The 71,430-nt window shown below is 48.4% G+C and overlaps 2 protein-coding genes and 2 long non-coding RNA genes across 5 annotated transcripts; 2 read left to right on the top strand and 2 right to left on the bottom strand.

Annotated features, from left to right (window-relative positions):
- Nucleotides 1–749: 749 nt before the first annotated feature.
- LOC127348007 (uncharacterized) lies at nucleotides 750–3,358 on the top strand. Its single transcript, XR_007879663.2, has 3 exons — nucleotides 750–1,409; nucleotides 1,522–1,916; nucleotides 2,721–3,358. It is a non-coding gene; the product is annotated as an uncharacterized lncRNA (long non-coding RNA).
- A 5,079-nt stretch (nucleotides 3,359–8,437) lies between these two features.
- LOC127349386 (PGR5-like protein 1A, chloroplastic) lies at nucleotides 8,438–11,272 on the bottom strand. Its single transcript, XM_051375127.2, has 10 exons — nucleotides 10,925–11,272; nucleotides 10,619–10,843; nucleotides 10,412–10,512; nucleotides 10,163–10,219; nucleotides 9,709–9,785; nucleotides 9,490–9,538; nucleotides 9,216–9,326; nucleotides 9,044–9,141; nucleotides 8,855–8,930; nucleotides 8,438–8,727 (listed from the first exon to the last, which is right to left on the bottom strand). The coding sequence occupies exons 1-9, from the start codon at nucleotides 11,106–11,108 to the stop codon at nucleotides 8,870–8,872; spliced, it is 963 nt and encodes a 320-aa protein (XP_051231087.1). The 5' UTR covers nucleotides 11,109–11,272; the 3' UTR covers nucleotides 8,438–8,727; nucleotides 8,855–8,869.
- A 32,952-nt stretch (nucleotides 11,273–44,224) lies between these two features.
- LOC127349380 (uncharacterized) lies at nucleotides 44,225–59,128 on the top strand. 2 transcript variants are annotated; one of them, XM_071818434.1, is made up of 5 exons: nucleotides 44,225–45,436; nucleotides 46,247–46,807; nucleotides 46,966–47,595; nucleotides 52,060–52,605; nucleotides 56,569–59,128. In XM_071818434.1, exons 1-5 carry the CDS (start codon nucleotides 44,330–44,332, stop codon nucleotides 58,822–58,824), a joined length of 5,100 nt encoding a protein of 1,699 aa, XP_071674535.1. In that variant the 5' UTR covers nucleotides 44,225–44,329; the 3' UTR covers nucleotides 58,825–59,128. The 2 variants fall into 2 exon arrangements, with proteins under 2 accessions (XP_071674535.1, XP_071674536.1); XM_071818435.1 differs by lacking the exon at nucleotides 52,060–52,605 and having other exon boundaries at nucleotides 56,569–59,125.
- A 1,507-nt stretch (nucleotides 59,129–60,635) lies between these two features.
- LOC127349384 (uncharacterized) lies at nucleotides 60,636–61,170 on the bottom strand. The gene is made up of 3 exons (XR_007880229.2): nucleotides 61,089–61,170; nucleotides 60,764–61,014; nucleotides 60,636–60,727 (listed from the first exon to the last, which is right to left on the bottom strand). It is a non-coding gene; the product is annotated as an uncharacterized lncRNA (long non-coding RNA).
- Between the last annotated feature and the right edge of the window lie 10,260 nt (nucleotides 61,171–71,430).

Here is a 71,430-nt window from a genome sequence, read left to right as displayed (position 1 = left end):
AGTGAGCATGTGCTCGCTATGTCCGGGCATGCGAAGAAGCTCAGTGACTTGGGGATAGTGATTCCTAACAAGCTGGGTATTCATCGTGTACTCCAATCACTGCCACCTAGTTACAAGAACTTTGTGATGAACTACAACATGCAGAACATGAACAAAGAGTTACCTGAACTCTTCTCCATGCTGAAATCTGCTGAGGTGGAAATACAGAAAGAGCACCAAGTGTTGATGGTCAACAAGACCACCAGTTTCAAGAAGCAGGGCAAGCCTAAGAAGGGCATTTTCAAGAAGGGTAGCAAGAAAGTTGCTGCGCCTCCTGAGAAGCCTAAGGCTGGCTCTAAACCTGATACTGAGTGCTATTACTGCAAGGAGAAGGGGCACTGGAAGCGGAATTGCCCCAAGTACATGGCTGATCTGAAGAGCGGCCTTGTCAAGAAAAAGAAAGGTATATTTGATATACATGTTATAGATGTCTATCTTACTGGTTCTCGTAGTAGTGCCTCGGTATTTGATACTGGTTCGGTTGCTCATATTTGTAACTCGAAACAGGAACTACGGAATAAACGAAGCCTAGCGAGGGACGAGGTGACGATGCGCGTTGGAAATGGATCCAAGGTCGATGTGATCGCCGTCGGCACGCTCCCTCTACATCTACCTTCGGGATTAGTTCCAGGCTTAAACAGGCTGCCTGCCCTCCAAAAAAGCAAATTTAATTTTACTACTAGTAATCTTATACGAGGAGGCCCATTTGCTTAGTCAGTTCCAGGTTCCAGCCCAACTCGCGTCGTACAGCAGCCTCGCATCGCACCTCTTCCACCCGAAACAATCCCCACTCACGCACGCAGAGCAGCAGCCACCAGCGAGCCGGACGGAGGCGGCCACGACCGGCGAGGCGGCGAGCCGGCGACCAAGGAGTCACCGACTGCCAGTACTGCACACTATCTTCAGTTACTGGCGCAGTCCCAACCAAGGAGATCCAACGGCTCACCGTCATTGTGTGACATCCATCAGCTCTTGTTGTAATAAAGCTACTGTCTTTACCTTTCAGTTTTGCCTATCTATTCTTCAATTTTGCCCTTAAATTCAGTATACTGTAGTTTATCTAGTCAATTCCTGTTCATGTCTTAGCCAAACTAGCACAGTATCCTGACACCGACGCCGCGATTCTGCGAAGGAGGGGCTGGGTAGCCGGCGAAGCGCCGCACCAGCAGAAGGCGACGCGCAGACGGCGGACGCGCCCAGCCGCCAAACCCTAGCGGCAGCGCTGGCGTCCGGCGAGAAGTTTGGGCGGGGGCTGAGGAGCGCGCCGGTGGCCGGCCGGCCGGAATTCGCTGTGCACGTTGCTGGAGAGAGGCACCGCCTGGGCGCATCGCTGCATCGGAATCGTCAGCGTTCGGCAATCGGTAGCACTGGTATAGTGTTATTTGTCCAATTCTCATATTATTTTGCTATCTCTCTGTTGCAAATTTGTAACTATGTACTAGCTAGCTCCAGTTAATTTATCTATGTGTAATATATTCTCAGATTTGTTAAAATGAAGAGAAAGCATGTGAGCATCCTTAGCTATTATACATCTAGTTCTGTTGGTAGCACTCAATCTGAACCTGAGCATGTTGAACCTCAAGCTGAAACTCAACCTGAACCTGAGCATGTTGAACCTCAAGCTGAACCTGAATATAAACATGAACCTGATCTCCAAATTGTTGAGAGCAATGCCACCACATTTGATGAGACCGATGAGAGTACAAACCAGCCAAGTCAGCTTATTCAAGAATTTCATCCAAGTCAAATTATTCATGATCCAGGACTTAGAAAGAGATATTCAGAAGCATTCATGATGATCAGATCATTATACAGTTTCAGAAATTGAGGGATCGTAGAGGACATCTGCCGCGCGAGTATGATGTGATTTCTTAGAGGTACATGTCTGTTTACTAGTTTTATTAGAAAGTTCACTTTGTCCTTTTGTTGTTGCTTCTCTAGTACTGGATGTATTAATGTGTGATTTGTATGCTTTTAACCTCAAAATTTGTGGTATTTTGTCTTAATTAATTTTGTGTCTTATATATTGGCTTATTTTCTACCGGAAGTAGTCGTTTAGTTAGTCGTCGTCAACTTTCAGCCTCCCCTGCAAATAATTCCTGAACTCGCCGTTGACTGTCACCAAGCAAGGACCAGAGACGAGAGCTCCGTGAAACTGTCAAAGCCATCAAACGTCGAGGCATGAGCGGGTCCATGTCCGAGAATCGACAGCAAAACCCCGCCTCGGTGTCCAGGTCTCCTGTGATCTTAGAGTTTTAGTCCACTATTGCAACTTGAGAACGACTCGATGGAAATTGACAGGGGCATTGAGAAACATACCTGGTTTTTATCTGCTCTCTATTGTTGTTGACAGTACGTGCAACAGTACGCTGATGCTAGAGTTCAGCTCGCTGAATCTGCACCTCGCCACTGCCACCTCTCAAGCCCAAAGCTAGCTACAGGACCTAAAGCTGCCTAATCAATTTAGCTTAGAGATTCTAAATAAAGAAGACTGATAGAGAGAATACCGATAGAGCAAATTACTCATGTGTTCTAACAGGCAGTGGGCTGCCGGATTTAGAAGTACTGCGTCTACTTTGTGTGTTCTTTCTTCTTTTTTCAGTCTTCAGTTACCAACCACACTACTAGGGAGTAGTTTCAGCAAAATAAACGAACTGACAATGTGCTTCAAAATATGACAGTACCAGCGACACTCCGGCCGGTCCCTTCGACGGAGGGGACGTGTCCGTGACTCTCCCGGCGATCCCCGTGACGGAGGGGAGGGGGGCTGTGACGGAGAGGGTGGCGGTGGCTGGCGGTTGCAACGGAGGGAGGGGGCAACGGTGGCTAGCGGCTGCGACGGAGGGAGGGGAGGTGGCGGCGTCTGGCGGCTGCGATGAGAAGAGGGGGCGGCCACGGCGGCTGGCGGCTGCGATGGAGGAGAGGAGGCTGCCGCGGCGGCAGGCGGCTGCGATTGAGGAGATGGGGCTAAGACGGGGGAGGGCGGCGGCGGCGGCGTTGATGGCGTGGCGGTAGGCGCTCCTAGGAAGAAAAGGCCAGGACGAGTGTTCTGTGACTTGATGAGATCTTTTTTTTGTTTTTCTGATTATGATTTGATGAGTTGACTTTCAGAATGTCCGTTCTAAATTGCTGTAGTATTATAGAAGTTACACACCGATTTAATCAACGTTTACGAAAAATTATGTTAGACGGAACCCAGATTCGATTAGACGGAGCCTCGGTTCCGTGCCAATCACCGTAAAAGAGCTCTTAGAATATTAGAATACAATTAGTTGGCCATTCGTACAATGTATGAATAAACTACCCGAAAATAATTATGTATTTAGCAAATTTCATAATTGTCAATTAATACCTAGAATCGTAATTAACCAACTATCTAGCAAGTACTACACTGTCTAATTAGCAAGAGGTTGCCCACGATATGGGCCTACAGACCTACACCGCAATTGGTGATCGAGAATCAGTTATATTTACTCTGTAATTTTCTTATTATGTACATTCTATTACAGATCTGATGTGGGGAAACAACAAGCAACAAGACAAGGCAGGCTCGAAAGACTGATCTGGTAGTTCCACATATGTAGACATATAGAGCTCCATCGCACGTTGTACTGGACTCTGTTGGATCTTCCCCTTCTAATAATTGCAAGAGAAGGAGGAATAGGACAAGGGACTAAAACGTTGGGCGCTCTTATGTATGAAGCAACCACATGCATGCCTAGTGTGTGTTTGTATGCATGCAAAGTAGCCTAGCTTGTTTGTACTGTAGGACAAGTTTGTCTCTTCCTCGCCAAGTGGCTTCTTGGCATGGTGCCTTTTGGAAGAACGAAAGCTATATGCCTAATTGGCATGTTGCCCTTTCGCAAGAACAATGTTTCTCTCTACTTGGCATTTGATCCCTTTGCCATACAAATATATATTCCACTACACAATAGGCACGGATGGGGAACTATAGCTTAATTCCAACTTAAACGAAGAGATACAGGTATGTGTGACGGGTCCAACATAGTATTGGATATCGCAAAGCAGACTCACCCGATCATGTAGTTTGCGTGTTAAAGTTAAATGAGCTATGTAGAGAATATAAATGAAGTAGTAGCACGTAGAAGATTGAGAAAAAAACAAAACGAGCATCCAACGAATTCATGCAGCAGGTGGATGGAAGGCACAAAATCTGCCCGTGATGTGCTATGTTCGATCTGCTCGATCCAGTTGGACCTACCGTCTCCTTTTCATTTTTTGTCTTTGTATTGTAGCTATATGAAGCTGGCTGGTACCAAATGATATCCATGGTTCACAATCAAGTCAAATAATTTGTTGCGTGTGGTACAATATATGCAGACGCACACCATGCATCGATCGTGCATGTAACTATGTAAGTACACGACGGAATGGGGATATATGTGTACGAACTGGCTCTAGACTGTTCAGCAACCACTCAATGCATTAGTCAATAGCTAGCATAAATTTACTGAAGACCACAAATTCCCGCTTGCGGGACAAAAAAAATCACCACATTTTTTATGTTTTTAGCAAAAAAACGCTAACTTGAATTGAACGTGAATTGACATACAAACTGTTTGGTAGGACCCACCTACTTACTGACCTGTATTGGACCAATTATCGGTCCAGTTAAAAAAATCGCCCTTTATCTCCTATCTCTCTCCTGGTTGACCTAGTTGTCACTACCCGCTTCTCGGGCGAGGTCGCTGCTGCCTCTCTGGCCATGTGGCTCCAATCTCCGCCGAGGGTGTTGGGAACGAAGCATCTCTTCGAAACTCTAGCGTGGCCGTCTCCAATCTCCCTCCTTCATGGCTCTGTCCGAAACTAAGCCTTGGCAGTCTCCGAGTTCTCCGTCGATTTCCTTTGGCCACCGCAGTTCCCCCTCGTGGACCAAGCTCCGTTCGCCCCTGAGGGTTGCAAGAGAGTGTCATTTCCCTACCGGCACCCCTCATCCTATCGTTCCACCCCTGTGAGCTCTAAACCGAATCCTTCGAAATGTCGGCATGGTTCCAGTAAGACCGCCGTCCTCATCCACTTTTCAGGCGATGTGGCGGTGGGAGGTCTTGGCGGCGCGTATAGGGAAGCAGATGCAGGAGACGGCTACTAGAGCTCGGCCAGCCACCATAGTCGAGCACTCGCGGAGCTCCTGCTCGAGGTGGTGCCACCCTTGTGTCCACCCGTCGGTCCCCTCCTTCATCGGGCATGGCGTGACAGGGAGGTCCCATCCGTGTCATCAACGAGTAGCGGCGGAGCGGTGGCTTTGCACGCGACCTGAGGTTCCCATGGGCGGCGGAGCGGCTCCCATGGGTGGTCGTCGGCAGGGCCCCACGCTGGCCGCGAGTACGACAGTGGCCTGGCTGACGGTGACGAACGAGTTGTGTCGGGAGTTGTCGGTGCTAGGGAACTTGTCATGGGGAGAACAGAGGCGTGGGATTTTTATTATTTTTAAATTATTATTCAGCTATTTTTATTTTGTAACTGGGCTGATAAATGGACCCCACTCGACGTCAGCAAATTGGTGCTGACAAATGGGTCGCACCTATCAGATTTCATGTCGATTCGCATTCAATTTGTGTTCAGTGTTATTTGGTAAAATCTTAGAGGAAATGTGATGGTTATTAATCCGGCAATTGTAAACTGGTGGTATTTCCTAAGTTGTAAAGTGGCGGTTTTATGCTATCAACTCTCAATGCATGCATGTATATATGGTGCTACTTTTGGATGGTATGACAGGAACTCTGTTCCGGGTAGGGGAGACAGTAGGAACATATTCTTAGAAAGAGAATTCAATTACTCAGCGTAGCATGCAAGTGAAAGAGAATCTGTTAAACTGACCAAATCATGCATGCGCGCGTGCATGGGTGCGTCAACACATGTAAGTATCGTCACGTGTGCAAAGAAAAGCGAGATGATAATGATAGCGCACACTCATCTATATCTCGACCGCATTTTATTTGCATCGATCTTGAAAGTACACCAACTTGGCACTGCCTCTTATTCGTGATAATCACCAGTATTTATCTTGTCTATATCAATTTCTCTCTTTTTTACGAGAGAGCAAGATGCTGGTAGGTACCCATTCTTTCCTTTTGCTCGGGCCATCTTGTACGTCCATACATGGACCTAATCAGTTGATACATGGGCCTGAGAATGTAGGACCTCCGGCCTAGAACAAATTTCGTCCGAGAGCAAACCCTAACGGGTATCAGAACAAGCCAAGGCTCATGTGCCTGTCATGATCGTAATAGGCCTGAAATCGGCAAGTTCATCCGTGGCTGTCGGATATAACTTTGCAGATTTCGAAATCTGCAAGTACAAGATCTCGGCAAGTTTCAGCTCACGTACGCAGATTTTCCATTTGGGTAGTACAAAAGCAGTACACTATGCACACTGATGCGTGAGAATTTCGTCAAAGAGGTTTTCCGTTGCACGTTATTAATTACCATATCACATATTGATATATATGCCAGAAAATATATTGTGGTAGCTAGATTATATATATTGACAAGTGATACCGCAATAGCTTTGTCCTTTCCTATCATCTTCTTTATTGTTAAGTCACACTTGTAGCTAATTAGGGAAATGCCATTGTCAAGTCACTAGAGGTTACAAACAGTTACTAGTTAGGCTTACACTAGATATAGAAGGGACCGCGGCTTAGGAACGGCAGTTGCAGGCTGAGGCCGCTGCAGGCAACAAAAATAGGAGGATGGAAACTGAAATCTCTAGAAAAAGACAAACCTTCATGCAGGTATGTACCTGTCGCACGCAACATGTGTCACGATGTGGTGCTATAAATTTCCTAGGAATAGGTCTCCGTGCTCGCCAATTATCACAATGGAAAACAAGACAGAGGTTAGGGAGAAGGACAGGAGATGGTGTGTTGTCTTAGCTTTTTTCCTTTATTTTTGAAAATAAAAATATCTAGTGAACGGTTCTTTCAAATTACGAACAGTTTTCATTTTTAAGATCCTTGTGTCGAGACCTTCAAAATTAGATCTCATGTTCATAGATTTCGATAAAAAAAATCTACTTCCAATACTAATTTAGTTGTACTCGGAGTTTGTACGTAACTGTACTCGATGTTGCACTGAGTGTACTCGTAATTCGGTGTACTCCGGGGTTCCATAAAGAGTGTGATGTACTTCGGTGTACTGGTTGTATCATGTATGTTTTTAAACATAAGGCTCGAAAGATGACTTTGAATTAACAGCCATCAACCGGCCAGACGTACAATGGTAGCAACAACAGAAAGGAAAAAAATAGCGAAATGATGGGGTTACCAGCTTAGAGTACATCAAAGGGAGCAACAAAGAAGAAGAGAAATAAGCTACAAAACACTAGCTATCTAAGCACAGAGCTTGAATCCGTCGATGGAAGCGCCGTCACATGGGCACGGCCTCGAGAACTGACCCGAACCAATAGAACTCCCATGCGAAAGCAAAGCACACCCATGATCGGCAGAGCGTGGTTATCTTCCTGCCTCGAGATACTAATGGAGGAGGGCTTAATGGAGACGCCTCCAAGGAGGAGAGCGGCACCCAAGGGCGTTGCCGTCAACCGCACCCTCTTTCTGTGCTCTGTATCTAACTGTACTCTTGCTTTTTACGTAAGTGTAGTCGAATGTTGTAGTAAATGCACTCGTAGTTCGGTGTAGTCTGATTTGTATGTAACTGTACTCATGTGTTGTATGTAACTGTACTCGTGTGTTGTAATAATTATACTTGTATTTCGGTGTACTCAGATTTGTATGTAAATGAACATAAAGAAAAATCCCATAAAGATGAGAATATTCGTTTGTTACACTGAAGTAGAAAAGAGTAGTTCGTTTGGGCACAATGGGACAGCTAACACACAGTGTAGATGCAGCATAATTACACATAGGCACATGCTTCCTCTTTATTATTCACATTAGCGCAGCTTTGGTTGTGAGGTGGAGAAGACAAGCCACTTAATTGATACTTGGCGTGGCACGGCGAGGAAAGTAGGTTGGAGGGTTAAAGAATGGCTGTTATAAAAGACGCAATAGAGGAAGACACCAACATTCATCAAGTACAATTTGAAACTACACTGACATTCGGTGATGGTGTTCGTGAAATATAATCATTTCTTATTCCACAGTGACGGGCGACTATCTAGTTTGTTGGTAGATTATATATTTCATAAAATTGTAAAAAAAAATGCATATGAAAAGCAACATTTGCATAATGGCAACAGTAACAAAAAGAACTATAACTTGCAAAATGGGCCAGAGTAGCAAAAAACAAATCTGCCACGGTGCCACTTGCGTAATGGGTCAAAAAGCTGGTACTTACACATTGGTCCACAAAATATTTCTGCCCAAGAAGTTTGATAAATATCAGAACATGATGTTGGTCTATGGGCCAGTCACGAATGCAGTGGCAAACCTTGGGTCCTTTTTTTTTTTCTTTATCTTAGCGCATGACAATTGACAAGGAGTATATATAAGCTTCACTATAATGTCACAGGCCCGGGTACATCTAGGTTTTCTATACACTCCGCAGTTTCATCCGTCCCAATCAGGTGCGGCCAAAAATATATCTACATATAAATGATATTACTACACAGAAACAGCCAGTTTTCTCGCAGACATTGCAACCCCATTTGCTCACTTACCAAACGGAAATGGCCAACTCTGCACGACTGCATCTCCTTCGTCCCACCCTATCAATGAAAAAGTGTCAGTGTCTACATCAAAATTAAATATAAAGTAATACAAGTTCATTCTACTGAATATTTCATCATAACAGATTGCAGCAATGCCTATCCAGAATGTTGTGGCGACACATACCTTCAGTTATCATTCTCATGAGTCTGGAAGTGTGATCAGCCGAGTTTTCGAGTCGTATACCATAACAGTTTTGCAACTGGAGACAGAAAAAACACTCATAAATATAAATACTTGGTAGAAATATGTATGTTCAGTAGTTCAGAGCTCGAATTTAGACAACATCAGAAGTCATAATTAAAAGGGACATACTTTGCACACTTGACAGTGTTTGTTGCACCGCCACTAGCGATTGACAGTATCGTCCCGAAGAAGGAAAGGTTTTCAGTACCGCAATTCGGACACGGTCCCTAGATGACAAGAAAATTCATCAGTTTACTCTTGATCTGAAGATATACATTTTGGTAAATAAAACTAAAAATACCTTCACGATTAAAACATCATTTATGATAGCCTTTGTTACCACTTGTGCCGTGACCAGTATCAGTGGCAAAGCAGCAAACCATGTGAAAATGAAGCCGAAAGGCTCTGGAAACTGCATGGTTCACGAAGAACCGCAAAGTCAATTAGAAAAAATGAAACAGTAGATTAATTTAAAATATGATATCCGGACTGCATGTCCATCTCTGGTTGTAGGTGACTACATGGGTGTAGTATTGGATATTGAATAGGGTATTTGAATTAGTAAATATACTAACCTGGAATATATTGACCTCAAAACCAGTCAGCTCATCAATGAAAAAGAACCTTAATGGCATAGAAAAGCAATGTTAGATACCATAAAAGGAGTTGACTGACATGGAAAAAAATTATGATTGACTTAACAAATGAGACTTTTATTGCTACCAGGTTTAATAAAAAATGAATAATATTGAAGTAGTTGCCCTTAGGACTATCCAAGATAGAAATAAACTCACAGTCCTAGAGCAACAACAGTTGCTGGAGCATTTAGCAGGAACATCTTCAAGTAATCGACAGTAAGGTCGCTGTAAACCTGCGCCATGTTGCATACATGGTCAATGTACTGCCACAAAGATGCCCTTACTTTTAACAAACACAAATTTAGAATTAAAAAGAAAAAGGTGCAGCACCGTTTTTGCTGTTTTACACGGAAGGAGGCTTTGTTCACTAACTTTTCAAAATAGGTTATCTGCATTGCGTATGCCTTTATCTTTGTTGTACTGCTAGTAGCAGTAGAATATGTCAATGACTAGTTAGTTAAAGTACCTTAACAGTGAAAATATAGCATGATGAAAACGAAAATGAGCATAAATTGGATATGTCAGCGGGCTGCAGTCCGGACAAACTGAAATGACTTATATTGCAGAAATGGACACAACGATGGAGTAACTTTGTTGCATCCGTACTAACCTTTCGACTCCGTAGACTGCACCTGGGGCCCTCCGTGACGATGTCGCTTCCGTCTTGCTGCCAAAAGGTGATAGCAAGAACATAAACTGAATCAGGACAACTCCAATAGAAATGTAGCTATTATTACTAATTGGATCAGAGTATCCTCGTGAGGAGAGTGTCTGAAAGTCTGTTTGAACATTTAACTGAAAAGCTTTAGCATGGCGCGGTCTTATTCAGTGACAAGAAAACAGGGCCTGGGTGGTGTACCTTTAGTCTGAGCTTGAGCTCGTCGAACTCGGCATCGGACATGATGGGGTTGCCGGCGATGTAAGCCATGGAAGCCTCCAGCAGCCTCTGCTCATCAGCGCCTGAAAACAAGGCCGGAGAGTTTGGAGTCAAATAATTGCATTTGGCGATTTAGCTTGGTCTGGAGTGCTTGATTAATTTGGCGTGCACGCGCGCGTAGTTAGTTACTGAGCATGACGACGCTGCTCCCCTCCCACATGAGCTCCTCCTTGAGGTTGTCGAACTCCTCGTTGGACATGATGGCCTTCTGGTCGTAGTAGAATGACTGGAGGGCCCTGAGGAACTCCTGCTCCATCTCGCCGATGGTCTTCTTCTGCTTCTTGTCGATGCTGCAGTACTGGAGCACGTTGCCGTCCACCACGTCGTCGCCATCCTGCTGCTGCTGGACCTGGCCTGCGCGCGCGCGACGGATTCGGAAGGATCAGCGGAAAGAAACAGGGAAGAATTAGATCGAGCAGGTGGCGGCGTGAGGACCTTGCTGGTCAGTGGCGCGCGGCCGCGGTACGAGGAGCCGACGGCGGTTGTGCGTCGTGGAGATGGTGAGCGCCGGCAGAAACCGCGGGGCACGAACGCCCCGTGGAGCGCGGGAGGAGGAGGCGGGCCTGGATGAGAGGGACGGCAGGCGGGACGCCGGCGAGAGCGCCACTTCGGAGGCCATTTCGCCGGAACGGTGGAGCTGCAGTGGTGGTCGGCGAGTGGTGGCGAGTCAGCGAAGGAGAAGCTGGCGGGGATATGGTGGGGAGTTTGTGTGGAGCGAGATCCCGCGCGCGTGCGCGCCACTTCGGAGGGCTTCCTCTGGTTTTCTCCACGGCCACTAGCACCTCTCATGTTTCCGTGGTTTATCTTGCTCTACCTCCATGGGCGGTCCACCTGTCTAGTGTTGTCTTCCTAGTACCACTACAATCTAAGATGTTGACAGTCTAAGGAATTCAGCATAATATTATCGGGTGCTAGGTTCCACTGAGCTTTAGCTAAAATGACACCAAAATATATGAGGAACGAGAGGTCCGTTGAGATTTGCACCAACAAGAAAATCCAATGTTCGGTTCCAATCGATGACTTCTTTTAGAATTTATACATATATATTTCAATATTTATGTTTGAATACATATGTTACAATAATATGGTGATGTGTTAGAATCAGAAAATGGAAGATAAACAGGTGCTCGAAAGATGAAGAAAAAATGAGCACATGAGGTGGACAAAACGGGGACCCGCGGCCTCCCACTTTGAACCGAGTAAGCGGATCTCCAGTCGAAAATCCAAAAAAATAAACTTGCATATATATGGAGATTAATGGCGAAATATATTGGAGATTGCCTCAATTAATAATGTAGTAGACTATGTATGATGTCACCTCTTTACCAGCGGTGGTTTGCACGTGGATGTTGCCGGTCCAGAGGATTCCGAGTACGAGTAGGACTATAGAGTTCATCACCGAGTCGTATTGGAGCTGCATCGCTTGCCGGGTAGGTATATATACCCACATACGTATACGTATCCTTGTAAGAGCACCTCCAGCTGATGGCGCTCCCCACGACCAAATACGGCGCTAAATAGAGCCAGATTGGATGAAACTTTGGCGTGGGGAACGTCGAAATTCTAGCCGTCTCCCTAGGTAGACGTCCGGAGATTGGCAGTTTTGTCTTAGTTTCACAAATAAATTCACAGTTCGGCGAATTTGACAAATTTTACCAATATTTGGCTTATTTTTACAAATAAATGTTACAGTTCAACAAAACAAGCAAATAATTTGATAAGTTTTCAAACAAATCTACTGGAAACTAGTTGGTGTTGCGTCGAAGCCTCCATATGTGCTCCACCAGCCTGCAGCTGTTGATGCATTGTGGAGTCTCGAATCTCCGGACGCATAGTGATGAACGCAGCCCACGATGCCGACACCTGGTGATTTGGCTGTGCAAGAGGACCCTCTCTATCATATGGTGCAGCTTGTTCGCTCAGAGGAACCGGATACTTTCGCTCATTTTCGATAATCATGTTGTGTAAGCACACACACCAGTTCATCACCTCCCACATCTGATTTTTGGACCAAGTCAAAGCGGGGAACCGGACTACAGCAAATCTCTGCTGGAGGACACCAAATGCATGCTCGACGTCCTTTCGGCAACCTTCTTGTTCCTTGACAAACTCCACCTCCTTCGGGAGGACGGGGCTTGAGATAGTCTTCACAATTGTTGCCCACTTTGGATAGATACCGTCTGCAAGATAGTATCCCTTGTTGTAGTGTCGTCCATTGATCACAAAGCCAACCGGGAGAGCGTGACCCTCAACAAGCTTGGAGAAGATCAGCGAGCACTGCAAGACGTTGATGTCGTTGTTGGATCTCGGCATACCAAAGAAGGAGTGCCAAATCCAGAGATCATGGGTAGCCACTGCCTCAAGTATCATAGTGCAGCCTTTTTTGTGACCCTTGTATATTCCCTGCCAGGCAAACAAACATTTCTTTCATTTCCAATGCATGTAGTCAATACTTCCAAGCATCTACGGAAATCCTCGAGCTTCATTGAAAGCGAGGATCTGAGCAGTGTCTTCGACAGTGGGTGATCTCAAGTAGATGTCTCCGAACACTGCTATCACCGTCCTGCAGAACATGTAGAAACAATCAAGGGCGGTGGACTCCTTGCATCTGAAATAGGAGTCGTACTCTCGAAGGGTATACACAATTCTCAGGAAGAGCTTCCAGCTCATCCTGAAACGACGCCTAAAAACAGCCTCACCGTGCAATGGACTGTCGGCGAAGTAGTCGGCGTAGAGCATGCAGTAGCCCTCCATTCGCTGCCTCGGCTTGCACTTCCGGTGACCTGGTGCCAACCCACCACGGTGACCAATGGCCTTCTTCGCGTACAAGCCGGACAGGCAAGCTAGGATCAACATGTGCTCCTCCTCTTGGGCGGCGGCTGCCATCTCTTCTTCAAAAAGCTCGGCGAACATCTGCTCCTCCTCGTCGTCGGAATCGCTGTCCGGCCAAGCAAATGGACGAACACCTGTCGGGCGTGTCGACGAGGCGCGACGCGAGGGAGTTGCCCGACGGCAGAATATAGGCATACGGCACGACGGACGGCGGAATATAGGCTGCTGGGTGGATGGACGGCGGAGTTCAGGCAACCGGCCGGCGGATTGGCGAGGGGTGGTACCGGCAGCGACAGAGCAACGAGAGGGGAGGGGGATTTACGACGAGAAAGTGGTGGGGTTCGTGTGTTCTCTCGCCGACAGAGCGGGCCCGTCCCCGCTTTTCTCTCGTTTGGAGTCCCCGAGCGCACCCCGGGGGGGCGGGGATGGCCTGGGCTTTCCGGATGGATTAAGGGCCTATTCCGGAGGAAAACGAGGAACCGGGGGCGCGACTGGGCCGAATAACGCCGTCCGGATGAAAAAAACGCCTACCGGGGGCCTAGTCGGGGAGACGGCTGGAGGTGCTCTAAGCTTCATCGTGATTGCTACCTGTTGCAATCCAATCTGTTTGTCTGCGTTGTGGGCTACTACTAGCAGATCAATTAAGCTGGAGCGCTTCGGCAGAAGTGTTGATCAAGATGCAGTAGTGCTAGCTTTGCACAGAGGCAGATTGGTCGGTACGTGCGGCAGAGCTCGTCGTCGCAGCTCGACAGCAGGGGCCGATCCAGCACACACCCTGTCGCTGCCCGTGGCGCAGTTACCAGCGCTGCCACACGACATTCTAGAGGAGATTTTCCTCCGCCTCCCGCCGGAAGCGTGCCTCATGCGAGCTTCTCTAGTCAACAAGCCCTGGCTCTCCCTCCTCTCCGGCACTAGGTTTCAATGCCGGTACCACGATTTCCATGATCGCTCCCCCAGTGTTGGGCTTCGCTTACTCCTTGCCTACCTGCCAATGCTTGAACGACTTGGAGCCATTCTTCGTCTCAACCTCCAAGTTCGGTGCGCAAATTCCCCAAGGCATGAGACCCTATGTAATGAACTACCGCCATGGCCGCGTTCTCCTTGGGTACACGAATGTGGGACCCATGGCGCTCGTGGTTTGGGACCCCATAACAGGCTGCAGAACCCAGAAGACTAGGGCGACGATAGCCATTTGGCCGCGTTGCTATGTGGCGTGACGGGCTGCGACTACTGCGCGTGCCATGAGGGCCCCTTCCGGGTTGTCTTGGTCGGCCTTGACACGAGTTATATATGGTGTTTGTTTTGCAAAGGCGTACGTGTCCTTTCCGGAGGTGGGTGAGTGGAGCGATCCATGCTCTCGCTTGGATCTTGAGTCTCGGGTTGTATTCATTCAGCGGACACCTCCAGTTCTCATTCAAGGCCTACTCTACCTCATGCTTTGGTTTTATGATGATCACGTAGAAATTCTCAGGCACGAGTTGGACTCTACTTGCTTATATATCACGGCTTGATGCGCTGCTGGCGGGGGTTCACGTTCACAGCCCCGCTATCCTCATGGCGATGGAGGATGGCAGTTTGGGGTTTGCACACGATGACGGGTTTTCTCTCTACCTATGGTCAAGAAAGATTGGTTCCAATGGAGTCACGGCATGGACTCGATGTAGAGCGATCAGTCTCGACGAACTTGTCCCCATTCAAGTTCCCACGCAAACACTTAGACTGATTGGATCGGTTGAGGGCAGTGATATTATTTTTGTGATGATAGATAGCGGCATCTACGAGATTACTCTCAAGTCACTAAGGCGGAAAAAGATATGGAACAGAGAAAAATTATGTAATTTGCTTCCCGGCCGTACATGAGTTTCTACTATCCATAAGGTATAGCTGCCAGAACACTACGACCACGATGACGATAGCAATCTGATACGGTGCTATGTCTCGTGACGGGTTGCGACCACCACGCGTGTCATGAGAGCCTCTTCTGGGTAGTCTTTTTTCAAAATGCGAGCGTCGCCCCAGCCTCTGCATCCAATGAATGCACACAGCTATTTATTTATTGTAAAGTACTCAAGTCTCAATATGTAGAAGAGGTTGAAACATGGATCAACCATCGAAAAATGAAAAGCAACATAAAGCTATCCATTCTTAATTCTACCAATATGACGCCAGAAAAAAGTTGTCATGTGCAACTGATAGCGGCCGGTTGCATCCAGTATCCATAGCTTTTCGCTGATTCTCTGGGAGTAAGAAGGTCCACTGACGTACCTAGTTCACAGCTAGATATATAACCTACAAAAAATTTAGTTCCCTTCTTTTTGTTAAAAACTATCCATACTGACCATCAAATAGCTAAAACGCCAATACACATGAGCTTTGTTCTTTTTGTCTGCCCCATTCAACCAATTATCAAATATATTAGTTATATTAGTAGATGGGGAAATATTATATACAAAATATATTATATTTCAAATAATTTTTGCAAAGGGACATATGAGAAATAAATGATCACTGTTTCTTTTGAATATGCCCTTCACGACCCTATCGCCAACTGGTTCCAGGGTGACGCGGTGGCCATGGCCCGCATCGTGCGGCAGGACCTCGCGGTGCCCGAACTCCTCATTAGCCAGGTCTGTCTACCTATGACTGCCGGTGCATCCACTGCTCCTGTATGAATTACCATCCTGGAACCAGTAAATCATTTTGTGAATGTGGACATGGATCATACTTTAGGAAATCTAAGCTTTCCAACACGAAAGTTATAAAGGTGGTACAGAATTTCAGATTCTAGGTTTTGATTACGCTAGCCCCGTCCACCCTCCTCCTCCTCGTCCTCGGGTCGCTCCCCCCGCGGGCGACTCCAGGGCGCCCCAACCCTAGCCCCCGTCCACCCTCCCCCTCCGCCCTTCCCCCGTCGCCGCCGCCGGCGGGAGCCGCCGGGCAAAGCCCGGGCGGTGCCGGCGCGGCGGCCCCTTCTCTACCGGCGCGCTCCTTCTCCCGAGGCGGGGGCGGCGGCGGCGGCGGTGCTCCCTAGGTCGGCTTCGTTCCGGCGGCGGCATGGCTCTCGGGCGGTGCGGTGATGGGTGGCCTGGTGGCGGCGGCGCGGCCGCTTGGCGGCGCGGCGACAAGGAAGCTGGCGGCGGCGCTCTCCCGGCCCGGATCTGGGCCCTTTGGGCCCCATCTAGGCCTGGGCGGGCTAGGTACGGGCTTCCCTGTGGTGTCTCCGGCGAGTGACGGAGCGGCTCTTGCTGCGGGGGCTCTGGACGGCGGCGCGTTGACTGCAGCGTGGACATGGGAGCTTCACGAGCCCGCCGGGCTCGGCCGGGCCAGTAGGGGCCTGGTTTGCTCCTATAGCTGCGTCTGATCGGTTACCGCAGGCGGCGGTGGAGGTTGTGCCCTCCCGCGTGGCCGCTGTTCAGCTGCCTCCTGGCCCTGGTTGTCTCTTCTCATTTCTGTCGGTCGTCGTTGCTTGACCACGGTGAGACAGTGGTAGTGACTCCAAGACCGTGGTGGCGCGAGCTGGTGGGTGGTGAGGTTGGCGGAGCGCGATGGAGCGTCCGGGGTCGTGGTTCTTTGGGGGTTGGGAGAAATCCTTGTCGGATGTCGGACACCAACGCGGTGACGCCTGCGGGCGCCGCCATCCCTTCTTGAAGGGCGCCGGGTTCCCCCTCCCCACACCCCTCCCGCATACCGGGGAAACCCTAGGATTTGTCCGGGCAGCAGCGTCGTCATCGTCGCATCCCTTCTTGAAGGTGTTGCTTAGGTATGCGGCGCTTCAGAGGGCTAAGATTGTGGTGGGAATTCTCCGGAGGGCGCAACGGTGGCGGATCATTAGCGTTTTCGTCGATCCGACTTGGTCGACATTGCTTTCTTTTTTCTTCTTTTTTTTTCTCTTGGGCTTTGATGTGCTGCTTGCCCCAGCGGTGGTCTCAATCTTGTATCGGTTGGTTGGTTGCTATATTAATATAGCGGGGCGAAAACCTATTTCGAGGAAGTTATAAAGGTGAAATTCCACACTTTTACGCTCTGCAGAGATGCAGAGGGGTACCCAACGTTGACAACCTCAACTAGCACCACATAGGCATTAGAAAAGCAGAACCTTTTAGCCCACTAAAACCCGCCACCAGGACATACTGATGTCAATCGCTCCTACGGATCCATCATAGACACTTTGGCCGTCCCCAGCGGCGAACTCAGAGAGTCACATACCTGAACTGTGACCGGTATAATATGTTTACCTTCGTAGCACCAAATTTTCTCCGAAAAAACATGTATTTCTCCTATTGACCACTTCCTCTCAATATTCAGCTAATGCACGGAGGATCTATCACCGTATACCGACACCAGCAGATTAGCCCACAAATATTTCCATGAGTAATCACATATCTCTACCAAATACTATATCATGCATCACATCAAAACGAATTCTACGAAAAATACATGATAGGGTATAAACAGCTTGCATGTATCATCTGTCTTGAAATAATAATAATCGAGACCAATAGTATCTTGATCCTAGATAATATTCTTCGCATCTACTACTCGACTCTCATCTTCATTTCGGCAACATCTCCCTCTGTATTTCATCGGAGTCTCTCCTCTCACCGGCGCCCTCTGTTCTTTCTCTCCCGTTCTATCTAATGTGTGGTGTGTCTGACGAGCACGAGAGCTATATCAGGTATTTATAGGGTTGTTCAGCGGCGCATGCTAAAATATCTGCTGCCGCTTTGGATCCCTGGCGGCCGTGCAAACGCTACCTACGAGAGATGATGAGGGAAAGAGATGTAGTAGTGGTCAAGATTTCTCGTGAAGCAAACCGTGCTAGTCACGAGCTGGCCAAACTTGGTAGAGTACAAATCTGGTGCTCCGAACTTACTTATATAAACCAGCTTTCACCTTGCGTCATCTCCTTGCAGAGGGATTTCTGAAACAAAGCACACGCAAAGGCACAAAGAAATGGTGGACCATTTATTCATCTCTGGACTATATGTGTTCTTGAGATGCTTCTTTCCAAAACAAAACAAAAAATAGTTCACATGCTCCTTTCCAACAAAATAAAAAAAAATGTTTTGATGCACAACTAGTAGCCATGGATTACTCCCCTCTTCTTTTGTCACAAAGAAGCTTTTGTTGATCACCTTCAAGGCTTCAACCTCCTTACCTCCATACATGTCTTTTTTTTTCCTTTTCCCCCTTTCTTGGATAAAAGAACAGCATAAAAAGCATTTATCATCACCTTCAACCTCCAATCCTCTATACAAATCTTTGTTTTTTTTTTCGTTTTCCCCTTTTTTGGATAAAAAATCAGCATTTATCAGATGACTCATCCCCATGTTAGATGTGGATAGATTGATGTACAATGATGCTTTCTCAAAAGGAGAGAACATTGTGATCAGGGATCAACGCGCTGCAAAAGCCAAAAGAGATCCACTTGATGGATGGCGTGCCTAAATGCTTTGCGTCCAGCAACAATGCAAGTATCCCAGCCTACACACTAAAGAGCTCAGGATCAGGCTATGCGTCAAAAGATGGGTTGTATCATGGGAGGGTAATCAGACTAGATCAAACATACAGGAGAACAAGGGGTATCTCCAGCGGCCAACCGCATTTCAGTCAACCAAAGTAGCCGTTCTCGTCTGTTTGGGACGGGCCACAGATACAAAAATAGCAGCCCCGTCTCGCTTATCCGTTTGGATCGGATCGGGTAGTCCCAGCGGTCCGACACATTTTTTTTTACTTTTCATTGATAAAAGTACATGTTAAATAAAAGGAAAAAACACAAGAAAAATTAAAACGGCCCTCCAAGGTCTCCAAACCTAGCCTATGCGCCGACGACTACTTCTCTTCGTCTTCATTCTTGGTCGGGTCGATAAGCACTGGAATCTCCCATGGCCAGTTGGGCACCCGCTGCGGCATGTGGTATACCGATGGAGGAGGCGGAGGGTGAGTACACACTGCCTGCGCAGGCCATTGATCCCACCACGATGGTGGGGTGGTGGAGGAAAAGCAGATGCATGTAAGGCCAACCTGAAGCCTCTTTGTAAAAGAGGCCTGTCGGCATGCATTTGCACGGCAGCGTACCGTTGCAGTGGCTGCGGCGGTTCCGGTAGCTGCGACATGAGGATTGTGAGCCTAGTCACCTTCTCCTCGATCAGGTCGCCCGGCTGTGCGGGGAGCTGGTCGAGCCTTCCCTCTGTAGGGATTCGTAGCATAGAAAACAAAAAATTTCCTACCGTAAGAACGAATAACAAGCCAAGATCTAATCTAGTAGATAGCAGCAACGAGGTGAAGATCATCATACCCTTGAAGATCGCTAAGCGTTAACGAGATAAATCTCGTGGTTGATGTAGTCGATCACTTGCCGCTTGCAAAAGCGCGTAGAAGATCTTGACGGTGCCACAATCGGGCAGCACCTCCGCACTCGGTCACACGTACGGCGTTGATGACGACGTTCTTCTCCCCGTTCCAGCAGGCATCGGATGTAGTAGATCCTCCTCGGAATCCCACCAGCACGACGGCGTGGTGACGGTGGTGGTGGAAATCTCTGGCAGCGCTTCGCCGTAAGCACCGCGGGAGAAGATGGAGGAGGGAGTGGCTAGGGTTTGGGAGAGGGGGCACTTGAGGCGCCGGCCTTGGGTGCCCTTGGGTGGTGCGGCTGCTGTGGTGGCCGGCCCCCTCCCCTCTCCCTCTCTTTATATAGGTGGAACCTCCTAGGGTTGCCCCAAAACCAATTTGAAGTCCAATTCCGAAAACTGCCATAAGGCCTCATTCGGTTGTAGGTGATTTAATCCTCTAGTGTATTTACTCCAACGAGTAATTGGGTGATCACCCAAATCTCCCCCGGGACCGATTTCCCGTGGCTACTGCCATGCTCCCGCACTCTGGATTCTTTCCACGCCTAGAGACACGATTATTTTTTCACCAAACAGATGGCCGGGGTTGACAGGGTTTGGGCCGTGGTTTTGGCCCCGCTGGGTTTAACCGAACGCAAAAGTCTGGTGGGCCGGGATTAGTTCCCGACGTGGTTTATCTTCCAAAACCCGGCCCATCCCTCCCGGGTGGGGAATAACTGAACGAAGCCTAAGGGGGAAACCTAGGGGAAGTGGGATTGCTCCCTTTCCTTCTCCTTTGGCCGGCCAACGTGGTGGAGTCCACCATGGAATCCACCTTCCCTCTTGGTTGGCTGGCTAGGGTTGGTGGAGTCTATCCGGGACTCCACCTTCCATAGTGATTTATTCCGGAGTCTTCTAGAACATTCTAGCGCCTTCCATAAATGCACCGGATCATTTCCAAACTTGGAAAGTGACTTCCTATATATGAATCTTATTCTCCGGACCATTCCGGAACTCCTCGTGATGTCCTGGATCCCATCCGAGACTCCGAACAACGTTTGAACTCCATTCCATATTTTATATCTACTTAAAACAACATCAAACCTTAAGTGTGTCACCCTATGGTCCGAGAACTATGCGGACATGATCGAGACTCTTCTCCGATCAATAACTAATAGCGGGACCTGGAGATCCATAATAGCTCCCATATATTCAACGATGACTTCGTGATCGAAAGAACCATTTACATAAAATAACAATTCCCTTTGTCTCGCGATATTTTACTTATCCGAAGTTTGATCGTCGGTATCTCCATACCTAGTTCAACCTCATCACCGATAAGTACTCTTTACTCGTACCGTGATATGATATCCCTTGTGATCCAGTCACATGCTTGCAAGCTAATTGGATGTTATTCCACCGAGAGGGCCCAAAGTATATCTATCCGTCTTTAGGATGGACAAATCCCACTATTGATCCATGTGCCTCAACCCTATACTTTCCGAACACTTAATGCCACCTTTATAACAACCCATTTACGAAGTAGTGTTTGGTGTCGTCAAAGCATCCATCCGGTGTAGGTGATTAACATGATCTCATGGTCGAAGGATTAAGTTACTATGTATATTAAAGCTTGAAGCACAACGAACTAAATCACTTGATCATATGCTACGCTTACTATGGGTGTATGTCCATCACATCATTCACCCAATTATATGACCTTGTAATTAATAACATCCAATGTTCATGATCATGAAACTATGACCATCTATTAATCAATAACCTAGTTTAACAAGAGGCTTACTAGGGACTCTTTTATGTTTGCAAAACACACATGTATTAATGTTTCCGGTTAATACAATTATAGCATGGGATGCAAACATTTATCATAAACACAAAAATATAATAATAACCACTTTATTATTGCCTCTTGGGCATATCTCCAACAGTCTCCCACTTGCACTATAGTCAATAATCTAGATTACATAGTAATGTACCTAACACCCATGGCGTTCTGGTGTAGGTCATGTTTTGCTCTAGGGAGAGCTTTAGTCAACGGATCTGCCACATTCAGATCAGTGTGTACTTTGCAAATCTTTATGTAGCCGTCTTCGACATACTCGCGAATAGAATGAAAACGTAGCTTGATATGCTTCAGCTTCTTGTGTGACCTTGGCTCCTATGCATTGGCTATGGCACCCATGTTATCACAATAGATGGTCATCGGGTCCAACGCACTAGGAACCACACCAAGCTCAGTAATGAAACACTTCATCCACATCGCCTCTGATGAAGCCTCCGAAGCAGCTATGTATTCCGATTCAGTTGAAGATTTCGCCACAACGCTTTGCTTAGCACACCTCCAGCTTACTGCTGCACCATTCAAAATAAATACGTATCCGGATTGAGACTTAGAGTCATTCGGATCAGTGTTCCAACTAGCATCGGTGAAACTGGTTACAACAAGCTCTTAGTCACCTCCATAACAAAGAAACATATCCTTAGTTCTTTTCAAGTACTTCAGTATATTCTTGACCGCTGTCTAGTGTTTCATTCTGGATCACTTTGATATCTGCTGGTCAAACTAACAGCATGTGCGATATCCGGTTTTGTACACAGCATGGCATACATGATATAGCCTATGGCCGAGGCATAGGGGATTTTGTTCATCTTTTTTCTTTCTTCTGCCGTAGCTGGACTTTGAGTTTTACTCAAGGTCTTACCTGGTAACCTGTGCAAGAACCCTTTCTTGCTCTCATCCATTCTAAACTTCTTTAGAATCTTATCCAGGTATGTACTCTGTGAAAGCCCTATTAGGCGTCTTGATCTATCTCTAGAAATCTTGATGCCTAAAATGTATGCTGCTTCTCCAAGGTCCTTCATTGAAAAACACTTATTCAAATAGCCTTTGACACTACTTAGAAGTTCTATATCATTTCCAATCAACAATATGTCATCCACATATAATATCAGGATTGCTACAGAGCTCCCACTCACTTTCTTGTAAATACAAGTCTCTCCATGGGTCTGTATAAATCCAAAGTCTTTGATCACCTTATCAGAGCGCCGGTTCCAACTCCGGGATGCTTGCTTCAGTCCATAAATGGAACGCTGAAGTTTGCATACCTTGTCAGCATTTTTAAGATCGACAAAACCTTTGGGTTGTATCATATACAACTCTTCCTCAATGTCACCATTAAGGAACGCTGTTTTGACATCCATCTGCCAAATTTCATAATCGAAAAATGCAGCGATTGCTAACAATATCCTCACAGACTTTAGCTTTGCTACAGGTGAGAAAGTCTCATCGTAGTCAACTCTTTGAATTTGTCGAAACCCTTTCGCGACAAGTCGAGCTTTATAGACAGTAATATTACCATCAGTATCTGTTTTTCTTTTGAAGATCCATTTACTCTCGACAGCCTTGCGGCTATTAGGTAAGTCTACCAAAGTCCATACTTGGTTATCATACATGGATCCCATTTCGGATTTCATGGCCTCTTGCCATTTGTTGGAATATGGGCTTATCATTGCTTCCTCATACGTTGCAGGGTCTTCATCATTGTTGTCCACAATCATGACATTTAACGCGGGATCATACCAATCAGGAGTGGCACGAACCCTCGTCGACCTACGAGGTTCAGTAGTAACTTTGTTCGAAGTTTCATGATCATTATCATTAGCTTCCCCACTAATCGGTGTAGGTGGCACAAGAACATCTTCTGGTGTTGCGCTACTCTGATTTTCAAGAGAAGGTTCAGTAACCTCGTCGATTTCTACTTTTCTTCCAGTCACTTCTTTCGAGCGAAACTCCTTCTCAACAAAGGATCCGTTCTTGGCAACAAAGATTTTACCTTCAGATCTGTGATAGAAGGTATACCCAATTGTCTCTTTAGAGTATCCTATGAAAACGCATTTCTCCGCTTTCGGTTCGAGCTTGTTATGTTGTAACTTCTTTACATAAGCTTCGCACCCCAAACTTTAAGGAAGGACAACTTAGGTTTGTTTCCAAACCACAATTCATACGGTGTCGTTTCAACGGATTTAGATGGTGCCCTATTTAAAGTGAATGATGTTGTCTCTAATGCATAACTCCAAAAAGATAACGGTAAATCTGTAAGAGACATCATAGATCGAACCATATCCAATAGAATTCGATTACGACGTTCGGACACACCATTGCGCTGTGGTGTTCCCGGCGGTGTCAACTGTGAAAGTATTCCGCATTTCTTTAAATGCATGCCAAACTCATAACTCAGATATTCACCTCCATGATCAGAACGTAGAAATTTAATCTTCTTGTTACGTTGATTTTCTGCTTTACTTTGGAATTCCTTAAACTTCTCGAAAGTTACAGATTTATGTTTCATCAAGTAGATATACCCATATCTACTCAAATCATTTGTGAAAGTAAGAACATAACGATAACTACCGCGCGATGCTACACTCATTGGTCCACATACATCAGTATGTATGATTTCGAACAAGTCTGTAGCTCACTCCATAATACCAGAGAATGGAGTCTTAGTCATTTTTCCCATCAGACATGCTTCGCATCTATCAAGTGATTCAAGTAATCCATCTAAATGGAGTTTCTTCATGCATTTCACTCCAATATGACCAAGACGACAGTGCCACATGTATGTAGAATTATCATTTAATTTATTTCGTTTAGCATCAATGTTATGTATATGTGTATCACTACTATTGAGATTTAACAAGAATAAACCATTCATCTCAGGTGCATGACCATAAAAGATATTATTCATATAAATCGAACAACCATTATTTTCAGACTTGAATGAATAACCGCTTTGCAATAAACAAGATCTAGATATAATATTCATGCTTAACGCAGGCACCAAATAAAAACTATTCAGATTTAAAACTAATCCCGATGGTAGATGTAGAGGGAGCGTGCTAACAGCGATCACATCGACCTTGGATCCATTTCCAACGTGAATCATCACCTCGTCCCTCGCTAATCTTCGTTTATTCTGTAGCTCCTGTTTTGAGTTACAAATATGAGCAACCGAACCAGTTTCAAATACCCAGGCACTACTACGATTACTAGTAATATACACATCAATAACATGTATATCAGATATACCTTTCGTTTTGATGTTGCCGTACTTCAGATCTGCCAGGTACTTTGAGCAGTTCCGCTTCCAGTGTCCCTCTTCTTTGCAGTAATAGCACACATTATCAGGTTTAGGGTCAGCCTTGGGTTTCTTAAGAGGCGCGTCAGCTTTCTTGCCGCCCTTCTTGAATTTACCCTTTTTCTTAGGCTTGCCCTGCTTCTTGAACTTGGTGGTCTTATTGACCATCAACACTTGGTGCTCTTTCTTTATCTCCACTTCAGCAGTTTTCAGCATTGAGAAGAGTTCAGGTAACGTCTTGTCCATGCACTGCATGTTGTAGTTCATCACGAAGCTCTTGTAACTAGGTGACAGTGATTGAAGAACACGATGAATCCCCAAGGCGTTAGGAATCGTTATTCCCAAGTCTTGGAGTTTCTTCGCGTGCCCAGACATCTTGCGCACGTGCTCGCTAACGGAGCTGCCCTCTTCCATCTTACAGTTAAAGAACTTTTCAGAAGCATTATAGCTTTCCACGGCCGCATGAGTTTCAAATATCATTTTGAGCTCACTGATTATATCATGAGGGTCATGGGTCTCAAAGCGTTTCTGAAGCTCCGATTCTAAACCGTAGAGGATGGCACACTGAACTGTGGAGTAATGAGTCTTCTAAGTGAGGTAAACATTTTTAGCCTCATCGGTAGCTGTTTCTGCAGGTGGGTCACCCAGCGGTGCATCGAGCACATAGAGCTGTTATCTAGCAGTGAGGACAATCCTCAAGTTACGGAACCAATCCGTAAAGTTGCTTCCATTGTTTTTCAGCTTTTCTTTCTCTAGGAACGAATTAAAGTTGATGGTAGGGGTCGTCATAATCTACAACATATTTGCAAAGAGTTTAGACTAAGTTCATGATAAATTGAGTTTACTATTAATTCTTAAAATTAACTAGGTGAACTCCCACTCAAAACAATATCCCTCACATTGTCTTAGTGATTGCACGAACCAAATCCACTACACCAAGTCCGATCATCACGTGAGATGATGTAGTTTCAATGGCGAACATCAACATGTTCATCATATCATCTATATGATTCATGCTTAACCTTTCGGTCTGCCGTGTTTCGAGGCCATGTTTGTACATGCTAGGCCCGTCAAGTCAAACCTTAGTTTCCGCATGTGCAAATCTGGCTTGCACCCGTTGTATGCACACGTTGAGTCTATCACACCCGATCATCACGTGATGCTTCGAAACAACGAGTCTTAGCAACGGTGCTAACTAAGAACGAACACTTTTATTATCTTGATTTTTAGTGACAGGGATCATCTTATAATGCTACCGTCGCGATCTAAGCAATATAAGATGCATAAAAGGATTAACATCACATGCAATTCATAATGTGATATGATATGTCCCTTTTGTCTTTGCGCCTTTGATCTTCATCTCCAAAGCATGGACATGATCTCCATCATCAACGGGCATGATCTCCATCATCGTCGGCGTAGCGTCAAGGTCAACGGCGTCGTCTTCATGGTTGTCCACCATGTGTAGCAACTATTACAACTACTTTGAAATAAAACTACTACATGAAATATAAAGACAACCATAAGGCTCCTGCTGGTTGCCACAATACAATAATGATCATCTCATACATATTCATCATCACATCATGGCCATATCACATCACCAAACCCTGCAAAAACAAGTTAGACGCCTCTAATTTGGTTTGCATATTTTACGTGGTTTAGGGTTTTCGAGTAAGATCCAATCTACCTACGAACATCAACCACAACGCTGATACGAGTGTTGTCAATTGAAAATTGTAAATTGAATCTTAACTATGGTGAGAGAAACTGACACCCGCAAAGCCATTTATGCAATACAAGTTGCATGTCAAGCGTGGAGCAGGTCTCATGAACACGGTCATGTAAAGTTAGCCTGGGCCGCTTCATCCCACCATCCCGCAAGATGCAAAGTACACGATAAACAAGAGACAATAAAAGCATCAATGCCCACAAAATCATTGTGTTTTACTCGTGCAACCAATCTATGCATAGACACGGCTCTGATACCACTGTAGGGATTCGTAGCATAGAAAACAAAAAATTTCCTACCGCAAGAACGAATAACAAGCCAAGATCTAATCTAGTAGATAGTAGCAACGAGGTGAAGATCATCATACCCTTGAAGATCGCTAAGCTCGTGGTTGATGTAGTCGATCACTTGCCGCTTGAAAAGCGCGTAGAAGATCTTGACGGTGCCACAATCGGGTAGCACATCTGCACTCGGTCACACGTACGGTGTTGATGACGACGTCCTTCTCCCCGTTCCAGCGGGCAGCGGATGTCATAGATCCTCCTCAGAATCCCGCCAGCACAACGGCGTTGTGATGGTGGTGGTGGAGATCTCTAGTAGCGCTTCGCCATAAGCACCGCGGGAGAAGATGGAGGAGGGAGTGGCCAGAGGGGGCACTTGAGGAGCCGGCTTTGGGTGCCCTTGGGTGGTGCGGCTGCTGTGGTGGCCGCCCCCCTCCCCTCTCCCTCTCTTTATATGGGTGGAACCTCCTAGGGTTGCCCCAAAACCAATTTGAAGTGCAACTCCGAAAACTGCCATAAGGGGGAAACCTAGGGGAAGTGGGATTGCTCCCTTTCCTTCTCCTTTGGCCGGCCAAGGTGGTGGAGTCCACCATGGACTCCAACTTCCCTCTTGGTTGGCCGGCTAGGGTTGGTGGAGTCCATCCAGGACTCCACCTTCCATAGTGATTTATTCCGGAGTCTTCTAGAACATTCTAGCGCCTTCCATAAATGTACCGGATCATTTCCAAACTTGGAAAGTGACTTCCTATATATGAATCTTATTGTCCGGACCATTCCGGAACTCCTCGTGATGTCCTGGATCACATCCGAGACTGCATTCGAACTCCATTCCATATTCCATATCTACTTAAAACGACATCAAACCTTAAGTGTGTCACCCTACGGTTCGAGAACTATGCGGACATGATCGAGACTCTTCTCCGATCAATAACTAATAGCGGGACCTGGAGATCCATAATAGCTCCCACATATTCAACGATGACTTCGTGATCGAAAGAACCATTTACATAAAATAACAATTCCCTTTGTCTCGCGATATTTTACTTATCCGAAGTTTGATCGTCGGTATCTCCATACCTAATTCAACCTCGTCACCAATAAGTAATCTTTACTCGTACCGTGATATGATATCCCTTGTGAGCCAGTCACATGCTTGCAAGCTAATTGGATGTCATTCCACCGAGAGGGCCCAGAGTATATCTATCCGGCATTAGGATGGACAAATCCCTCTATTGATCCATGTGCCTCAACCCTATACTTTTCAAACACTTAATGCCACCTTTATAACAACCCATTTACAAAGTAGTGTTTGGTGTCATCAAAGCATCCATCCGGTGTAGGTGATTAACATGATCTAATGGTCGAAGGATTAAGTTACTATGTATATTAAAGCTTGAACCACAATGAACTAAATGACTTGATCATATGCTACGCTTACTATGGGTGTATGTCTATCACATCATTCACCCAATGATATGACCTTGTTATTAATAACATCCAATGTTCATGATCATGAAACTATGACCATCTATTAATCAACAAGCTAGTTTAACAAGAGGCTTACTAGGGACTCTTTTATGTTTACAAAACACACATGTATTAATGTTTCCGGTTAATACAATTATAGCATGGGATGCAAACATTTATCATAAACACAAAGATATAATAATAACCACTTTATTATTGCCTCTTGGGCATATCTCCAACACCCTCCTCCCTAGCTCACTTCACCTCGTATTGCAGGAGGCCGATGTAGTCATCGATGTTGTCTCGGTTGTCCTCGCCAGGGATGTTATCGCCGCCGAAGAGCTGCTCCTCCGCCGGCTGAGGAGCCACCCTTTGGGCAGGTGCATGTCGTCCCAACCCTTGCACGTCGTCCTGCTATTGTAGAGGGCCCAGGCGACGCGATGCGGATGGGCACCCAGTTTACGGCTTTGTCTCCTTATTCACCGCCGAGGACACGGCCTCGGCGTTGTTCTTCTTCAGGTACCTCCATGGTAAGCCCTTCTTCCCCATGACCTTTTCGACGAGGACGTTGGCCACCGGTGTGCTGGCTGGGAGAAAGAGTGGCAAGAAAACGACGCCGACAGGGAGAGGTGTGGGCGATGGTAGAGTCTTGCCGGTGCCCGTTTAAAGGACGTGGGAAATGGAGGCCTTCAATATGACGCAGGACTCCAAGCGCGTGCCATTTGATAGCGGCGCTGAAGGCTGCGGGAGGCGCATGAGCCAAAGCTATGCGACCGAAGCCGATCGAAAGGCCTTGCACCGGCTGCCATGTAGGGTTGGGATGGTAGCCAGCGGTCATGCGAGTTGACCGCGCCGTGTCTTTGGAGACACATTCCCGGGCGGTGAGTTTACATCAGGCCATTGGGCTGGGGGCCGGCACATTTTTTACCGCGTGGTAAACGGTCACTTTCTATCTGTTTGCGTCGAGGCGCTGGGTTGGGGGCCGAAGCATTTTTTAACCGCGCAGATGCAAACAGTAACATTTTGTCTGTATGCGTCAGGCTGTTGGGGATGCCCTAAAAACCAGCATGACGACAGGCATGTACATGTGGTTACCGAGGGGAAAATAAAAAACTAAATTGGCACTAGTGGAAAACAGGGCTTTCGTGGAACCCTTTTGTCGCGGGCGCGTCTAGACCCGCGACAAATGGCCTGGCCACGTCGCCCCGAAACCCTTTGGAGCGGTCCGGGCCTTTTGTCGCGGCCTTTTGTCGCGGGCCGTACCACGACCCGCGACAAAAGGGGTCTGAGGCTTGGCGCCGCCTGCTGGCACCCCTTTTTTCGCGGGTCGTGGTACGGCCCGCGACAAAAGGGCCAGGCCTATATATATACACACGGCTAGGCCCCCCCACCTCCCTACATTTTTTCCTTGGTGGTGAAAGGTGGAGGTTTATGCTAGCTCTTTTTTTCTTCATGTGCACAAGAGGTGTTTGATGAAATGTTTGTGAGGGATGCCACTTGATTTTATTTGATAAGATTTCTCCTCTTCTTGATCCTAAAAGGTTAGCAACTATTTTCTCGTATACATAGTCCGTACAATACTAATTTTAGCAAGGTGATTGCATCTGATACATAATTGTACTTATGATGCAGATGAGTCATCCATGGATGTACGGTAACCGATGTGCTCCCGCTTTCAGAGAGGGCGTGAATTCTTTCCTGCTTGTGGCCGAGGCCAACAAGTCGAAGCAAGGTTTTATGTGCTGTCCATGTCTGAAATGTAAGAATGAGAAGGATTACTATTGCTCAAGAGACATTAAGAGCCACCTGCTTCGGTTCGGATTCATGCCCAACAATAATGTTTGGACCAAGCACGGAGAAGAAGGGGTTATGATGGAAGACGACGATGAAGAAGAAGATAACGATGACAAGTACTGATCTATGTTCTCTGAATGCGATGATACCGCAATGGAAGACAATGAAGAAGAAGGGGGTGAAGAACGGGCACCAGATGATCCTATTGATGATGATCTTCGTCAGGCCATTTCTGATGCAAGGAGAGACTATGGCACAAATAAGGAGAGGTTGCAGTTCGACAAGATGTTAGAGGACCACCACAAATTATTGTACCCAGGTTGTGAAGATGGGCAGAGAAAGCTGGGTAGCGTATTGGAATTGCTAAAATGGAAGGCAGAGGCCGGTGTGACTGACTCGGGATTTGAAAAATTGCTGATAATATTAAAGAAGCTGCTTCCAAGAAATAACGAATTGCCCGCTAGTACATATGAAGCAAAGAAGCTTGTCTGCCCTCTAGGATTAGATGTGCAGAAGATACATGCATGCATTAATGACTGTATCCTCTACCGCGGTGAGAAGTACGAGAATTTGAATAAATGCCCGATATGCGGTATAAGATCAGAAGAGATGACCCTGGTGATGTTGAGGGCGAGCCACCCAGGAAGAGGGTTCCTGCGAAGGTGATGTGGTATACTCCCATAATACCACGGTTGAAACGTTTGTTCAGAAACAATGAGCATGCCAAGTTGTTGCGATGGCACATGGAAGAACGTAAGAAAGACGCGATGTTGAGGCACCCCGCTGATGGTCGGCAGCGGAGAAACATCGTGAGAGAGTTCCCGGATTTTGCAGGTGAGGCAAGAAACTTATGGTTTGGTCTAAGTACAGATGGCATGAATCCTTTTGGGGAGCAGAGTTGCAGTCACAGCACCTGGCCCGTGACTCTATGTATCTACAACCTTCCTCCTTGGTTGTGCATGAAGCGGAAGTTCATTATGATGCCAGTGCTTATCCAAGACCCAAAGCAACCCGTCAACGACATTGATGTGTACCTAAGGCCATTAGTTGATGAACTTTTGGAGTTGTGGGCTGAACCAGGTGTACGTGTGTGGGATGAGCACACCGAGCAAGAATTTGACCTACGAGCGTTGCTATTCGTAACCATCAATGATTGGCCTGCTCTTAGTAACATTTCAGGACAGACGAACAAGGGATACAATGCATGCACACACTGTTTAGATGAGACTGAAAGTAAATATTTGGGAAAAAGTAGGAAAAATGTGTACCCGTACAATCTCCGTTTCCTTCCGCGCAAGCATGCCTTAAGGAAAAAAGGCAAGCATTTCAATGGCGAGGCAGAACAACGTCCGAAGCCTGTCCCCCGTAGTGGTGCTGATGTATTTGACATGGTCAAGGATTTAAATGTTATCTTTGGAAAGGGTCCAGCGATCGACTGTTCAGAAGACTGTGACGGACACGCGCCCATGTGGAAGAAGAAATCTATTTTTTGGGAGCTAGAATATTGGAAAGTCCTGGAAGTCCGCTCTGCAATCGACGTGATGCACCTGACGAAGAATCTTTGTGTGAATATTTTAGGTTTTCTGGGGGTGTATGGGAAGACAAAAGATACAACAGAAGCACGGGAGGACCAGGAACATCATAAAGGACGAGACGGCAATCATCCAGGGAAGTTTGAAGGGCCTGCCAGCTACGCTCTTACGAAACAAGAGAAGGAAATATTTTTTGAAGCCCTATTCAGTATCAAGGTTCCGTCTGGTTTCTTTTCGAATATAAAGGGAATAGTAAATATGAAGGAGAAAAAATTCCAGAACCTAAAGTCCCATGACTGCCACGTGCTTATGACACAATTGCTTCCGGTTGCATTGAGGGGACTTCTACCAGAAAATGTTCGACTAGCCATTGTAAAGATATGTGCATTCCTCAACGCAATTTCTCAGAAGGTAATGGATCCAGAAACTTTGTCAGGGTTACATGTTGATGTGGTCGAATGTCTTGTCAGCATCGAGTTGTTGTTCCCACCATCCTTCTTCAATATTATGACGCACCTCCTCGTTCACCTAGTTGAAGAGATTAGAATTCTCGGTCCTGTATTTCTACACAATATGTTCCCCTTCGAGAGGTTCATGGGAGTCTTAAAGAAATATGTTCATAACCGCGCTAGGCCGGAAGGAAGTATCTCAAAGGGCTACGGAACTGAGGAGGTCATTGAGTTTTGTGTTGACTTTCTTCCTGACCTTAAGCCGATTGGTGTTCCTGAATCTCGGTATGAGGGGAGGCTGACCGGAAAAGGCACACTAGGAAGGAAAGCAACGGTGTGCAGGGACAAGATTTCTTTCAATCAAGCACACTACACAGTTCTATACAATTCCAGCTTGGTGGCTCCGTACATCGAGAAACACAAGAATGTTTTACGAGAAATAAACTCGGGCCAGCCCGAGTCCTTGATTACACGTCAACACATGAATACCTTCGGCAGTTGGTTGCAAAGACATCTCATGAGTGACACCACTGCTGGAGAGCAGCTGTACTTGTTGGCCAGGTTACCATCTTCAAACATATGTACATTCCAAGGGTACGAGATAAGTGGGAATACATTTTACACGATCGCCCAAGATAAAAAGAGCACCAACCAAAACAGTGGTGTCCGCTTCGATGCAAAAGACGAGAATGGGCAGACCACCACATATTATGGGTACATAGAGGAGATATGGGAACTTGACTATGGACCCACTTTTAAGGTCCATTTGTTTCGGTGCAAATGGGTGAAGCTCAGCGGTGTACAGGTAGATGATAAGTACGGTATGACAACAGTGGATCTCAACAATCTTGCGTACATGGACGAGCCATTCGTCCTAGCCAACGAGGTGGCTCAAGTTTTCTACGTGAAGGACATGTCTAGCAAATCGAGAAAAAGAAATCAACAAAAGAATACATCAACCGAGGAGCCAAAGCGCCACATAGTTCTTTCGGGGAAAAGAAACATCGTGGGAGTGGATGACAAGACAGACATGTCAGAAGATTATAATAAGTTTAAAGAAATTCCGCCCTTCATAGTGAAAATTGACCCAAGCATCTTGCTAAATGATGAAGATTCTCCATGGCTACGGCGTAGAAGAAAATAACAGCACTAGATGGCGATGTTGGCGATATTTAAACCTGTAATGTAATAATGTATTCTTAATATATAGTTTCCAAGACTGTTGGAGGAGATGGAGTCTTTCACGGGCTAGAAGGAAAATATTTCCGAGGCGGAACTTCCGAATATGCCATAGGGTGTGTGCACCAAGGGCATATTCGAGAAGTTCCGCCACGGGAGATTTCCCAACCCTTTCCCCAACACTGTTAGAGGAGATGGAGTCATTCACGGGCTAGCAGGAAAATATTTTCCGAGGCGGAACTTCTGAAGATGCCATAGGGCGTGTGCACCAAGGGCATCTTCGAGAAGTTCCGCCACGGGAGATTTCCCAACCCTTTCCTCCATCCATGGGGATGAAACTCTCCATCCATGTTGGCTTGTTGAGCTGCTTGCCATGGCGTATCGATGCTCCTTTTATAGGTACGGCGCCGCTTCTACTTTGTCTTCTTCCTCCAACAGGGCGTCGTGCGCTACATGCTTTATCTCATCGAGCAGTGCGTCCACCCACGCGTCCTTATCCTGCCGACAGCTTTAGTCCCGGTTGCACCCACCAGCCGGTACTAAAGGTTACCCACACGTCCTTATCCCACCGATAGTTTTGTTAGATGACAGAAAAACCACCTTTAGTCCCGGTTGCACCCACCAGCCGGTACTAAAGGTTACCCACGCGTCCTTATCCCACCGACAGTTTTGTTAGATGACAGAAAAACCACCTTTAGTCCCGGTTGCACCCACCAGCCGGGACTAATGGTTGCCCGCACGTCCGCCACCCCCCAGATAAGGCCCTCCCAGATAAGCCTCCCCCAGATAAGGCCCCCCATCTTTTGTCCCGGTATGAGCCCCCACCCGGGATGAATGTTTCCCGCGCCACTGCGTTCCCGCCTATTTTCTTCCCGCGCTTTCCACCGCTTCCCGCCTCCGTCTTCTCGCCATTTTTTCACTATATATATGTAGGCTTGGCCTCCATTTACATATCACATCTAGACTCATATCTGCAAACCTCATCACTCTCTCCCATGGCTTCCATCGTATCTCTAACCCCCCGGGAGGCAGAGGCGCTTTGCTCCTCGAACTACCCCTGCCCGCCGGGCTACCGCGTCCCGACCAGCTGGTTGCTGAGCGTCGGAGGCGTACCGGTCCCTCCTGTCCCTCTAGGTGTGGCCGCGAGATGGCCATCACGAACCACTACTACTTCGAGCTCACGTCGGAGCAGCGGAGGAATCCCCAGTGGCATCCCGACTACAGCCCGACTTGGGACAGCTTCTTCATCAATCGGCGTGAGAGTGCGCTTGCCAGGCACGAGGAGGACGGCCCGCCTCCTTCGAACTTCAACGAGGCCGGCCGTCGGCTGTGGTGGCGCGGCCGGACTCTCCAGAGCGTCATGGCCTACCGTGGTCCCCGCCTGCACTACCCTCAGTCCCAGCCCACGCGTGCTCACCCGCCGAGGTTCGACTACCGTGACCCCGATGCCAGCGACGACGACGTCGGCGACTACGACGACTACAGTGGCGACGTTTATAGGGCTAGGCACGAGTATGACTGAATGACTCGAACATTCGAATCTGGCCATGTATCTTAATTTTCAGTTGAGCTATGTACTTTAATTTCAGTTCAATCGTAATAAAATTTTATTCCCGCCCTTTTCCTCCCGCGCGGCGTCGTGGCGGGAAACTTTCTCATCATCAGGATGAAGCCACCGACAACGACTTTATTGAAAACAACCGACAACAACTTTATTGAACTAAAACAACCGACAACGACTTTATAAACTAAATTTAAACTAAAACAACCGACAACGACTTTATTGAAAATACAATTAAAATAGATAAACGACTAGTCTAGTCTCTACTCGTCGTCGGAGGTTGTCTCCGTCGAAATGTCATCCCACCGAGGGTCGTTTTCGGCCCAAGTTGTATTCGGGTTGTCGAGCTCGAACTCGGCGACGGCCCGATGGTGGCGCCTGTTGGACCTGCGCTGTGCCCTGAGGTCAGCGAAGAACGCGTCAGTGTTGTCGACGTCGTTGGGGAACTGCGCCCTCCACTGGCGCATCAACTCCTCGTCGTGCTTGGCGATGGCGATCCGGCGCTGCACCTGGCGGTGCCGGCGACGGTCCTCGTCGTCGACGAGGCACGGCGCTGGCGCGAGGAACTCCGCCTCCTCTAGCGATTCGACATCCGGGAAGTTCATGTCGTGCCGTGGCCGCCGAAATCGCCACGCGGCCGCGTCGTAAGCGCGCACCGCCAGCTCCGGCGTGTTGTACGTGCCGAGGGTGAGGCGGAAGCCACCGACGCGTATCTCGGCGTAGAACCTACCGCTCGGACGCGCTCGGACGCCACGGAAACCGGATGACCCGCGATGGCGCGGCGGCATCCCGGAGATGAATGAGCGGAGGCGGCGGCGACGTGTGGTTGCGCGCGCACGCGGCGCTTTATATAGCGCACGCGGGGCATGGCACGTGTAAGCCACGGCTACATGTCGCACGCCGGCGGCGGCGGGGCGAGGCACATGGAAGCGGCGGCGACACGTGGCACGGGGAAGCGACACGTGTGGCACGGCGGCGGTGCACAGTAGAAAAATACAGAAACGGGTCAGCCCCTTTTGTCGCGAGCGGCGGCGGGACAAGGCACGTGGTAGCGGCGGCTTTTTTCTGATACACGACTATGATGCGAGATGCAAATAGGTATATGGATGTCATATTCATGTTCATTGGATTTTTCTGATCAATTTTCATATATAAAACATTTCTATTTGAGTTATCATTTAAAAGTTATTAAAATAATAGTTTTTATTAAATTAAAATAATAGGTCAGAAAAGGGGGCTGATCCGCGTCCAACGGCTCCAGGCCGTTGGATTCAAACGGCCGGAGCCGTTGGATGCACTTCCCACGGATCAGTCCCCACCCCCTTTTGTCGCGGGTGGTGGCTCGACCCGCGACAAAAGACCCCCCCTTTTGTCGCGGGTCGAGCCACGGCCCGCGATAAAGGGGTCTTTATCGCGGGCCGTGGCTCGACCCGCGACAAAAGGGGGTATGCTATATAACCTCCGCGTCGCGGCGGAGCCACCACCCGCGACACTTGAGGCCGCTGCAATCGCCATTGACGCCGCCAGGCTCTTTGGATTCCGGAGCCGCCGCCGCCCCAGGCGCCGCCGCCGCCCCCAGGCGCCGCCGCCGGCCACCCTAGCCCCATTCCCCCTCCCTGCGCTCTCCCGCACCCTCACAACTCTAACCCTAGCTCACTGCCGCTGCCGCGTACTCCGTCGAGTCACCGCCGGCGAGCCTCCTCCGGCATCGCCGAGCCCTCCTCTGCAACCGAGGTGAGCTGCTGCATCGATTGCCGCCCCTAGCTCCTTCCCTCTCCCTCTGTAGCCCCTAGGTCCTCATGCATCTCCTCGTCCCGCCGCCGGACTCCATCTCCTGCGACGCTCCGGTGGCCAAAAAGGAGCGGCGGCACCACCGTTGTGCTCGCCACGGCGGCGCGCATCTCAAGCAGCCACGCGCGCGTCCCAGGGAGCCCCGCAACGCCGTGCTGCTCCTCCATCTGCGAGCTCCAGGCCGCGCTGACGTCACAGTGACGTCAGCGTGACGGCATAATTCGTTTTATTTTTTTCTGTAAATTGTTTTTGTATTTTCTGTAAATATTTTGTATTTAGTTAGTTTAAGTTTTTTTAAGTATTTTTTAGTTAGTTAGCTTAAGTTTTCTGTAAATCTTTCAAAACGCCCCGACCGGACCGACACCGTCCCACGCTCCGTCTCCCTCGCTTCGCCACCGGCGCGTGGAACACAGGACATGGCCCACCGAGAAGCGACAGTACGAGCGCACCTTCTCGTGCGCGTAGCCTCTGCGGCCGAGACCCTGACCCGAAACCTACCGACGTGCGAAGCGAACCCGAACGGACGGACGACGAACAAAATGACGCTCCACTCCTGACCTGATGCAGCTCCAGACTCCATCCTCCCTATTTCACTTCGCATTTTCCACTTTCGAAATAATCGATTTTACCTTTTTATTCCCCCTTCCCATCTTCTCTCTCTCTCCCCCTTCCCCCCTTCGGATCCGAACTCCCCCACGAACGCCACCGCCACAATTTGAAACCCTAGGCCCGCCGCATCGATCCGGGGACGGCGATTGCATTGTTGGCCCCCAGCTCTCGCAAACACCCTCTCCCTCTCGCAAACACCCGACGCCGACACCCTCTCCCTCTCGCGAACACCCGACGCCGACACCCTCTCCCTCTCGTAAACACCCGTCGCCGACCCCATCTCCCTCTCGCAAACAACCGACACCTCACGCTGCGCGAAATAGGCCCCGCGCCCTCTTCTCCCTGCTCCACGCCGCCTTCCCCTCCTTGAGCCTACCCCATCCGTGGTTAGGGTTAGTGTTTGGTTAGGGTTAGGGTTTGGTTAGGGTTAGTACATGTACTTATCGATTTAATTTTTTGCAGAAACAATGGATCCATTCGAATTCCATCGAGACTTGGAACAGGAAGACATAGTCGAGGATATAATCCGCGAAGCCGATCTAGACGGCGACCGAGAAGCCGACGGCTCCGCTGATGAAGAAGTCGACCGAGAAGCCGACGGCTCCGGTGATGGAGAAGCCGACGGCTCCGGTGATGGAGAAGCCGACGGCTCCGGTGATGGAGAAGCCGAGTGCTCCGGTGATGGCGAGGTATACGATCAGTAGAGGCATTAATGGAATTCTATATGTACATATGTATATAAATTAATTAATTTTTATTCTCTTAGGCCTCCGAAGATAAGTTGGAGAAACGAGGCCCAGCAAAGAAGTTGACCAAAAAAGACCACTTCACAATTACAGCTATATCACCTAAAGGCCAACCGGTGGCACCCAAAGCTGTCGCAATGACATTTAAAAATCAGTGCGGAGTTCTGGTTAGGGATCGCATCCCGATCACTATTAGAGAATGGAACAAGACCAAGAAGGTATCCGAAAGTGAGGTTGCCGATAGGTACAAAGACTCGCTTTTTGACGACCTCATGGCACATTTCACTTTGCTAGAATTGGGATCGGAGACTGAGATGGACAAGCAGAAGGCGCTAGTGAAGAAATGGGCTCTTCAGAAGATGGGGGAACTTTTCCGGGCGTGGAAGAACCGGTTATGGGCAACTTATAAGGACGAGAAGAAGCCTCCAAAATTCGAAGGCTATCTATCGAAGCAGGAGCATAACTGGGAAGAATTTGTGAAGTACAAGAGCTCAGAGGATGCTGTGGCACTGTCAAAGAAAAACAAGAAGAATGCAAGCGAAAAGACACATCACCATCATACGGGGCGAGGGGGCTACCAAGTAGCCATGCCTAAGTGGGACGCACAAGAGGCTGAGATGCAGCGGAATGGGATCATTCCAGAACCCATCCGAGAAAACTGGGACTTGAGGGCTCGAAATTGGTTCCTTGCGCATGGCTGTGAGTATGACATGAAGACAGGGGACCTTGTTGAAAGTGACAGCAAGGTTAAGATACCTAGGGAAAAATGGCTTAAAGTGACGGCAGATATTAAATCAGGAAAATTAAAGTTTGCTCCCGATAGAGAGAAAGACTTGCTGACGCTTGTCCTCGGTAATCCTGAAAAGGGAGGACGAACAAGAGGCTTCAGCCCTAGTATTCCGTGGTCGCTTGGGTTTCCGGACGACGCGGATACTTATAGAAGCCGAGCGAGAGCAAAACAACGCCAGCTGGAGGTGCAGAATGACCGGATGGCCGAGTTCCAACGCCAACTTGACGAGCAGCAGTGGGAGATTCAGCAGCAGCAGCGGCAGATTAATGAACTTAGAGGACAGCGCGAGCCAGACAATACCGCTGGCATATCTCAGCGGCGAAGCAGCAGCGTGGCCGACTCGGAGGCCCCGCCTGGCTACCCCGTGGATGGAATCAAGGAGCAAACACCTTGTGATCTCCATGAGGTGTTCAAGAACATATCTCTTAAGGTGGCGGTCGGCTATGTTTTTCCTGCATTAGGACCTGAAGGTGAGCCGGCACTATGGCGTGGCAATGAGATTCCAGCTGGCTATGCTCGTGTCGGGGTGGATTCAGTTGTACCGACGTTTGAGTCATTGCAGCTTGAAATCCCGGGAGGTGAAGGTCAGGTTACACTCGGAGACGTACTGGGTGAACTCATTCTTTGCGAGAAGAAAAACATCAGACTTCCAGGCTGGGTACCCCCTACTAGTCGTCCCAGGTCACCATCACCTCCTCCAAGTGATCGCAGGCCACCATCACCTCCTCCGACTGGTCACATGTCCCCACCATCACCCCATGGGTACGACCACCACATCCCTAGTCCATCTCCATCTCCAGCGCCGCCGCCTGTGCCCACTAAGACTCGGCATGCACCCAAGCGGAAGCGTTTCAAGAGTCCTGTCCGCAAGCTGTCGCCCCTCCCAACAGTACCAAAGGTTCCTCCCCCTCGTCCTTACGATCTTAGTATCGAGGAAAATGAGGCCGTTGCAAAGAAGGAACTGTATGAACATTTTCATAAGGAAAAACCCCCAGTGCCAGCGCCATACACCGAGAAGCAAAAAGCATATGCTCTTAATTTTCTGAACACACCATCGCAATATGACTTACACGAGAAGAAGGATGACTATACACGCACACTTGCGAGGGTAATTGAGAAGAAGGATACTGCTAAGAAGGATAGTGCTAGCACGGGAAAATCATCAACTACAAGTGTAGCCGGGAAAAAATCAAGTTCAACAAGTGCACCCCTCAAGGCCAAGCAAGCGACGACAATAAGCACGAAAAGAAAGAAAGTTCCCCAGCTCGGAGAACAGACCAAACAATCGATCCCACCTCTCAAAGTGTTAGATGTTCCCTCGGTGTACCAGGGACATGGTGGTATCGATATGGAAGAAACCCTGAAGCTAGCGGCTCAAATGGGCTATACTATGGAGGAATTGCTGGGTTCCCAAGATGGTGCACTACCCATTGCTGATATAGCTCCTAAATTTGTCTACGGGGCCGACTTGGTCAGCAAAGAGCGGCTGCATCAACTGCCAACGCATATGCGGAAGTTGCATCAGTGGTACCTTGATGCGTGCAAGGTGGACCAAAGATACATCGTGGCGAATATCCCAGAAGAATATTACTTTTGAAGGGAGGATCTCCATATTGAGATTTCCGAACTCTGGCAGTTATTCAATTTTGAGGCCCTCGACAAATCTCTCATGAGTTGCTATTGCTTGTAAGTTGTTAACTACATATAAGTTCCTGTTCATTCAGTTGTTCCTGTTCATTGCATATACTCATTATATCTTATGTGCTCTCTTATGCAGACTGAAGATCAGTGAATGCAGAAGTAATAAGATAATCAATATTGGGTTTGTTGACCCAGATAAAGTACATCATGACACGGTAAGGAATAAACCCATCGAAACGGGGGGAAACCTACTAAGGTTTATAGGGAAGTAACATTTCTGTGATTCAATACTGTTTCCTTACAACTACAGGTGAGAGTCTTACTGATCTGTTGTGCACATTCAATTTTTCTTACTCGATGTTAAGTGTAATTCATGACGTATATATATATATATATATATATATATATATAAACATGTGCAGTTTCCACTGGATTCTGCTAGACATTCAAGTTGATAAGGAAATAGTTGAAGTAAGGGACCCATTGAGTAGAGGCCTAGAAGGGTTCCACGACTTGCAGAAGTTGCTCCAGAGGTAATTTCAATCATTGCCGCGCTTTATCTTTCGTGAGATATCAATTAATTATCCATTCATTCAATCATTATTTTGCCTGGCAGGGTTTGGAGAGTTTACAAGAAGAATACTGCAGGTAACTTCGCAGAGAAGCTAACATTTACTCCTGTACCGTACGCCCAGCAGCCACAGGGGACGAATCTATGTGGATACTACGTTTGCGAGTCCATTCGCATGTTAACCACTGAGAAGCACAACGATAATAGATTCAATGTAAGCAATAACATTCACAACTTTAATTTACTATCGTCAATATTTCGGTATCAAGATTGATATAGTCATATTCATCTCATTTTCCTATATAGGTCGACTTCATGCGGGAGAAGCTCCAACCACAAGAATACCTACTAGGAATTACGGAGGAAGTTGCGGTACTTCTGATGAGAGAAGTAATAGACGACAACGGCTTGTTTTGTCCAAATAGGCGCATCAACTGATCTCCATGTAATAGTTTGAATATACGACGGGCTTTAGTCCGGGTAGTCGTGAGCTCCATGTATATGTACGTAAGGGGAATCTACGAATAGACTTTTGCTTCCAATATTTGTTTGCTCAATCTATATATAATGAATGAACGTGTGTACAGCGTACAAACATATGCAAAATTTATTTTAAAATGAAAAAATGAAATAAAAGGGGGGCGGTGGCGGGGGGGGGGGGGGGGGCCTGCAACCCTCAAACCCTAAAGCAGCAGCTTTCCACGCGCGCCATGTGGTGGGCCTTTTGTCGCGAGTTGTCCCCTGCGCGCCCCGCGGCCGCCACGTGGTGGACCTTATGTCGCGGGTGGTAAGCGACCCGCGACAAAAGGTGGACCTTTTGTCGCGCCTCCGTTGTCGCGGCTGGCCGCCCGCGACAAAAGGGTCTTACGGCCCGCGACATTAGGCCTGTTTTCCACTAATGTGGTTCAGAAATTTCAAAATACAACTTATCTTTTTCGTATAACTCAAAATATTTTTCCAAAATTTGTGTCGTGACATTGGAATGTATATATGTATGTGCGTTTTTATTTTCAGATTTTTTAGTCTTTAATATAAATTTTCAATTTTTCACAAATCAGGCATCAGAAGAAGTCGCGTGACGCGTCGACCTAGCTTCTTAGTTTTCAACAGGTGCAGATCACTCAGCTAACAATTGGCCTAAAATAGATGCTAACAATCATATACTGGGATTAATTATATGAATGATACTATACTATCCGACTAGTCTGAATTATTGAGATGGTCCTAGTACTCAGAGTAGGTGACGAGTCTTTTCCTAATACAGTAACAAAATATCAGTGGAGATCAGGAGAATCTACATTATTGGGCATCTTGTGCAGGCGTGGAGCAGCTAGATCGCACGGGCCGATTTAGCTCTATCTCCATGTGCAATGTTCTACTGTGCGCACAACCAGTAGACACCACACACACACCACTAACATCTAGGAGGAAACACAAGTGTTTGTGTGTAGAGAGAAAGAGCAACTAGCTAGCAATGGCTCGGACCGGACACAAAATTAATCAGAAAGGTAAGTCAGCATACCATAGAATAAAAAATAATTGATGAAAAAGTTTAATAAAACACTCATAAAATAAATAGTGTAACATGATTAAATGAATAAATATACCATAAACCAAATGAATAAAGTAGCTAGGTTCATAAACATGCGATAACGCAAACACAAGGGCTATGATAACATCGTCGCATGCTTTAATACCCAAGTATACTAATAAGTTTGAAGTATTATTTAACGGACGAATTCTCCAACACATTAAATACTAAATATGCTCTATTAGCTCAAAGTTTCAAAACAGAGTCGGACTATTCAGATAAGACCACCGCATAATACTAAATAATTTTGGATACGGATATTGGCATATCATATCGTATTAAAATTTTCGATAAAGGAAATATATATTAATATCACGATGATATCAATTACATCCAGCCTCTGCAACAACGAAATGTCCTAAAGACACTACGGATGCACACAACCCTATTACAAAAAAAAAAGATCCCGCTACGATGATCAAAACCTTGCAGCTACAACACAAATCACCGTCAAGATAGCACCCGGAGTCCGTGCTCACAAAACAATGCCTTCAACAAGGTCATTGCCAGACACAGCCAATTAAGGCCAGACCTCGAATTTTCACCCAAGAGCGAGTCTACCCTCTCAAAACAATGCCTTCAATAAGACCATTGCCAGGCACAACCAATTAAGGACAGACCTTGGATTTTCACCCTGAAATATGAGACCATGTACTCCTCCTGTGCTACCGCCCCCGCTTGCCGAGATCGCTGCTGCAAGTCAAGAACCACCAAGCCAGGTCCACATCGACACGAAGACCCAGGCCGCCTTTACTAGCCATAGACCTCAGCCACCTGACATTCTCCGCCACTGCCTTCTCCATGGAAATCGAAAACCGACATGTCTCATGATGACAACAGACAACGAAGCTTCGTGTCACTCCCTTCTAAAGCCGCACGGCCAAGAAAAAGAGAACACACGACTGAATATCGTATTAACTATCATCTCTTTCATCATTAATTTATTTGACACATCAGCTTTTTGCATGCATGTAATGTATGATACTAGCTATGATACCCTCATTGTGGGTAGTCTAAGCATGTAATAAGGCAAACACAAGGGCTATGATAACACCATTGCATGTTTCAATATCCAAGTACCCTAATAAGCTTGGGGTATTATTTCATGGACGAACTCTCCAACACATTAATATTAAATATGCTCTATTAGCTTCAAAGCTTTTGAAAAAAACCTGAATTATTTGCATAAAACCACCGCATAATCTTAAATAATTTTTGGATACGGATATTGGCATAACATATGATATACCGTATCTGGTGTCCAGTTCCAGAATCAGATATCCTTACCTGTCAGATACTTTCAAACCAGTTATGGATTCTTTAAACTGCATTCAGAAACGAGTTTGGTGCGGAAATTATCCTATCTTTATTTATACCTCTAGATATTATAAAGAGTGGAAGCAATGCACGAAAGAATGAAATGGAGTCCCAAGTGGCCAGACCCCGGTTAAAATAAATTTAAAGCTTCATGTGAGCATGGCCTCTGAATTATTGAGATTGTCTCTGTGAAGTCTCGATCTATCGGCAAGGCTGGCAAATAATTGATGTTGTACTTTATTACTCTGAGTCGGTGGCACGTCTTTTTCTAATACAGTACCAAAATATCAGAGGAGAATCTACATTATTGGCCATCTTTTCCAGCAGCTAGATCTCACGAGCCGATTTAGCTCCATCTCCATGTGCAAACTTGTACTGTGCGCACAACTGGTAGACACCAGACACACAAGGTTAACAGCTAGTGGAAACACAAGTGTCTGTGCGCGAGACAGAGATCGAGCAACTAGCAATGGCGGAGTTCGCCCTCGGGTTGACCAAGACGGCGGTGGAGGGAACGCTGGTGAGGGTGAAGTCGGCGATCGATGAGGAGGCGGCGTTCAAGAAGAAGGTGCGCAACGATCTGGTGTTCATCACCGGGGAGTTCGAGATGCTGAGGTCATTCCTCTACGCCGCCAACACAGCGGAGCGTGCCAAGAACCCTGTGGTGCGGACATGGGTGAGGCAGCTCCGTGACCTGGCCTTTGATGTGGAGGACTGCGTCGAGTTTGTCGTCCACCTCGACACTAAGAAGTCGGACTGGTGGTGGCGTGTGGTGCCGTCCTGCATAGCTCCGCCGCTGCCAGTGGACGTGGCGGTGGCAGAGATTCAACAGCTCAAGGCTAGGGTGGAGGATGTAAGCAAAAGGAATGCCCGCTACAACCTCCTCGGCGACGACAACTCCATGCCGCCAAATCAGCTTATCCCGACCGCCGCCGTCGAATCATCATCACCATTCGACGTCCTAAGCCAGGTTTGGCAGGCTGCGGGTAAGCTTCGTGGCACGGGCGACCTCAAGAAGTTGATCACAAGCGAAGGTGAGGACCGTCAAGTGATCTCACTATGGCAGGGAAGTTGCAGTACAGGAGCTGTAGCTGCTCATCACCATCATCTTGAGGCGACATATATCATCAAGAAGGCTTATGATGATCCAGAAATCTACCAAGGCTTCAAGAGCCGTGCCTGGATAAAGCTGATGCATCCTTTTGATCCGGACGAGTTCCTCAAGACCTTGTTGGCTCTGTTCTACCCACCGAGCTTCTCTAACCACCAATCACGTGGTGCAGAGCTCCGGAAGAAGATGAGAGCAGCTGTGACTGAAGAAGATGATTCCACCAAGGCCGAGCTCATGCGCCAAGTGAGTGATGATCGGAGGTATCTCCTCGTCCTAGAAGGAGTATCTACTGTGGTAGATTGGGAGGCCATCAGAATGTACCTGCCAGATTGTAACAACGGCAGCCGGATTGTCGTGTCCACGGAGCACTTAAGGATTGCACTTTTGTGCACACGAGAACCGTACCAAGTTTCGCAGCTCACACGCTTCTCCGATGGTCAATTTCTCTGTGCCTTCTCCAAAAAGGTAAGCAAAATACATATGACGTCTTAGACATGCAAACATTAACATCGTAGATGCAAATTTGACATTGTTACATACGTGTATGTATATGTTCATACAAAAGTACAGATATATGAAATTTATAATATTTTATGATAAATGAAACGTGAGATTATTTCCAATCGCCCAACTTTATACAATTAACAAACCATCAAGTTATTAGATATTGTTCCGCAGAAAAGGAAAAAAAAAGTTATGATAGGAATAGTTTGGGCGAGCTTTTTTACGAACAGGTTCTTCCTGTTGCGGAAACTGTGAAAAAGTTGTATAATTTGAAACAAAAACCATAATCTCGGTGAGGATATTTTTTTAAATAAGGTTGTTGCCATAATTTTTTTAAACTAGAATCCTAATATTAGAAAACGGTTTTTCTCATTCATATATCTGGTGCATCGAAATTTAGTGTATGTTTACGGACGGCCCACATAATGGTCGATAATTTTACTTGTGCTCCCTGATCTACTACCTCCATACCAGTTTATTAGGCCACCACGTATTTTGAGAAAAAGCTTTGACCATTAATTTATTTTGTTGATCAAATTAATGGTCAGCGTTTTTCTTAAACTACATGCGTGTCTTTTAAACTGAATCAGAGTGAGTTCAAAAATTATTAAATTGAATTCATATTGAAATAAGTTTCCAATGGTATAATTTTGTGGCATATATTTCATAGTATTTTGTTGACTAAATTAATGGGCTTACAAACTGGTATGGAGGGAGTAGTAATTTAATTAACAATCTTGTTTATTAGTGCTACCATAAACTGCACTGCAGGGTTCTGTGCGTCGCAGCGATATAGGTGAATTCAATTGGCAGATAACGCGTGGTGGTGTGATCTCCGTGGTGGGTAAATGCCCACGTTTTGGTGTGATCTCCGTGGTTCCTCAAGTGTATGAGTGTATAAGGGGCAAGCGTAAGGGATTCAATGGAGTGGTATTTGAAGAGCACAGCTGGGTGGATGTACCGAGGCCGTTCGATATAAACAAGTTTGCTCTTGTCCTGTTTCTGAATTTTCAGTCACGTGACTTTCAAGCCAAGGAAATTGAAGAAGTGGGTAGAAAGGGGTACCAAGGTGTGATTGAACGGTGTTGCAAGTATCTGCATGAAAATGACTGCCTCGTTGTTATTAATGGTCTCGAGGCCCGGAAGGACTGGGACGAGATAAAAACTACCTTTTTGTCCAAGCCAACTAAATGGACTAGAACAAAATCGAGTATTATTGTCGTTACAGAAGATGAGACTGTGGCCAAACATTGCGCACCTGATCAACCAAATCGATTGTTCGACATTAAAGCTCTACAACAAGACGAGGTCCTTGATCGCTTGATAGAGAAGGTATATGCATGCCTCATGTATTTGCTCCTTAATTACCAGCATACCTAAAAAAAATTATCCTCAAGCTGGAGGCGGTTGTGAAAACATTTGCATGTGGTCATCGACCTAGAAATTAAATATCGATTCCATTAACAAGAGTTTCTCTATATATCTTGCAGGATATTGGTAGAGGCGTGGAGTATTCTGGCAGGGCTCCTCTTTTCTACGACCGAATGGGAGAGGCACGTTATTGGCATTTTTCTGTATTTGATGGTAGGCGACGGAGGGAATTGTCTACTTTTCTTAGGGAACAATTGCTAAAGCCTAATCCAAGTGTGATCTCCGTGTGGGGACGTTCTCGTGTTGGAAAATCAACTCTTGTCAGAGAAATCTTCTCCTATTTTGTTAGGGGGGGTGAGTATGGATATGCAGCATATAGCTGGGTTGACGTGCCCCATTCATTCGATCTGTCGAACTTCTCATGGCACTTGCTCCTGGATTTTCAGTCAACTCACGAAGAAAAGGTAGCTGCAGCAGCTGGTCTGATGAAAGGCCAAGATCCGATTAGAGCGTGTCGTGAGATTCTGCATGAAAAAAAATGCATGGTCGTTATTGATGGTCTGCAGTCAAAACAACATTGGGACATTATAAGAAAAACCTTCTTCTCCGAGTTGCATACTCAAAGCGGCAGCCTTATCATTGTCATCACGAATGAAAAAAGTGTCGCCAAACATTCTGTAGATCATAAAGAAGACCAGCTGCTCAAAGTCAGACGCCTTAGGGATCGTGACTCCCTTCGCCTTCCCTTGGTAAAGTTTACGTGCCATAACCCCTGGTATCTAACTACTACATATATTACCGTACCACTTCCATTTCTTTCTTTTTGGCTAGTATAGTACCACTTCTAATTGCTTTATACTGCATTTGTTATAAAACATAGTCTCTGTTTTGATTGGTCAGGATAAAGCTTTGGCTAACAGTTACTTTATTAATATACATGGTTTATGTGACATGAAATTCATATAATTAGATTTTTGTGCAAAGGTGTGACTACATTTGGTTTTGCAAGAACAAACGATATTATTGCCTAGTCCCTAATTTCCGCTCATACTAGCGCTGTAAGAGTTTAAAAGTTGATTGCAAGCATAATAACGCATTCTATATTTTCAGACGGGGAATAGATGTATGCTCATTTTTTCGAAGTTTAGCCAGAGCGGACCACATGCCCCCAATGAATTGACAAGAAGGACCACATTTGAGCGAATTTGGCAAAAATACCATGGCGGCAAGGCGGCTAGACGACACGTGTCACCTGCCGCCGCGGACCGAGGCGGCAGGGCCTGCCGCCCTGCACCCAGGGGGCACGTTAGCTAGGCTAACGGCCATTCATGCATGGACGGGGAGAGCCACGGGATTTCTACCGATCTCCACCGGGTCATGCAGGGCGGCCAGCCGATGAGTTCATTTGATTTATATTTCTTACTAAGGGCATCTCCAGTGGCCCGGCCCATTTCGGACACAAAATGTGTCCGTTTTGGCCCGTTTGGTCGGGCCCAGACAGGAAAATGGCCGTCCGGCCACCTTTATCCGTTTGGGTCAGGGGCAACCCCAGAGCCTATAGTGGCCAGCTTCGTGATCGTGCTTGATATTGCCCATGCGTGGCCTTGTCGAGCCCCTGTGCACACGCCTCTGGCTATCAGTGAGGCCGCGGCAACCATGAATTCCGAAGAGCCGTCCGACTCATCGTCCGACGAGGTGTCGACCACGTTCTTGTAGAAGCACTCGATCGACCTGGTGAGGTCCATCTGCGTGCAACACTGACGGGTCAATGGCCAATATCGTAGGCGCAAATGGCCGAAAATGGTCCTGGGCTCGTACCTCAAAGTTGGCCGCGCAAATGGCCAAACAGTTCCTGGGCGTCGATGCCGGTGGGAGGATCCGACCAGACGCGGTGGCGGCCAGGGTCCTGCCCTGGTGACGGCAAGTGTGCGCTTGGACGTGGGCACGAATCATGGACTCCGGCGAGCAGCGGCCCGAACAGAGGATGCCGACAATGGAGAGGGGCAGGCATGCGGGCATCACGGCAGGGTTGCCGCGGAGGGAGGGACCCGAGTGGGTGACTACTGGCCTGGGTGCCACTGGCGGGCGGGCCCTGGAGGGAAAAGAGGGGGACACGCGCGGACGCGCTTGCTGTCCGCGCCAACGCATTGCCAATCCAAATTTAGGCCGCGAATGGGTCGCCGTGGACAGGTCGGTCCATTTGCGTCGGGCCGTCATGATGGGGTTTTGCTCCCCGCCTGTCTGCGCAAATACAAACGGACCGGGCCGCTGGAGGTGGCCTAAGACAGGTAGAAACAGTTTGCACCCACAAGCTGCTATTATCATATATACATGTTGCCCTCCAGGACACCCAGTGCAATTTATGTTTTGACAATGTCCCATCTATTTAATTTACAAAAAATAAAATACTCTGCCATAATGTCAAATGGAGCCCAGCTCGTTTTGAACTCGTTATGCAACAGTGCGATATGGCCGAACAGATAACACAGCAGCAAGACTTGAACAATTCGGGAGGTGGAAAGGAAGTGAAAACTCAAGCTTATATCAGTCGAGATGACATTTCTTGTCGCAGTTATCCTTGCAAAACAAATCACCGTCCCCATTTGATTAGAATCTATGCAGCGAGCACTGTTGTGAAATAGCTATGCATGCATCTCGCGTTCAGTCCTAGAAACATCTTTAATTTTTTTTTGAGAATTCGGCAGGTGAGCTGCTCGATATATTAATAGAAGAGTGTGTTTCGTACAAAGACAGCCGGCTCAAACACACGATCTAGCAGGTTTGGCTAAGACCTGCCGGTGGAAAGAGAAACTAACAAAAGGGGACTACTCGCGGGGTAAGATGATCTTCGCGCCGGCCAAGTCCCAAACGGCCGCCTCGTCGCTGATCTTGGCCACCGTGGTGGTCACCGAAGAAGAAGTTTGTCGAAAGATGCGGGCGTTTCTCTCGAGCCAAATCTGCCAAAGCACAAGGAGGCTCCACGAACGGACGCGGGAGGCTTCCGCCGCCGGTAGACCAGCGGAGAGGCCGCTGAGCCAGTCTACCGCACGGGTCGGTGCTCCCCAGGTGGCGGGGTCTAGGGAGCGCGCCGAAGCAAGGGTCGCCACCCTCTCCCAGATTCGTCGCGCATGCGGGCACTCAACAAAGAGGTGCAAACAGGTCTCCAGGTTCCGCATGCAAAGGGGGCAGAAGTAGTTGTTTGGCCACTGCCTAGCGAGCAGGCGGTCCGCCGTCATGAGACGGTCCTGCACGACCAACCAGGCGAAGAAACGGCAGCGCGGCGCAGCCCATGGCTTCCAGATGAGGGGAACGAGGGGGGAATCCACCGCGCCCAAAAACTGGAGCCGGTACGCCGAGGCCGCAGAATAGACGCCGTCCCCGGAGAACCGCCAAGTGAACGTGTCCTGCACCTCCGGGGAAAGCTCACTGAGGCCCAAGAGCGCGCGGAAGGTGACAAAGAGGCCGAGCAGGTCAGGGAACACTCTGCCATGGAGGTCGCGGATCCAAGCGCCATTACGTAGCGCTTCGCGGACCGCTCTGTGCTTGCGCCTCGACAGCTTGTAAAGGGCCGGAGCAAGGGCTTTCGGGGCAGCCCCAAACAGCCACGAGTCGTGCCAGAAGCTAGCGGAGGCCCCGTCGCCAAGGGTCACGGACGTGGCAGCAGCAAAGAGCTCACGGTCGACGTCATCGCATGGTACATGGAGACCCCCCCACGGCCGGCTAGGTTGCGTCTTCTGGAGCCACAGCCAACGAAGGCGGAGAGCATGACTGAACCTCGTCAAATCCAACACACCTAGCCCCCCAAGTTCCCTGGGGCGGCACACCTTTGCCCAGGCAACTTTGCAGCGGCCCCCAGAGCAAGAAAGGTCCGCGGCCCACAGCCAGGCGTGTCTGATCCTGTCGATCGCCTTGACGAGCCATGGTGGTGGCGCGAAGGAGGTGAGGAGGTAGGTCGGGAAGGCGTCGAGGACCGCCCGCAGGAGAGCCAACCGGCCCGCATGGGAGAGGAGGAGCAGCTTCCACCGCGCCAGGCGGCTCCCAAGCTTGTCGAGGAGCGGCTGGAAGTCTACCCGGCGTGGGCGGCGAAAGCTGAGCGGCAACCCCAGGTAGCGGCAAGGGAAGGAGCCCGTCGCGGCCTGAAGGGGAGCGACGATGTCGGCCAAGTCCAAATCTTGGCATCGGATCCCGTAGACCGTGCTCTTAGCCAGGTTGACGTGCAGTCCCGACGCAGCCCCGAAGTTTTGCAGAATCGCGTGCACGTGCACCATCTCAGCACGCACCGGGTTGAGGAAGACAGCCGCGTCGTCGGCGTAGAGGGAACAGCGTAGCCAGGCCTTCCGACCACGCAGCGGCGAGAGCAGCCGAGCCTCAGTGGCGAGGTCGAAGAGGCGGTGCAGGGGCTCGATCGCAAGGATGAAGAGGAGGGGAGACAGGGGGTCTCCCTGCCGCAGCCCGCGACGGTGCATAAACCGCGGCCCCACCTCCCCATTGAGGATCACGCGCGAGGAGGAGGTAGCCAACATCATGGCAATCCAGTCGCACCAACGGACGCTGAAGCCACGTGCCCGCAGCATGGAGAGCAGGTAAGGCCAAGAAACCGAGTCGAACGCCCGCGCAATGTCAAGCTTGAAGAAGATCAGCGGGGAGCGCGCGCGGTGGAAATGCCGTATAACCTGTTGCACGTACAGGAAATTGTCCTGAATGCTGCGGCCACGGATAAAGGCGCTCTACCCCTCGCAGATAAGCTCCGGGATGCGCTTGGCCAAGCGCATCGCGAGCACCTTCATGAATAGCTTAGCGAAGCCGTGCATCAGGCTAATAGGGCGGTAATCCGTGAGCGAGGCCGGGTTGTCATTCTTGGGGATGAGGACGATGTGGGAGGAGTTGACGCAGGAATCACAAGTGCATGCAGTAGCTAGTCCATGCATGACCCGGCTGACAGTGCGCCTAGCTAACGTCGGCGTCAAACCTAGCTAACGTGTTTCCCCAAATTCGCTCCCATGTGGTCCTTGTCAATTTACTGGGCATGTGGGGCAAAACTTCCGTTTTTTCTTACTTTGGTATCTTTTTTGTGGGTAATGCGCCTGCTGTCGGCATGAGGGCAGATACAATCAACCAAAACGATGAGTGGTATAGTAGTTCAAGGAAACTAAAAGGATAAATGTACATACGATGGAAAATATAACTTAACAGTTTTGTATTACTCCTTGCAGGATCCTGGATTCTTTGTTGGGCGTGTGGATGAAAAATTTATCCTTATAAACCTTCTATTAAGTCCCGGGGTGAGTTCCCTGTGGGGTATTGCTGGTGTCGGGAAATCAGCACTGGTCAGGTACATGTACGAGGACCATGAGGTGGTTTCTTACGGCAGAGAAATGCAACGAAAGTATAGCTGGGTGGATGTGCCTCATCCATTCCGTCTGATGGAATTCTCTCGCCGCTTGCTTTTGGGTTTTTATTCCAAGGATCTTCATGCCCAGGAAACTGCTGCACTTGGCATCATGGAAGGTCAAGACACAATTCAAGCGTGTTGTCACTTTCTTCAGCAATACGCTTGTACTATTGTTATCGATGGTCTAAGATCCACTCATGATTGGGATTCGATTAAAGCTGCCTTTTTATCGGAGCCTACTCAAATCAGCAGCATCATTGTCATTACAACTAAAGAAACTGTTGCCACACATTGCGCGCTTGACAAAGGTAGAGTGCACAACATTAAGGGCCTAGATGCTAAGGATGCCCTTCGTCTCTTCAAAGAGGTACGTGTTATAAAAGTTTACACTCAACCATATGGCATACAGTACAGTTGTAGTTGTAGCGAGCCCCTCCCGACCCCCTCCTCTCCCGAACCCCTCCCCCAACCCTAACCGCCGCCGCCGCCGCCGGTAGCGCCGCCGGGGCAAAGACCCTCGGGGCGTGGCGGCGGCGGGGGCCTTTCCTCGCCGTCGTGGGGGACGGCGGACGGGCTCTCCCCTCCTCGACGCGTACGGAGGCGGCCGGCGCGGATGGTGATGGGCGGCGGCGGCTCTTGCGCTGCGGTGCACCCCTCCCCTCCCGTAGGCTTCCACCCACAGCACACCGGCAGGGGCTGGTGGTGGGCGGCGGCCAGGCCCTCGGTCTGCGCCATGCCCCCCCCCCCCCCCCCCCCCCCCGCCTCTCGTCGGTGCGTGGAGGCAATCTCGGGCTTCTTCCGCGACACGAGGGCGCCCGGGGCAGCAGCCTTGGGTTTGACGGAGGAGGTGGCCCTCTTCTTCGCCGGAGAGGGTCGGCCTGCGGTTGGTGGTGGTGGATCTTTTGATCTATCACCGCGATCCGGCGGCGAGATGGAGGTGCATGGAAGCCGGCGATGGTGTCGCCGGTGGAGGGTTGGTTTCGCCAGCCCGGGATGGTCGCCGACGTGGGGGTCCGACCTGAATAAAGGCGGCGGTCCTAGGGCCTCTCTTGCGTGAAGAGGAGGACCTACCGGAGGCCTGGACTCGTGATCTGGCCAGGGGGTTGAATTCCGGAAGGCTCCGCCGGTGAATGTAACCGTGCTTTGCCTGGAGTTTGCTGGATCGGAGGTATTCGGTAGTGCGCACCCATGCTTTTATTCCGACCGATTGGTTCTGGAGGGAGCGGCGCGAAGCTCCTTTTCTGTGTTGACATCAAGTGACTATGGATCCATGATGAAAGTCGGAAGAAGAGAATTTAATGAAGGCCGGAGGGGAGGACTAGCTAAGGGAGGTTCAAGTCTCCGCGCTGTTGAGGGACTTGCTTGGTGTTCCGGGCTTCACAGCAGCGGTATGAAAGTGGGGGCGACAACACAGGTGAAGTGCAGAGTCCTACCTTTCAGGGTGAAAACCCAAGGTCTGGCCTTAATTGGTTGTGCCTGGCAATGACCTTGGTGGAGGCATTATTTTGAGAGCGGGGACTATCTTCAGGGTGAAAACCTAAGATCTTTGATCGGGCGACGACGGTGTTTGGGCACTGTTCCCTTCTTGGAGGCGTCGTTTTTGGAGAGTCTGTAATTCAGGTGTTGTCTTGGCAGTGGATGTATTGCTGTTGTTAGGCCCGAGATACTGTAGCGGGACTTTTGTTTATTAGTTTTCTTTTCTTGTTTTTGGCTGTGTGCATCCGTAGTGCTATTAGGGTGGTGCGTTGTTGCAGAGCCTATGTGTAATTGGTATCTTCTTGATATTAATATATTCCCTTTATCGAAAAAATCATATGGCATACATAAATTTCTGTGTAAACAAAAATACACATCGGGTCCACTGTGTGGTAGTCTGGTAGATAATTTTTGTACCAACATTACTAAAACTCTCAAGTTCGAGTTGTATGCAAACACGGATCATCAGATCTATATGGATGGGACCACCTGGGTTGCCAATGCATGATAGCTATGCACATCGATATATAGGTGCGTTTATGGTAATCCATGTATGCTGAGTTGTACAACGGACTTCCTTTAAATAAATAAAATGGAAAGGGAGAGTAGTTGATACACACGACCAACTTTATTGCATATTTCACCATTTAATTGCTAGTGACGGCTAAGGTTCATGTCTGCATGCTTATATAGTGGGTAAGACGTGGGGAGCAGCAAAATCCAGAAATGGGCACGCAAATTAATCGTAATTAATTTTCCCGAATAGCAAAAATACAAACAACATGCATGGATATAATCTGATCAGCTTCGCTCATTCACGAAAAACGGCGTGGCGTGGTGAGCAGGAGGAGCGCACATGAGCCACTCCTTTTCTGAAACCATGGTGAGTGATAGAACACCCACTAGTAGAGATATTGTAATAAGGGAGTTTCGTAGGTCACTGGTAGGAAGTGTAACGCCACCACTAAGTGTGCATTAGTGGTGTGCAACCAAGTGGGCCACCCCACTATTATGTGGGGCCCTCGGGTGTGGCCAAGCACACTTTAATAGTGGCTCTATACTTTTTATCACGCCACTACTGTCGACATGACTAGTGGCATGTACGTGTGTGCACCTGGCATCCCGCATCGTTGCCTGGGGAACCCGCGTGCATTTTGAGAAAGTTGACCCGTGTGTCTGTGGGCTAGCCCCAGCAGCCTCTCAACGAGCCGGCCAGATAGCCTAACTAAACGGCGCACCCACCTGGCCATTTATCGATGAGGGCGCAGCCACTTTCCCACACGGCGATGATGCGCCTTCCTACGCGGCAACGACGTGGTTAATGCCATGGCCGGTTGGCATCTTTGGCCACTATATATTCCCCCTACCGGCGAGGAGGCGCCTATCATATTCCACGGCCGCTCTCTCCCCTCCAACTGCTCCACTCACCGACGCACAACAACGATAGCGAACAACGACGAGGCCAGCAGCGGTGGCGCGGGGAGGAGCTAGCCTCACATGCCCAATACCAGCTCCTCATCTCGGCGGACAGTAGCTTTCATGGTGGTTGGCACATTAGCGAGGGCGGCCTCGTCGTGCCACCGCTCCAACCGGCCGGTGCCTAGAGTTGCTTATCATCCAGCGCCATGACACCCTCTCCGAGGAGGAGAGGGCCGACCACTCTTTTGACTCCGACAGCGAGCTTAGGCTGGAGCTCCTGGCGTTGGAGTGGTGGGCCGCTGTCGACAGCTACGACTGCCCTTACCCGCTCAGCCAGAAGAACAAGAAGGGGAGGCACCAGTGGTAGAGAGCACGTGACTTTGATGAGGTCTTTGACTACTGCCACGCAAGGATTGCGCCACCTGCACTGACGTCGGACGCACTAACATCAGCCACACCAACAATGGAAAGCTCGGTGTCTTCCTCGCGGTGCTCGGGATCCTCTACCTCCTGACGCTTGGGGATACCTCTCCTTATCCCCAAGCCGGAGGGGGGTTCGGCACCACCGCTCTCGCGACGCGGGTCTTATGTGACTTCGTGGCGGTCTACACTAGGCATCGTCTTCCAGCCGCCCAAGGATGAGGCGCTGCCCTCTCCACCACGGGTCCAGCTTTATTTGGGACAGCTAAAGAAGGAAAAGCAGCCGAAGATGGAGCCGCAGGCGTTCAGACCGAAGAAGGAGCCGGTCGTGGCATAGCCAGGGTCGGCGTGCATTTTCCCGCGTAAATTTTGTGTGCCTTTTTTTCTGCCCAAAATTATAAATAGTGGCGTGTACATATATTACTTGTCGGGTGTGGAACCCACTCCACTAGTAGATTTTGGCAGTGGCGTGCCAACATGGGCACACCACTAGTAGGTCCACTATTATTGGCGTGGGGGGCGCCACACAACCAGTAATTGTTAACATAATTGTTACAACTGGTGTCATATTGGTGGCTTGTCGGATGCACGCCACTAGTGTCCAAAATGCAACACCACTAGTAGGCTATTCTCTACTAGTGACCATCCTCTATATAAGGAGTTCCCTCTCGAATAGGAATGTGGGACTAAAGAATCGGCCAATGAGAATTTCAGAATTTGTATTGACTATGGAAAGCCCAACATCAAACTCCAACATAATATACTATGGAGCTCCTTATATGTTCATTTTTTCATACATTATTTCAATCGTTTAATCGTAAGTAGCAGTGTTCTTTTGTTGCATGCATTCTCAATTCCATACTGAAATTTATTTCTTCAGAACTGATTTAGACCTCTTGCCCGTTTGGTAGTTAAAACTTGATTTTGGCGATAGAATCAAAATGATCTTAACAGAACTTAGTTAATGTTGCTTCCAAACAGACTTTTTATAATATACATAATTTCCGAATTTCAGATAGCTAGGGGCTCTTGGCGAGGATTGGCTTCCAAGATGGATCGTGTAAAACTTATCATCGCCAAGTGTGGTGGACTTCCCCAAGTAATATCTGTTATAGCCCAGGAAATATCGATGACATACAGTATGTATCAGACAGAAGCAGCCTTGGCAACCATATTAGGTGATATATGTGATAACTTTATGGGCAAGCTGGAGACAGACCCAAGATTCAATGAATTGAAAGATCTATTTAGTTGGATGCAATCCTACTTTGATGCTTGTTCAGATTCACTCAAGCCATGTATCTTCTATCTCTCAGTCTTTTCAGCTGACAAGAGAATTAGGCGAAGGCGTTTGCTGAGGCGGTGGATTGCCGAGGGTTACTCGAGAGACACATCTGGTGGTGGTACCGCGGAAGAGAATGGTAAAAAGTTGTTTGCTGATCTTGTTAAGTCAAGCATAATCCAGTTGACACAGACACCAGGCAGCAATGACAAAGTTGATGATGATGTGTGCCAAGTCAATGGTTTCTTCCGTGAATACATAATCTCACGGCCCATGGAAGATAACCTTGTGTTTGCACTTGAGGGATGTTGCAGCATCAACTCTCAACGTGCCGGACAACACCTCACCATAAGGAATTGTTGGGACGGAGACGAGATTGTATTCAAAAGCATCGACTTCACACGACTACGGTCTTTGACTGTGTCTGGGGCGTGGAGGTCATTCTTCATCTCTAATGATATCAATATGGAACTGCTTCGGGTGCTTGATCTGGAGGACACGGACTCAGGTTTGACGGATCATGTCCTGGAGCAGATCGGGAAGCAATTGCCTCGTCTCAAGTTTCTCTCTGTGCGTGGATGCAAAGATATTACCCGTCTGCCAGATTCATTGGGTGGATTGAGGCAATTGCAGACTCTAGATATCAGACACACCAAAATAGCCATACTGCCACATTCCATTATCAAGCTAGTAAAATTGCAATATGTTCGTGCTGGTACCACTCATGTAACATCGAGTGAAGGTGGCAATGCAGCCCGACCATCCCCAGATGAGGACGACTGTGAATCAACATCATCAGAGGACAGCTTGTCGTCAGAGGAAGATGGTGTTGGCACAATGGACAGCAACAGCTTGATGAGAACAGATGGTGAAGGCACAATCAGAAGCCAACCACCACCAGCAGGGGATGATGGCATGAGCATAAACTATGATGATACTAGCAGAAGACCACAAGCAGAGGATGATGACCGGGCCTCAACTACAGGAGCTCCATGTAGGAGCAAGGCGCGCAATGCAGTGGTATCATACTCCTGCAGTTGGTGGTCCAAGAAGAAGTTGTGTGCAAGCCAACAGATTGATGTCAATTTCGGTGTTGAGGCACCTGCTGCAGGTATCGGGAAGTTGACGGCCTTACAAACTTTTGGTGTTGTGAATGTGGGTGGTGCACGTGGGAAGTCCATCCTCAAAGAGCTCAACAAGCTTACACAGCTGCGCAAGCTCGGGGTGTGCGGCATCAACCGGGAAAACTGGCAGGATTTGTGTTGTAACATCTTGGGCCACGGCCATCTCAAGTCATTGTCAGTGCATCTCGACAAGGATGATGATGGAGCAAGTTTCTTTTCATGTACGGGTGCCATGTTCTCTAGCCTACCCAAGAACCTAAAGAGCTTTAAGCTATACGACGGGGATGGGCATGGGAATGTGCTTGTACCGTGGGTCTGGATCAAGCAGCTTACCAATCTCAGGCGTCTCACAAAGGCAAATCTCGGGCTGGCAATATCGACCCAAGATGACATTGACAGCTTTAAAGAATTTCCCCATCAAGTTAAGTTTCGTCATGTTTGTGTCAAGCCGACTCAAGATTGTGAGCTCCGTTATTACAAGTATAGAGGATGTCAAGGCTTGGGATCCCAAGTCCTCAAGATTGATTGTGGTAGCTACAAGTTAGTGATTGCTTTTGTAGATTGGATAGCAAAAGATGTTGAGGTGCTGGTGGTCCATTTCTCTAGTACGGAGTCATCACTGAAACTTTCTGGGCTAGAGTGGCTGCGGAGCCTCAAGGAGGTCGTGTTGAAGGGCTCCTACAGTGAAGCAGTGAAGCAGCACTTGCAGGAGCAAGTTGATGGGCATCGGAGAAAACCTGTGTTGAAGCTGGAAGACGGAGAGAGCCATCAATCTCGGGAACCAAAAGACCCTGCTGCCCCTTGTGCGTGCTGCTACACTTGCGCGTCGTGTTGCTTCAATGGCATCGCATCCACATGCAAGTAGCACTAGTTTATGTGTGTTCATTCACAGTCGAAGAAGAACCAGATCTCGTTGATCGTTTTGGTATTCGAAGCACTCAGCATTAATAAATAAGCGCAAGTCAGCTTGTACGCACAGATACTGCTCCTGGAAATGTGTGTGTGTTCTTTTGATTAATCAAAATTCTCAAACTGTTGGTACTTGGAGTATATTTTGTTCTTATGCAAGCTTGTCGATCCGGTAATTGTAGCTCCGTGAGTTTGTTTTCGGTTGGACCAAAATACGCATGTACCGAACAATCTGCCGAGATGGGCACGTGCAATAGCAGCAGCTTCATGGATCTGCTACTGATCAAACGCAAGCACGCACGCGGAAACTGATGGATTGCAACATTACGTGGTGTTTTCCGTATTGAATGACTCGGTGATGCATGCATTACGTATACACGGCCGCTTGTGTCGGACGTGATTGCATTTCTAACAGCCGCCTTCTCGTGCAGTTCGCACTCCAAGACTCTAAGTTCGCGATGGGCTGCACGGCCGTGACGAAGCACGCGGATCACCTCACCTGTGTGCCGTGAGGAGCAAGATTTTTTTTTCCGGAGCAGCAAATTAGAGGGCGAATAAGAAGCATTTCAAATGCATGCACGAACCAAAAAATACTGGATCGCAGAATTATTCATACAAGAATATGGATCCAGAAAAAAAATTAGTCACATACATACCGGATCGGAGGCAAAAGCGTTTTTTCATGTACCGTACCTGCATGGGTAGGGTATATCAAACTACAGACTTGTAAATATCAACCAACATCGGCAGGTATACCAACACCAATATTTTAGGGAACAATAACCAAACTACCTTGTCGACGTTGTTGGGGAGACGATTATACGTACCACACCATTGTCGAAGACGTAGCACCTGGGGAAAAAATCGCGAGGACCATCCTCCTCTTGACAACCATGATAGATCGGGTTCCCCACCCCTCCCGACGCCTGAGTTACCATCACCTCTACCATGTGGCTGACTGCTCTGTCCTGAGTCGTAACCACCACCTCCATCGTGACCTCCTTCAGGATATCTGACCTCCTTCACCATGGGAAGGACTAAGGCAACAGGGCGAGTTCCCCTCTTTTCACATAACAGGGAGGATACCAAAATCTATTGCTAACTGCAAAGGGATGGTACTAGCAAGAGATTATCGTGAGTATGCATTTAAAGGTATTTTCAGGTATAGAGTGTCATTTGGTCTTGATGACATGTCCACCTATACCGAGAATTTCACAGTAGTCACAAAGGGTAAAGAGATATTATATACAGGAGAGATCATCTATATGGTAAATCTTTATTTATCATGTAATAATCTTATTGGAGATATCCCCAGAGAAATCAACAGTCTTGTTGATCTGAAGAACCTGAACCTATCATGGAACAACTTCAGTGGAAAAATTCCTAAGAATATTGGTTTGTTGGCACAAGTGGAGTCACTCGACCTATCACACAATGTTTTGTCCGGTGAAATCCCTGCAAGCTTATCGGCTCTCACATCATTAAGTCGTTTGAACCTGTCCTATAACAACCTAACAGGAGAGGTGAAAGCTACTACTAAGAGCTGCTGCTACTCATACTTTGCACTTGGACACACACACTCTCAACTCAAATGAAAGTGGACACAAGTAGTTTGGTGCAGCTCAAGACTGCTGCATTTTCTTCTCTATATATATAGCTTACTTCTTCCTTTCTCCATATGGGGTGCCTCTCCTTATATAGAGGCTTTAGGTCGGTGCTACAGTAACCGATCTAGACAACTAATGTCTAGTTGGCTTCTACTAAGCAAAACCAAACTTGGAGACTGCTAGTCAAAGCCAACTTGGAGACTGCTGCACACAACTCATGTGCCCTGTTCTCACACACAGCAAGCACACAACCTATGTGTGCTATTCACACTGCAGCCTGCACTCAACCTATGTATGCAGGTCACACCATGACAAGATTATATTTAGGCTAACAATCACCCCCTAATCATGTCATCTTCTTCCTCGTCTTCATCTTGAGACGCGCACTTGGCTGCTTGATCTGCACATACCGGCCGCACGCACAACGTGCTCCAACACGCACAACGTTGCAGGCCTTCAACAGATCACCAACGCGCTCAGATGCACGACGTGGACCGGACACATACAAGCTGGGCACACCTGCCACGGCCACGTACAACCTAGACGCGCACGAACACGCTGGTCGTCGACACCGCACGACAAGCTGGGCACACCTGCCACGGCCACGTACAACCTAGACGCGCACGAACACGCTGGTCGTCGACACCGCACGAAGTGGCTTATTCCCCCCCAAGCTGTGACCTGCCGTCGCCGGATGTCGAGGGTACTCCTCGGCAATGCCCTCCGATTGGGGCTTAGGGTTGATGGAATCCTGTAGGCTGACACGAGACATCGGTTAACAGACAAGCGGGGAGAGCGATTTACCCAGGTTCGGGGCCCTCGATGAGGTAAAACCCTTACGTCCCGCCTGTCTGATCTTGATTATGAAAATATCGGGTTACAATGGGGTGCCGAAGGTTTCGGCTGTGATCTCGTCGAGAGGCTAAGTGCTACGGCAACCTAGCTCTAGACTTATGGTGGCTAAAGTTGCTAAGATTGATTGTGTCCCTCGGCAGCCCCTCTCCTGGCCTTTATATAGGAGGCCAGGTCTCAAGAGATCTGTCCGGGTACGACTAGGTTTACAAAAGACCTAGCTCTAAACTTTCCTTGTTCGGCTTCTCTCTGTCTTGTTCTTCAGGGAATCTTCTCCAGCACCGTCCTAGTGGCCCACCTTGCCATCGGGTATCTTCATGGGCCTCCAGTTGGGCCGCATATGATAGGGCAATGTCAGTTACCCGAAGGGTAATGCCCACGTCAGTAGTCCCCGAGTGTCTAGCCGAAGATATTTCGGGTAGAGACTAAAGCATGCTTCCATCGAATGTTCTTCTCCCTTGATTGTTCTTGTCCATCTTGTAACAACATTATCTTCTTCTATCGGGTGCGCGTCCAGCGCTCCCGATGGGAGTAGCCCCCGAGTCTAGGTACGGATGCTTGCGATCCGTGCGTAGACTCAATTTGTGCCACTCGAACGTCTTCTTCTGCCGAAGTTTTCCGCAAGTCTCCATAGTTCATCCGATACATTTGTACCGGGGCTTGTATTTTCAATAAGGTTTGAACACGTAAAGGATATTGAGTAACGTGCCCAGCTTTTGCTGGTTAACTGCCGATGGCAAAACAACGTTACCCTACACAGAATCAAGTCCCCGGGCATGATCCTGGAGTGCAAAAAAGTTTTATCGGGTGCGCGTCCAGCGCTCCCGATGGGAGTAGCCCCCGAGTCTGGGCACGGGCGCTTGTGACCGGGTGCAGACTCGAGCTAAGCATTCCATCCTTTTCTTCAAATATCTCTTCACTGGAATATCTTCGAGTTCACATTTTATCGGGTGCGCGTCCAGCGCTCCCGATGGGAGTAGCCCCCGAGTCTAGGTGCGGATGCTTGCGATCCGTGCGTAGACTCAAGTTGACCATCCGATTCTTTTCGTTTTTCTTCGGATGCTTTCGGCGGGCTTCATGACATCACTGATGACGTAACCACTGATGTGGTTTGATTGACAAGACTTGACCTGATGGGCCCACCCTAGTTCTGTGCGGGCAGTTTTTAGGAAATGACCAATGCATCCATACTGACCGAGGCGCCTCCTCGATTTTCGCACATCGTGGGAATAATGGGCCGCCGGTTCCTTTCTCATCTTGGAGCAACACGTGTACGACTAGATCTCGTCCACCTCCCACGATGTCTATGGAGTTATGGCCACGATTTCCCATCAATCCCGTGGCATAAATAGAGAGCCTTCCTGTTGCTTTCACTTTTTACGTTTCTACACTGCTCATCTTCTTCCCCAACCTTTCCTTTCACCTCTGTTCCTTTTCTCAAGAACTCTGGGCGCCATGGGCAAGAAGAAGAGCGCCAGCACCTCAGGCGCGACCAAGGTTAGCCGCGATTGGGGCGCCTCCAGCATTTCCAACCGCGAGGTGAACAAGCTGCGCACCCCCGGTCTCATCTCCCCGTCTGACGATGATATTTGTCTTCCAGGTTCAGCTTCTCGCCCAAAGCCCCCGAAGGGCTTTACTGTTATGTTCGTCGCCTTTCTATTTCGCGGGCTTTCTCTTCCTGCCCACGAATTTCTTCGTTCTCTTATTTTCTTCTATGGGATCCAGCTCTGGCAGCTGACCCCAAATTCCATTCTCCATCTTTCCATCTTCATCACCGTCTGCGAAGCTTTCCTCGGCATTGATCCGCACTGGGGTCTTTGGAGGAAAATCTTCTATGTCAAGCGTCACAACGACAGCAATGGCCCTCCCCCCCCCCCCCCCCCGTCGTCGGTGGCGTTGGCTTTGTTGTCAGAAAGGAAGTTGATTACTTCAACTACCCGATGAAGGAGTCTGTCCAGGGCTGGCGCAACAAATGGTTTTATCTGCGAGATACCCCGGTGTCTGGGCGGCGCTCCAATCTTCCTCCGTTCGAGGACGTCCTGGTGGCTCAGCCGAAGAAGTCCTGGTGAAATGCCCTGTCTCCTGAAGAAAGCACCATAGCCGACAAGCTATTCGACCAGGTCGTAGATCTGAAGAACACAGGAGGCTTAACGATGTGCGGCACTGAGGTAGTCTCAGTGTTCTTACAACGTCGGGTGCAACCGTTGATGTCTCGGCCCCACCAGTTGTGGCTATACTTTGGCAAGGATGACAAGTCGAGAGTCAGCTCTGCCGACCTGTCGGATGATAAGCTTCGCGACGAGGTGCGTCGTCTGACGTGCCTCAGCATGAAGGACAACATTGTTTTGACCTCGGCTCGTCCCCCATATGATCTCAAACACCTTCCGGCTGAGGTAATTCTTACTGTTACTTGCTCTTATTACTATCATTGTGCCGCTCTTCGACTTTTCACTGATTTTTCTCCTATCGACAGGCCTCCACCGTGGCTCAATGCTATCCTCCTTCACCCGAAAGCGGTGTGGAACCAGAGGATGATGATGATGACTCTGAGGAGACTGAGGATGTCCAGCATATCCTTGAGGACAGTGACGTCCAGGAGGGCGAAGCCCCCGAGGATGATGCTCTCATCAGGAGCAGGCGGTGTAAGAGGATAAACGAGGATCTTATCACAACGGCTGAATCGAGTCCTAGCGGGCAAGATAATGATGCCGATGAAACCGCATCGCCTCCCCCTGCTGTGAAAGGTTCGACAGGCTTTTTTGCTATCGAAGATGACCTGGACCTGTGAGTATCTATTTTTCCCTTCGAAACTATCCTTCTTCATTCTGCATGCTGATCACCCTTGCTTTCCAAGTAGCTCCGATGATGACGACGATGTTCCTCTTGCAAAGAGGGCTAAGTTATTCTCTGGGAAGTCCGAGTCAGCCAAGAAGTCGAACCCTTCGCCTGCCAAGCCAACGCCGCCCTCAAGAACGACCGTGGAAAAGATTCCGGTGTCGAAGGTTATCCCTTCTGGCGACGCTCCCGGTCCTTCGGCTGCTCGTGACCACGTAAGTGATTTACTCGACTTGGCTTCCTTCTTTTTCGCTGAATTTCCATATTCGACTGATGTTTCTTGGCTTTTTGCCTTGCAGCCAATTTATGCCACATTTGACGCTGTGGTGGATTTTGCTGAGCAATTCACCCGCCTGGAGTCTGAAAATGCTCATCTTCGGAAGACCATCAAGACTTCGGCTGACCAGGTGCTGGAAACCAACAAGCTTGCAGCCGATGCTAGAAATGAAAACATCTTGCTGAAAGATGAACTGAAGAAGCTGAAGCAAAAAATGAAGGATGAGCAAGATGCTAGACGCGAGGCTGCAATCGCAGCCGATGAAAAAGAAGGCGTCCTTCGTGAATCCATTGCGAATTTATTGGGTAAGTTCCTTGGCGCATATCCTTTTTCCAGTATTTTCCTCCAGGTTGCTTATCTATCTTCTTCCAGGTGTTGCCGATATAACCATCAATCGGGCTCGCAAACTTCGGGAGGATTCCATATCTGACGCCTTGTCGCTCGCTGCTGAGTCCAACGTCCAAATTCTTGGACTTTTGCAAAGAACCAAGGGAGCGTTATCGAGGTTATTCTCGATGATTTTCCCAAAGATGAAGCAGGACAAGACTCTCGGCGAAATGGCAGATGCTTTCCTCGTCGACCCTTCTGAACCTGTGGAGGTACTAAAGCGTCGTTCCCGTTTGTTTGGAGCGGTACTTACTTTCCAGCTGCTAATGGGTCATGGGCTGGGCTCTGAACTAGAAAAGTTGTCTAAGGCATTGCCTGTAGATGACAATAATTGCCTAATCAACCTTGAGCCCTTCAAACAATCAGCAGTAATATGTGCTAATCAACTCCTCAAGCTGGTTGACGAGGCGAAGACCAAAGCTGCGCCTGAAGCTGCCCCTGGTTCATCATCAGCTCTTCCTTGAATGAATGCTTGCTCTGTCAGTTGTAATTAAGGCCTGATACAGTTTAACCCAATCCCGTTTTATTCTGGCTCTGTTGCTAGCACCAACAGTCTTTTGAATGTAATATATACGCTCCAGCGCTCCCGATGGGAGTTTTTATTAATGCTATTCTGAACTGAGAATTGTGCTGCAGATTCCTTCATCTTCTTCTCGTGCCGATCCTTCTTTAAATCCTTCGGCTAGCGATGACTCCGATCTTGTTCGTCGTTTGGGTGATCAAATATCCCGATTGAACAAAGATATTACCACCCTTCACGCGATGGCGGCGTTGGTGAAAAGAAAGAGCGAGATTGCAACTGCCGTTGAACAACACGCTCTCGATCGTCTCTGTGTTGCTACTGAAAGCTTGAGCTGTAAGTGCCTGTCCATCCGTCGATTTTTATCGAAGCTTGAATATCCCTTAGCTGACCTTTGCCTCTTGACAGTCGTAGCTTCCGACGAATCAGAGGAAAACAAGAGGATCCACGAAAAGATCGAAGCGATGACCGACGTCACTCACCCGGAGCATGAGTTGTGGTCCCATCGACCGAAGGCTGTTGCCGTGGCAAAATTTGAACATCGAGCAGAGAAGGTGCACTATTACTTCGACAAGTTCCATGCTCGTCTCTCGATGGTCTGGAGAACATTGTTTCCTCTGGACCAAGCACCCGAAACTTTATCGGCTCTGTTTACTCGATTCAAGACTCCCGAAAGGATTCGACTGTTGGTGCGAAAAGAGCTCCTGGCCGGCGCTGAACTTGCCTTTGCTTCAGTGTTGGCGTGTCATCCGACCTTAGATTTGGAGGCCATAGCAAACACCAATAGGAGTTTAGACCAGTATTACGATATTGCTAGAAATCCTGCGTATACTATCATCTCACGGATGGAAACAGGTATCGAGAGGGATCTGAAGGCCCGAGAGGACCAGGGAAACCTGCCATGAATTTATGCGTTTCATACGTATGTAATGACCTTGTACCTGCAAAGGATAATCTCATATAAATTTAATGTGCGTTTTGCACATTATGTACTTCTGGCGAATTTGCTAATTCGATTGATAATTTTTTGTCGGGGGCGGCCGAGTGATCAAGTCAGCCTGCTCACCCGACGACTCCGTTGTAAGTGCAAGTTTATTGCGGAGTCGATACGTAAGTTCTGTAAGAGCGACACCCGTCGAATAATCGAGGGATTTAGGCGCTTGGCTTCGTCACGCGGTGCACCGGTTTGAGCCTTGTTTGTGATAATACTCCCATCAGCTGCAGCACTCGCGTATTTTCTCGAGGCTTGGATGGGTTGTTGTGTGTCATTAACCTTAGCTCCCGATGAGAATATTTAATTAACGACACCGTGCGAGCGTGGTTGTTGTGTGTCGTTAACCTTAGCTCCCGATGAGAGTATTTAATTAACGACACCGTGCGAGCGTGTTTCTGGTCTGCGCTCCCGATGGGAGTAAGAGCCAATGACAAGGGCCCCGAACAATTTGTTCGGATGATGAGGCCTGAAACAATAAAGGTAGAAAACCTGATCAGAATTTTATTCATAAAATAAGACAAGCTTAGGAGCTGCCGAATAACAGGAGGGGGATAATTATATCCTATGCGTAGAACCGTCGCAAATGTGCAACGTTCCATGGATTTTCAACGTCTTTTCCCGAAGCTGGATTCTTAAGTCGATAGGCTCCTCCTGGTATCACTTTAGTGATGATGAACGGCCCTTCCCATGGAGATTCGAGCTTCAAAGGTCTCTCTTGCTTCAGTCGCAGTACCATATCTCCAATATTGAAGCTTCGGTTGCGTATTCGTCGACTCTGATAATTTCTTAACGCCTGCTGATACACCGTTGTTCTTGCCAAGGCAATATCCCGAGCTTCGTCAAGGAGGTCCACGGCATCCTGCAGCGCGATGTTGGAGGTAGCTTCCGTGTACGCGGTCACCCGAGGGGCTTCGAACCGAACATCGGCTGGCAAAACTGCTTCGGCTCCGTGTACCAAGAAGAACGGGGTGTACTGGGTTGACCTATTGGGTGTAGTGCGTAAACTCCAAAGCACAGATGGTAATTCTTCGACCCAGGCTCCAGCCGCACCTTTAAGGCATTTCTTGAGGCCGTCTCCTATTAGACCATTGATCCTTTCGACCTGGCCGTTGGTCTGGGGGTGTGCCACCGATGCGAATTTTAGCTTAATGCCACTGTCATCGCAAAACTTCCGGAACTTTTTGGAATCAAAATTAGTTCCATTGTCCGTGACGATGCTGTGAGGCATGCCAAATCGGCAAGTTATTCCCCTAAAGAACTGGACGGCGGTTTCGGCTTTCTGATTTCGAATAGGTACAGCCTCGATCCATTTGGTAAACTTGTCGACTGCAACCAGTAAATATGTGTGACCTCCAGGCGACGATCTCGGCAGTGGTCCAACTTGGTCGAGTCCCCACTGTGCAAAGGGCCATGCCAGAGGTATCGTCATCAGATCCGTTGCGGGAGCGTGTGGTTTTGGTGCAAAACGTTGGCAGGGGTCGCACTTCATAACCAGATCTCGAGCATCCGATGCCGCTGTTGGCCAGTAAAATCCCGCTCTGAAGGCTTTCGCCACAAGGGCCCTGCTACCTGCGTGGTGTCCGCAGGTTCCTTCGTGTATCTCGCGTAGCAGTGCCTTTCCATCGTCGATGGCAATACACCTTTGAAAGATACCAGAGATACTACGCTTGTAGAGTTCTCCGTTTACCACAGTGAAGGCCTTTGACCTTCTCACAATTCGTCTTGCTTCCACCGAATCCTCTGGTAACTGCTGCTCTGTCAGGTACGCTAAAAATGGTTTGGTCCACAGGGGTTCGAGGAGGAGGACCTGCTCTGCAGATCGAGGTGGAGTTTCTTCGGCAGTTTGCTGCAGGCTTGCCTCTGAATCGTCAGCCGATGATTTCGGAGGTGCCGACACTTTCACCTTTATCGATCGTTGAGTGATAACTTCGTAGAACACTCCGTCTGGAATGAGGGAGCACATGGATCCGATGTTCGCCAGAGCATCGGCTTCCTCGTTGCTGGCTCTGCCGATATGCTTAAGTTCGCACCCTTCAAACTTGGCTTCCATATTCTGGTATAATTGTCGGTAGGTGATCATGTTATCACTGACCGCGTCGCATAAATTCATCGACTGTTGTACCACCAGGTTCGAGTCTCCATAAATTTCCAGGCGAGTTGCTCCACATGCCTTTGCCATCTTCATTCCGTGCAACAGCGCTTCGTATTCCGCTTCATTATTTGTCGGCAGGGAGAAATTCATGCGTAGGATGTACTTCATCTTGTCTCCTTGTGGCGATATCAGTATCACCCCTGCTCCTGCGCCTGTACTCCGCTTAGACCCGTCAAAGTACATTGTCCATGAACCAGACATGTCGGGTGCTGCCGGTGTTTGTGACTGGATCCAGTCTGCCACAAAATCTGGGAGGACTTGGGATTTGATCGCCGTTCGGTTGACGTAGGTTATGTCGTGTGGCGCTATCTCGATGGCCCATTGGGACACTCGACCCGTGGCTTCTGGGTTAGTGAGTATATTCTTCAACGGTGCCTCGCTTACGACAATGATCGGGGGCTCCGTGAAATAATGGCGTAGCTTACGAGTTGTTCTCCATACTGCATATGCCAACTTCTGGTGATGAGGGTATCTCTGTTTCGCTGGCGTGAGCACTTCGCTGAGGTAGTAAACGGGTCTTTGCACGCCGTGAACTCTCCCTGCTTCTTCTCGCTCGACAACCAGGACGCTGCTGAAGACTTGCACCGTTGCTGCTATGTACATGAGCAGTGTTTCCTTTTCGCGTGGAGTTACAAGTACTGGAGATGTCGATAAGATCTTCTTCAGATTATCAAAAGATTCTTGCGCCTCATTTGTCCACTCGAATTTTTCTGACTTCTTCATCAGGCTGTAGAAGGGCAAAGCTTTCTCTCCTAGCTTGGCAATGAATCTGCTGAGGGCTGCCAGCCGTCCTGCCAACTGCTGCACTTGGTGCAAATTCTTTGGCGGCTCCATGTCGATGATGGCTTTGATCTTCAAGGGATTGGCCTCTATTCCTCTGGCTGAGATGAAGTACCCGAGTACTTGCCCTCCTAGCACCCCGAAGAAACATTTCTTCGGGTTCAACTTGATTTTATACTTGTCGAGGTTGTCAAAGGTTTCCCGCAAATCGTCGATGAGAGTGGCGGCGTGCTTCGTTTTTACCACGATATCGTCAGTGTAAACTTCGATATTCCTTCCAATCTGTTCTCCAAGACATGCTTGCATGCACCGCTGATAGGTTGCCCCTGCGTTTTTCAACCCGAAAGTCATGACGTTGTAACAAAAAACGCCGTGCGGGGTGATGAACGCGGTTAACTCTTGGTCTTCCTTCTTGAGCTTGATCTGGTTATACCTGGAATATGCATCGAGAAAAGAGAGGCGATCACATCCTGCTGTGGAGTCGACTATCGGATCGATACGAGGCAGTGGGAAGTGATCCTTAGGACAATGCTTGTTAAGACTCGTGTAATCGATACACATGCGAAGAGCGGTTGTGTCTTTCTTCGGCACCATGACGGGATTGGCCACCCACTCGGCTTCCTTGAGCTCCCGAATGAATCCTGCCTTGCGGAGCCGACTAACCTCTTCGCCGATTGCTTTTCTCTTCGGCTCAGAAAACCGGCGCATCGACTGCTGCACTGGTTTGGCTTTTGGATCAACGTTAAGGGCGTGCTCAGCGAGTTCCCTGGGAATACCTGGCATGTCAGATGTCTCCCATGCAAATATTTCCCAGCGCTCACGGAGGAACTCGATGAGCGCGCTTTCCTATGCGACACCAAGATCTGCCGAAGTGTTTACTGTCTTCTTCGGGTCAGTAGGATGCACTTGCTGTTTCTTTGCCTCCTTCGCGACGTCGAATTCGTCAGATCTTACGTTCCGATTATCAGCTGGTGGCTTTGCGTGGTCTGTGATAGCGTCGATCGCGTTGAGTTCTTCCTTGGTCCCAAACTTCGAGGCGATCTTCTGGAAGTCCCTGTCGCAATTGTCTGAACGAGAAAAGCTTCCATGGATGGTTAACGCTGTCCCATTGTTGCCTGGCATCTTCAACTTCAGGTACGCGTAATGGGGTACCACCATGAACTTGGCGAATGCTGGTCTGCCGAGGATAGCATGGTACTGAGATTCCCAATCGACCACTTCCAATTTGAATTTCTCCTTCCTGAAGTTGTTAGGTGTGCCGAAAACCACGTCCAGTGATATTTTGCCAAGGGAATAAGCGGGGCGAGTCGGTATGATGCCGTGGAATCCCGTGTCGGACTCCCTTAGCATGTCAACTGTTAGGCCCATTGCTTTCATTGTGCTGGCGAATAGCAGATTCAGGCCGCTTCCTCCATCCACGAATACTTTGTTCATATTGTATCCCCCGATCTGCGCCTCAAGGACTAGGGCTGCATGACCAGGCCTTGGAACGGCCTTCGGGTGATCCGCCTTGCTGAAAGATATGCTTTGATCTGACCAGTCGATGAATTCGGGTGTGTCGACCATGGCAACTTCTGCGTACTTTACTTCTCGTGAGAACTTCTTAACCTCTCTCTTTGAAAAGCTGGTTTTATGGATCATGTTGACCTGTCCACGAGATTCTGGAAACACTTCGGTTGGTACGTACTCGTCTCCTCCTGCTGGTATGTATGGCTCTGGTATGTATGGTTCTGGCGGATAACTGTAGGATCCCGCTCTTCTTTCCATCGTATGAACTCTCGCCGCGGCCTCAGCCCTAAGGTCGTCGCAGAACTGCCGAATTTCGAGGAACTGCCGACAATTTCTGAGTAGATGGCTCGATTTTTCAAGGCTGTCCTTCGGATCGATATAAGAGTGCAGATAACACGGTGCTTCAAGTTGCTCCGTGGCCGATAAGTAAGGTGTGCGAAGGCGATTCTTGTTCGATTGCGTGCTGTGGCATCCTCGTTCGTATTGTCGGGGGCGAGTCGCGATTTGCTCTTCTTCTTCATGACGTGAGTCCCTTCGTCTTTTCCTTTGCTCCTCTATGGCGCCGAAGCTGCCTCGGCTGCCCCCTCCCGCACTCCTGTATAGGACTACCGAGGTCACTGCTGGCGTGATATCTTCTGGAACCGAAGTC

This window comes from Lolium perenne, chromosome 4 (genome assembly GCF_019359855.2).
Source record: "Lolium perenne isolate Kyuss_39 chromosome 4, Kyuss_2.0, whole genome shotgun sequence".
NCBI classification, from domain to species: Eukaryota; Viridiplantae; Streptophyta; class Magnoliopsida; order Poales; family Poaceae; genus Lolium; species Lolium perenne.
The sequence above is the reverse complement of the archived record's forward strand: the minus strand, read 5'-3'. Positions and strand labels throughout refer to the sequence as shown.

Excerpts from the sequence above, each read along its gene's own strand:
- LOC127349380 (XM_071818434.1), top strand. The coding sequence starts at position 44,330 with ATGGCGGAGTTCGCCCTCGGGTTGACCAAGACGGCGGTGGAGGGAACG. Across the intron at positions 45,437-46,246 it reads TCTGTGCCTTCTCCAAAAAG|GGTTCTGTGCGTCGCAGCGA; the intron begins GTAAGCAAAATA and ends ACTGCACTGCAG. Across the intron at positions 46,808-46,965 it reads TTGATCGCTTGATAGAGAAG|GATATTGGTAGAGGCGTGGA; the intron begins GTATATGCATGC and ends TATATCTTGCAG.
- LOC127349386 (XM_051375127.2), bottom strand. The coding sequence starts at position 11,108 with ATGGCCTCCGAAGTGGCGCTCTCGCCGGCGTCCCGCCTGCCGTCCCTC. Across the intron at positions 10,513-10,618 it reads GAGCAGCGTCGTCATGCTCA|GCGCTGATGAGCAGAGGCTG; the intron begins GTAACTAACTAC and ends CCTTGTTTTCAG. Across the intron at positions 8,931-9,043 it reads AACACTGTCAAGTGTGCAAA|TTGCAAAACTGTTATGGTAT; the intron begins GTATGTCCCTTT and ends TTCTGTCTCCAG.